Below are 72,089 nucleotides of genomic sequence, written 5' to 3' on the forward strand. Positions count from 1 at the left end.
TTTTGTTTCTAATTTCTAGATGAAGAGATGAAAAATAATACGTAGTTGAGAAACTAGAAAAAATATAATTTCATTAATGATGCAATTAGAAATTATTAAATTGAAAAGGACTTTTTAATCTCTGTAGTAGACAATAATTATATAAACCATAAGAAATACTATTTTATCAAAATATTAGGCAATAAACAAATATTTGAGGAAGTCTGTTGTATGAAATGTTAATCCTACATACATAACCATCTGGGATTCTCTAATGTTTTGCCAAGCATAGCAAAAATTTTAAATGTTCTTAATTTAAAAAAAACGGATATTAGAAAGTAGGTCCTTTCTGTACAAAAAAAGCATTTTAAATATGCATATATAAGATAGGAAAATGTCTCAAAATTTGTCAAACTACCAGAAACCTTACAGAAAATATACCCTTTCTTTTCTTTAACAAGCTTAAGTAATTTTAAGCCTAAACTTGAAGCTTCTGTGATGTGTTGAATACAGCTAGGCCCATATCTGGTTCAGGAGATAAATTATGTGCTTTCTTAAACCTTTGTCTCTTCAGAAATTAAGAGCTGAATGTCTTGCAGAGGTCATTTAAAAATCCAAGAGTGCTTCTGCCAAGCACGATCAATTATTAGAAAAAGTCAGCACTTAAAAATTAATTATTTTAAATCATAAGATGGTGTCATCTTTTTTTCATTAAGAGAGAGAAATAACTGAAATTTATTATGAAGGATTATTTCTTCCTACTGATTTTATTAGTGGCTTTGTAATCTTTCAAAGTTTGCTTTCCTGGAAATAGAATTCGGTTCATCATTTTGCATTTTTTCTTAGAAGTTTTAGATATTGGCCTCTGTCAGAGAGACTCCAGACCAGATGATTCTCTAATCTAATCTAATGAAGGAACTATTTTTTATGTTCTTGGTGTTACTACTAGAGAGTAAAATTTTTTAAAAGCTGGAAGAAACATAGAGAAGTTAAAAAAAAAAGAAAAAAAAAGAGGATTGCAGCTGGCTTACATGTCTTAAGAAACTAACAAAAGAACTATAGACCAAGGTATTCAAGGGCAAGATAATCAGGGAGTACATCTTGCAGCTACAGGAAATCATAAATGGGAAGATCGGCCTACAGGGAAGTCACTTGAGTATTCCAAAATCCAAGGCTAAATTATTAGCTGGGAAACTAAACCAGAAGGGAATAAAGCAGTGTTTGGATTAAAACCAAGCAATTAAAAAACCTTTCACAAAAGTTAACTTTGTTCAAGACTATGCTATACCTGATGAATGTGAACAATGGAGGAACGTCAGAAACCAAGTTGCAGAGTATGGAATAACTTTCTGAGCCTTTAGTGTGAATAAGTCACAATCTTAAAATATAAAACTGTGAAAGAGAAAGTGATGTTAGCACCTAATATCATTCACATAAGTGTATGTGCTAATGAATGGAGCTACCATTTGGAAAAAGTGGAATCATTTGCAAAATAGAATCATGAATGTATCCATAGAAACCAAATGTCCCAAACCATTTGATCCCATTTGTGGTGTTGATACAATTGCAGAACTATGAGAAAGACGTGCAGAAGATCTATCTGGATTTCTCAGAATGTATTTGATACTACGCCACAGCATATCCTATAGGGAAATTAAATCAAATTGGTTTGAAGAGAAATACAATTAAATGAATCAAAAACTGTCCATCTAACTCAGGAGAGGCTAATTATAAATAGCATTTCCATCTAGATGAGGAAATAATGTCCAGCACTGTTCCCCACAGATGCCCTTGGGGTCTTATTATATCCAATATCTTTATCCTGAAAATTTGTAAAGCAGAGATTAATGGTTGCATTCACAACTACTGAGCACTTCTCATCGGAGAAGTCCCACACTATTATTCAGACCTTGAAAACCCCATCCGTATCCACTGCAGGTCCTTGGGATATCCTGGAATGCCTCCCTGAATATGCAGTGTACACATGACAGGAATGTGTTTCCTCACGTGCCTTGCTAGTGACCAAGCAGGTTCCTGCATGTCCTGCACCACATCGACTCTGTGACAAAAGTTACTTTACCTGTGTCAGGACAACTTTGAAAAAACTTTTCTTCTTGAACTGAAAAAAAATCAGATGATCCATGGCATGATCCAAGCAGCAACCAGGATCATTATCCCCACACACCATCATCCACACACACCTTGTTGTCTTACAGGTCAGTAACTACAGGAATATTTGCTATTCCTTGACTGAGGCATCTCCTCCTGGCAAAGATGCTGCCAACATGTCTTGCCTCCCAGCTCCCTCTTCCTTCTTGAGGAAAGCTGGATCCACCCTACAGCTGATTCCTCCACATAAAAAGTTGTTCAGCAAGAGTAATAAGGCAAACGTTTGTCCTTGCAGATAATGTAGCATTGTGATTATCACAAGCCAGCCAATGACAATTAAATATGTGTAGGAAGGAGAGCAAATTCTGCTAGTCCTTCTAGTATGGAATTTTGTAAACAAATTTCATACAGCATTCTTCAAAATGTAACAATTTTGTAAGATTGTCTAAAATGTAATTCTGTATTTTCTTCATGTCCTGATTTTTGTTTGTTTGCTTGTTTTTGGTTTTTGATTTTGGGATTTTTTTTGTTTTGTTGGGGGTTTTTAGTGGGTTTTTTTTAGTTATTTTATTATTGATTTTATTATTTTTTTCTCTAAAGAAATTAGACTATTCATTAAATTTTTCACTCTAAATGCAAAACATGAATACAACAGAGTATTGCTTCATGGTGAATTTGCAGATTTATAGACAACTGAAAGATCTAGCTGTGAATTTTGTATAAAAATAACACCCATTCTTTGCAAAACAGCTCATATCTCTTTTACAATCTGAATCTAAGCTCTGTCTCACATTCTGCATTATTTCTCCATTCCAGTTCATTTCTAATATCCAAATTTCAGTCGTTCTAAGTTGTTCAAAACTATATAAAATAGGAGATGAATGTGTTGTCTACACACATTTATCATAAGGAATTTATGTAAGTTCCTTTTGAACAAGTTCAGTTTATTTGATTTAATAGGGAATTTTGACCATACTTGGACCAACTTTGGTTTGCCCATAGTAAGAATCCAAAGGATTATTGGTGAAGGTCTCACAACAGGGTACAAGGGAAAGACTATTTTTTTCTAAAATTTTCTGTAGTGTATCCATATTTACTATGTTTACTTTCTAATTAAAATTTTTCACTGACTTTTTTGTACTTAGGTATGAAATTATGTAAATTTATGTGGTCTGAGCATTAGATAATGGATTATTATACCTTCTAAAATATAAATCCAATACCTTAAATGTCTTACAGCACTATCTCCCCATTATAGATCTGAACAATATTATATTTACACTCTATCGTTACATCTTATTTTAATTATATATATATGCAGCTTTAGAGAAGCCCAATTTCTTTTTTCTTCTTTCCTTTAGGATATATTTAATTAGTTTAATCCAAACTTGTGCCCTTTCTGGCATCATCATTAACACAGACTTAGTATAATTAGCATTTTAATGTACAATAAATAATCCTGTACCAGTCAGTTTGTTTTACATTACTCCTTCCCTTTTAACAACAAACCTATAAACTTATTTTCCACTTATGTGATATATATTTTTTTTCACAAGAATAACTGAGCAGAGAGCAGAACACTGAAATTATAATTAAATAGTCTTTCACTTGTCAAATCATTTTGACCTCACTGCCCTCAGTACTTCACAGTGTTTTATCCTGTGTTTGATAGCAGCTACCAAAGAGATTGACTGAAGCATCTATTTGTAGCTGAGCCACTCCCAGTCTCCTAAAGGACTTCTAGGGATTTGAGTTCTTGTATTCCAAATTACTATCTTACTTTTAAAACTTATGCAGCTTCCAATGTATAGATTGTAAAAAAACTGGATATACAAATATAAGCAGAGATGATGAAACAGCTACGAAATTCAGAAACATAATAGTATTACTAAGCTTTTATTTAAATTTAATTTTTTGTAAAAGCAATATTTGTAGTTCATACAAGTGCACAGAAGTTTGAAAGTTTATATTTTTCAAAAACATATAGTGTTCTGTCTTTCCACCTCTAAATCTACATATTGCAAATATTCAAACAGAAACAAATACTGAATTTTTTAGCAGTTTTGTGCCCTAATCCACAGATCTCACCAAAAATCTAACAGGATTAACAAAACCCAAAAAAACCTTCTAAATAAAAGGAGAATTCAGAGTAAATATAATTTCATCAAGTCTCTCTAAGCATAACCTTTCCAACAAGAGGAGCCTATGAAAGGAAGACAACATATTCAAACAGGATTTTCTACCTTGAAAAAGTGCCCCTAATGTCAACAGATTTCAGAAGGATGTAAATGTTTTACAGTTAATATCAAATTTTACACTGAAGCTCAAATCCCTTAAATTAACATCAAATATCACAGCGAAATTACTACCAAAATTATGTCATTTAAATAGGACAGACTAATTTTCATGTCAGGATGAGCTGTGACCTTTCAGAAATGAGTTAAGTGGGAAGTCCAGTTCCCAGCAGATAAGCAATCAAGAAAAGAAAGAAAGGGGGGAAAAAAAGACCACCAGAGCTATAAATAAACTATTCATATCTTTTGTTGAGTGAATACATTAGAGTAGAAAAAGTATGTTGGAGAGTCTGTGGTAATTTATATTTCAAAAATTTAAGGCACCATTTTATGTTTCTATGATTCTATGCTGCTTTTTTTTTTTATTCTTGGTGTGGGTTTTTTGGTTTGTTTTATTATATATGTGTTTTCTTTAATTCCTTTCAGTCCCTGTTAATTTCTAGCTCTGCTATGCTTTTTCTGTCCTCTTATTTTTTTGGGGCTTTCTGCAAATTTGTCTTTGACATGCACTATTATGTCAATGAACACATAATTCAATAACAATTAAATTTCTTGAACTTTAGAATGCAGAGCTATACCATTTTGCTCTGGTAATTCACTTTGTGGAACTGCTGGCACATAATTTTGTCATTTAAAACACTTCTGGTAATTCTATGCATTGATAGTTCGGTTACATTATACTGTCAATAAGTCATGGATGTTTATAAAAGAGACTTTGCCATACTTATAAAATATGCAGGAAAATTACCTTATTATCCATTTGAAAGTTGAAAACCATCCCAATCTGTAAAAATCTTTCTTTAAGCAGGAAATAACTTGATATAGCATCTTCATCTGTAGGTCGGAGACCCTATTATTATTCTTAAAATATTTATCCTTTGTTTAAAAATGCATTTACTCATTCAGATATGCTTTTACACTTTATCAATTAAATAAATAAAAAAAGCTTTAATAATTTTTTTTTATTAGATGGATAATTTCTGAATTTAACTCTAAATCATTTCAAAGGATACATTAAAAGTTTTTTGTGACTTAAAAAGTTTCAACTACTGACTTACAGGAACTGAGCTGTCTGCTGTTTGAGCACCTATTTTCCAAGGTCAACCTTGATTAAACTCCATTTAATCATAAAATCATAGAATCACAGAATTATTTGGGTTAGAAGGGACCTTAAAGATCATCTGGTTCCAGTCCCTCTGCCATGGGCAGGGACACCTTCCACTAGACCAGGTTGCTCCAAGTCCCATCCAACCTGGCCAACTTCGAGGGATGCAGGAGCCACAGCTTCTCTGGGCAACCTGTTTCAGTCTTTCACCACTCTCATAGTAAAGAATTTCCTCCTAATATCTAATCTGTAGGCTGCGACGATCCCAGTAGAGGCAGAAAACTGGAATGGTTTATTGGAGTTAGAGTTTCATATTTAAAGGGTTTAGGGTTTACGTATTTCACAGGAGGTTTACATATTCATTGGGGAGTTTGTATATTCATCCTATTAAAATGGAGGTGTTTTACAAGGATGACATAAGGGAAAAACCCAGGTTGACAATCTTGGGGTCTTAGGAATTACCTCATGGAAAGAATTCTACTTTATCTTGGGAGATTTTACAGAGGGGAACAGGTAACACAAAGGGAGAGAGAAAACACAAAAGGTTTTCTGCACAGGTTTGATGAGATCAGGACGTGGTTTCTCCAGGCTTGGGCAGGACATTCCAAACCCGTGACATCAATGGATCCTTGTCTGGACTCTAGGTGAACATTTTTTCCCAGTGTTTGTCAGCCCAAGGCTTTTGTTTAAACTTAGCAATTTTCTTTTTCTCATATCCAAAGTTTGGAATCCAACAGACTGCCTTCAGATGCTGGAAAACTGAAATTATGTGTCCCCAAAGCTTTCTCTTTTCCAGGCTAAACAATCCCAATTCTCTCAGCCTTTCCTCACAGCAGCTCCAACCCTCTGATCATCTTGGTGGCCTCCTCTGGACTTGCTCCAGTAGGTAATTTGTCAAACCAGCTGATGGTTTACATAAGTGATAAAGATCCAATTTTCCAGTAACCTGCAATGCCTTATACACATTCTCTAACTTTGAAAGATGAAAAAAGAATGAGAATTGTCTGAAGAAAAGAAAAACCCACCAAGATTGTATTGCTTTCTTTTAGTCAGCAGGCTGAATTATGTGAAAATGAAGGTGAGGAGAAAGGATATGTACTGAAAGAAAAAAAGTGTATATTGTTGCATCTTTTATAAAAACAGAAGGAGAGATCTTCAATTTGTAAAGAAATGCACTTATATTCTGAACACACTTTGATCAATCTTATTGAAAAATATGTCTGATAATATCCAAAGCAGACACAGTAGAAGTAAAAGTATAATGAAAAGCTTGCCATACATGCATATAGATTGGAGACACAATAAAAACCCTCAAGTACTGGGAATATTTCAGCGTGTAGGATAATAAAAAGGGTTTACACATCAATATCTTAACTATGTTTTATATTTTTTTGTTGGACAGAGAGGAAGATAATCATAATGAAAAAAGAAAGAAACACAAACAAAAAAACAGACTAAAATATATGATGATAACAGTGACTCTAGGAAAAAACAGTCATAAGTAATTTTGATTTAGTTTGTTTAATATGCAAAGAAATTCTGTGATGCAGTAGAATTCCACACACACAGAAAAGATGTGCTAACAAATCTAACCTTTGTTGTTTCATTTCAAAATATTTTTACTACTTTCCAGAGGTGACCTTTTCAAATAATTTCAGTGGATTGTTTCTAGAAGAAAGTTTATTTTCTTTGGGCATACGCATTTCTAAAGGGAGATAAAAAAAAAAAGTGGTGACAAAAAAGAAAAAAAGGCTGTTATAATTTTCAGCTAATACTATTACTTGTCTGTTCCTTATGATAGGACACATTTTTGCTAGGAAATAAGCAGATAGGGAGTGAAACGTAGAGAATATAAAACAAGAGTTACATTCATCCTCATCAATGCACAATTTCAGAATTTCCTACCACCTGACTTGGTGTTAAAGTAATGATTTTATTTTCATTTCATCATCATTTTGTACCAGAATTTCTGAATTAAAAAAAAAAAAAAAAGAAAAAAAAAGCCAATAGAAACCCCAAAAGCAAACAAATCAAGAATTAACAGCTAAGAAAATGTGACATAAGTTTAGGGGTAAGAAGTGTGGTTAAGATCTTTACTACAAAGCTGTGTCTTGTCAACTGCTTTGAAAATTGTTTTAAGGATTACATGAATAACAAACAAAACAAGCTTTGCAATAGTGATAGGTAACTAATTTTTCATTTTGTAAGTAGACTAGAAAGCAGGTTTTCTCTGCACTAGATAACCAAAAAGGATCAAAGAGTAACACAAGTCCCCTCGCTTTAGAGAGCACTAGTAAAAGAAGCTGCACTACTTCCTTTTTTCCACTTTATCACCTCCTCAATCTCATCTTATTTGAGAAATCAATTGCTGAATACACACCAAGGATTTTTATTCCTCCCTCTTCACCACTCCTACAACCTGAGAAGATTACTGGAAACTGTCTGTCCGGTATGGATGCCCTGACCAGGAGATTATAAACTCTTATAACAAGGTATCATTACTCCTGTCCTAATTCACTTTGCATAAAGCAGTTAATGGTTCATTGAACCAGAAAGGACAAAGAGATTACAAAAGAAACCAATCTAATCAGTTAGAAAGAAGGAGACCTTCTTTCCAGCTTCAATTTCGAAAACCTTCATAAAACTTCAGTGAATAATATCAAGTACAGAGACAGTCCTTAATGAAATGTCTACAAGATACTGTGGTGGTGGGAACTGTAACAACATTTTAGAAGAGGAGGTTTAATAATACTATGAGTATTATTAAAGTACTAATTTTTATGCTTTTCATTTTGTTCTTACTTTACCAAAAACTCAGAGAGAAACTCCACATTCTTAGTTCTAGCCCTGAAGAGCATGTTGATTTTTTACATAAGATATTTAAGAAATTTAAAATAGCTGCAATTCAGAATATAAAAGACTTTAAAAAAAAAACAAACAAAAAATGAAAACAAACCACCCCCCCCTCAACCTTGCAATTGTAATTTATTAATGATACACAGGTTGAAATAGTCCCTGGTAAGAAAGAATCTAAAAAACTGTTATGATTTTTGTCTTGAGTAAGAGGAGCAAAAGTGATGGGTGGAAGACTGTAATTTTAGTGTTACTGAGTTTAGCAAACTATTTCTTAAAATTCAGGTTTACAAAAATCCCAAGAAAAAAGAAAACTTGTTTAATAACACCTGTGTGTGCAAAATCTACAGGAGACAGGTTCAGACAACAGTTAACATATGAAAAATTACCTGTATATTTTAAAGTACTTCTACCTACTCATTTAAAACTGTTGCCTTTTACAGTCATGAGAGTTTATTTAGAGCTTGGCAATATTAGACATCACTGGTTTCTGCTCTTATTCTCCAATCCATAGCACAGTAATATCAATCACAAGTGTAGGTTTCAAACTTAAAAAATTCTATGTGATGTCTACGGTATAATTACCAGTGAAATCTACGTTTACATGAAGCTTTAATACTACTGCATGAAAATCAAGTCAGTTGCAGAAGAATTAAATTTCAATTAATTTTTTATATAATACATAATAGAGTTACTCTTTACTCTTGCATGCCAAAATGCATAAGACTTTTATATGGTTAGATTATAAAGTAGCTAAAGTTGAATTTTTATAACTGCTACATTGCTATATCATAACCATATATCTATTTAGCTATATAAAGAGAAAAATACTCTTACAGCTGATGTTTAAATCTATTTTTAAATGTCTTTCCACTTATGTTCAGCCTACGGACTCCCTTAACATTCCAATTTTCAGTGTCAGAACACTAAATCTTTTTTTTTCCTGAAGTCAGCTGATATAAAAATAAGAAGAAAATTGAATCCTCACATTGCTGTTATCAGCATAGAAAGTAGAGGAATTATTTCAGTATGGAATTCTCTTACTTGGATTGTTTGGTATTACTTACCCCACTTATAGAGATACTTCAGAATATTCCTGATAGCTGGTGAAGAGTAGATGCCAGACAATTTTTACAAGTGAATAACAGTGCAAAACAACCATATCCATTGCTTAAAAAAAATTACTTTTCTTGGAAACAAGACCAGATAACCTCACAGGAAAATAAAGGCATTATTGCACCAGGGGAGGTTTAGATTAGGTATTAGGAAAAATCTTATCACTGAAAGAGTGGTCAGAGATTGGAACAGGCTGTCCAGGGAAGTGGTGGAATCACCATCCTCAGAAGTGTTCAGGAAACACATGGATGTGGCACTTAGGGATGTGTTTTAGTGGTGACTTAAGGGGTGCGCTCAATCTTTGTGGTCTTTTCCAACCTTAACAATTCTATGATTACAATTATTGAGGTTCATGGAGAAGCTTACACTGAATTTTGACAACTCCTGTAAATACCCTTTGCTTTCAAGGTCTCTTGAACCAATCTAATATTGTATCCTACAAAATCTCTCTTCACTTTGTAATGTGAACTCAACCTAAAAGACCTGTGTTCAAATAGTGTTACATGGTTGATTAAAACCAGAAACTGTGAATATTTTACTTTTAAAAAACATTTTTTTTTTGTATTCTGCAAATTCTAACCTTCATGTACAAATGTTCTAATTAATTCTCCCTCAGACACTCATTGAAATGTAAAGTCATACAGTCTATTGCTCTTCTAACTCAATCCATTTCCACTCAAACTGGGTGCTTTACAAAGAGAAAACATTTTTAATGGATTTTATATTATTGAATTAAAGTAACAAAAAAAAATCAGCACTCTGCATGATATTAATTAGGCCAGCCTATGCATTTGAAGGTAATCTGTTTATTAGTGTGATTCTAACTGCTAATACTGAATCTCATAATAAATAGATCAGTTAATGAAGAGCCTAAATTAAGAGCTGTGGAAAACAATCTGGGAGAAGAACAATAAAATATCTAATATTTACTATAACCTCGAATTCTCACAGAACACTTTCACTGTTCTAGGCTTATTATCATCATGGCTAGGCTTAGTGAACGAAGGTTTGAGAAGGATTCTATCCATGCTTGTTTATTAACTGTTGTTATATATTACCAAATAATATACTGAAAAAATGGAAAATATTGAAAAAAATAATATATGAAAGTTTAACCATGTAAACTAAATACTGAAAAAGATTAGAAGAGATTCTCATTGTTTCTGTCCTGAGTGGATGAGTTATCCTAAATTTCAAACCTCATAAGGAGCAAGTTCTTGATCTCGTGAACACAACCTTAACATTAAATAATCTGTTCAAGAATCCATTGCTAAAAACCCCTGCTTAGGAACTTCTGCAAAGAACTAAGCAGTTCCTGAACTCCTCTTCCTAAATTTTTTGCAAATATACCTTTCTGTGCAAAGACATAAACTCTAGGGTAAGGCACTTGAATCACAGCCTGCTCCTAAGAAACTCAGGCATAGACATTTGTAAGGATTGGATGGCGTGAAGAAGAAAAATATTGGTGCAAAAATGACATAAAAGACAGTACAAAGAGGAAAGACAGGTAATTAAAAAAAAATCACATATAACAACTTAAAGGTCTTTTTAGTACTCTTGATATTCAAATTACTAATTATAACTTCAGTCAGAAGAAACATATTGACTAAAGAAGATGGCGTAGTAGCTTCACAAAAGTTAACAAAAATCTATCATATTTGTCTGCTAAAACTCCTCTATGAGTATTATTCTTAAAAAAACATTTGTCAGATAACCTGATATTTATTCTTTTCCAAGCTGACTCTAGATCCTTGAGCTACATTCATGTACTCTAGTTCTTGAACACCAGATTCAGCTATGGTTTGGTAAGTATCACACTTATTAGAAACTACAATAGTCAAATATAGATCAAAATTTACAAAATTGAAAGAAGGCCAAAGGAACAGAGTGGAAGTGTTCATATACACCTGATTGTTTACTTCTGTGTCATATCAGACAAGTATTTTAATGTATATACATTTAGCTACATAAATAATAATATTTTAGCACTTCTGTTCTTTGAATGCAAGGACTTAAAATTTGGATCACCTGTCTGACTGACTTCTCTGATGTTCAACTTTGAATTTAAATATTTAAAAACTTAATGAAATGATATTTTGTTTTCACATTCGGAAGGTTTGTTTTCAGGATTTGTGGATTATTCCAGAAGAAGCTTGGTTTGTGCACCTATTAGTTGTGTGTTCACTATGTTGGATTTTTCTGAAAGAGAGGTTGCACATCTTAGAGTAAACTGGGAAAACCAGTTCATTTCATATGGACAGACTATCAGATGTTAATAATACAGAGTTCATTTCATGACACTGATAAGAATTCAAATATCCTTTCTGAAGTGATAGCAAATTATGTTATATTCTTTTATCGTTGCTTATTATTAGAAAGCTGGACACTTACGCCTTGTCTTTACTTCAGCATAAAAGCTGAGCCTCTAGGCTTTTTTAACCACATCTATTTTGGGTTGCAGTATTCTGTATTACAGTCATATAGATTTTCAGTGTCTTTTATTCTAACTATTCTCAGTAAATAATGGTCATCTCAAACAGTCATAAAAGCATCTCTGTTTTAATCATAATCCAGGTAAGAACACTAGAAGATAACAAAAAGTAGCAACATGTAAGTAACTTTATGAATAGTAAAGCCTTACTTGGTTATAAATTTTATCCATAATTGCCCTGTCTCAGTCTTAAAGCAGCACTGCAAAGGTAAGTAGATCCCAGCAAAGTCAGGGCTGTGCACCTTTTAACCCCCTGCTTCCATGGGTGTTAGATCACATTTGTGTTTGCTCATCCTTTCATTCCTACATGTAATGTGTTAAAGATCACAGAGTCACAGAATGGGCCAGGTTGGAAGAAACCACAGTAGATCATCTGGTCCAAGCTCCCTGCTGAGGCAGGGTCATCCCAGAGCACACGACACAGGATTGTGACCAGATGGTTCTGGAATATCTGCAGTGAGGAGACACCACACCCTCTCTGGGCAATCTGTTCCAGTGTGTAGTCACTCACAAACAGAGTTCTTCTGGGCTTAGAACAAACATTTGTACATGAAACAGGTATTTATCATAAAGAGAATCCTGTGCTATTGGAAAACAAGTTATTGCTTTTCCTTTCTCAGTGACATGGTCCCAGATATGAGTCAGCAAGGGAAGGACACAAATGTGGTGCTACTTTTAGACACATTGATTTCCTCAAATACTGACCTAGTGAAAAAGGTGAAGACAGAATAAGTACCCTACTGAATGGAAAAATATTCAATCACTGTCTACCAAGCTATCAAAATATTTAAAGAGTTCTGAGTGGGAAATGTGCACAAAGAATTCTTAATCAGTAGGTGTGCTGTTTTGACCCTGTGTGGATACCAGCGCCCATCATAGCTGCTCTATCACTGCCCTCCTCAACTGAACAGAGGAGAGAAAACTGAACAAAAGACTTGTGAGTTAAGACAAGGATCAGGAGAGATCACTCACCAGTTACCATCATGGGCAAAACAGATTTACCTGGGGAAATTATTTGAATTTATTATCAATCAAAACTTTCCCGGCTTAACTTTATTCCCAATTATCTATCTCCTCCCCCCCAGGTCCTACCAGGAGCCTGCTCCATCACAGGCTTCCCATGGGGTCACAGGCAGATCTTCAGGCATCCACGTATCCTGATTTGGGGCCCTCCATGGGCTGTGGGTGGATTTCTGCTCCACCATGGACCTCCATGGGCTGCAGGGGCACAGCTGCCTCACCTGGCTGCACCAGGGGCTACAGGGGAATCTCTGCTCCCACGCCTCCTCTCCTTCTTCACTGACCTTGGTGTCTGCAGGGCTTTGTTCTCACATGTTTTCACACCTCTCTTCTGAGGCCACAATTACTTCTGTGCAATAACATTTCTTTTCCCTTTTTAAAAATTTTGTCACAGAGGTGCTACCCAGTGCAGAGCAAGAGATAGTACTCCTAAGCCATTTTGCTCCCAGGGACATGATTAGAGACTGAACAAATCAAAGTGGGAAGCACCCTTTTAAGCATGTTGCATTGAATAGAAATATCTGCCCTTTCTTACATTTGTCTATAATATAGAGAATCCTATTAAAAATGAGATTCCCAACTATTACTTAATAATGCATCATCTTTACTTGAGTGGTAGAAATGAAACATTAGAGCCTGAGTGAGGGAGGAAAAAAGTGTCAAGTTTTCCCCACAGTTATAACCTTTGTCTCTTTCATACATTTGAAGTCATTGCTGAATACAAAAAGAGACACATGATGGGCTTCTAGCTGAAAATGTAGGTGGATTCTTCAAATTGTCTGTGGAGAATGAACCCTAATTCTTCCATCCTAATTGCAGTTTAGTAAAAGTTGTAGTTAAAAAAATTACTGTATTCAAGCAGCAGAGAACTGTATTTTTACCCCCTCCATATTGCCTTCATCACTTTAGTAAGAGAAGTTGCCACAGTGGAAGGCATTCTGTCCTGTGAGGACAGGCTGTCCTACAAGAAAAGGCTGAGAGAACTAGGATAGTTCAACCTGGAGAAGAGAAGGCTCCATGGAGACATTACTGCAGCTTTTCAGTGCTTAGAGGGGGTTTATAAGAAAAATGGGGACAAATATTTAGAAGGGGTCGTAGCTATAGGACAAGAGGTAATTTTAGTTCAAACTAAAATATGGTAGATTCAGACTAGATATAGGAAGATTTTTGTTACAATGAAAGTGTTCAAACACTGGAATAGGTTGTCTTTAATGTCATTTAATCATCCCTTCCAACTCAAACCATTCTGTAAGTCTATAATTCCAAGAATATCATAGACCTGCTTGGAAAGATGGGATTTTCCACATGGAATATAAAATCAATGCACCATTCATAAACAGTCAACTGTCTTCAGGACATGTAATAGTGAGCTACATTTGGGGTTTTTTGGGGGGGCAACTAAAGGCACTTAGTCTTCAGTGCTATGTTTCTTTTGAGATTTTTTACCAACAGCCAACATTCCTGTGCCTCTTCATCATGGCTTATTGATGACCTCATGTCCCTCACCCATCTGTCCAGAGGCAGTCCTCTCTACAGCTCTGCAGCAGGATACATTGCCTACTAGGTCTCTGCTCCTCTTTCTGTAGGTCATTACCTCTAAGCATCATGCTCCACTGAGCAATGTATTCCTTCCTAATTACTCCAGTCACCTCATGAATGAAAACACACTCATTCTTGCTGAGACAGAACTGAAGGATTTTTATCTCCTTCTGCTCCATAACCACGGATCCTCACTTGGGCAGCTTTCATCATCAGTAATTTGAAGGCCTAAAGAACTAAAATATTTATTTGTTTAAATCTTGATGACAGATGAGCCTCTCTTTGATGGGCAGATCAAAAGATCTGCAGAAAACATTCATCAGTTCCACTTAATTTTAGCCTGAATCAAGTAGGTTTAGCTGACAATATAACAGAGCATAGAAGCAGAAGTATAATTTATTATGGCAGGAAATAAGTCTGATTACTTTAAGAAAGTACTTTAAATTTACTTAGGAAAGTAAATTTAAAGGTATCACATAGATCAATAAACTACAGCAGAAGTGTTAACTATGTTTTATAGAAGTTACAGCTACTTTAGCAAAGTATTTGGTACTGTTTCCCACAGCCTTCTCCTAATCAAATTCACAAGATACAGGCTGGATTGATGGTCTGGGAGATGAGTAGGAAATTGAGTAACATTTTGTACTCAGAGAGTGGGAGTCAATGGTTTTTTCTCAAGCTGGCATTGCATCACAGATGTGATCCCTCAGGGACCAAAACTGGTCTCCATTATATTTAACACCTTCACAAATTATGAGAAATATCTCAGTGAGAGACCTGGGCAGGCTGGAAGAATGGGCTAGCAAGAACAATAGGAAGTTCAACAAGTGAGAAAAAAACTACCTGTGGGTCCTAGTGGACAATAAGCTGAAGGTGAGTCAGTAGTGCACAACTGCAGCAACTAAGCTGAATCATACACTGCATCCACAGGGGCATCACTAGGGGAGATGGAGATGAGAACATCCCACTCTACTCAGCACTTGTCAGGTCACACTTGGAGCACCATGAGCAGTTCCAGTCCTCACCATTTAAAAGACAAGGACAGACCAGAGAGGGTCCAAAGGAGAACCACAAAGATGGTCAAAGGACTGGAAAACTTGCCTATGTGTAAAGACTTAAGGCTTTAAGTATTGTCGCCTTTCCTCAGGAGAGACATTATCAAAGTGTTCCAGTACTTCAAAGAGGGTGAAAGCTCTCTCTTTACAAGGAATCACATTGGGAAAAAAAGGGGCAACCACTACAGCATGCACCACGAGATTTTCCTCTTGATAAAAGATTTTTTTGCAGCATGAACAGTCAGTCACTGGAACAACCTCCCCACAGATATGTTAGAGTCCCCATCACTGGAGATTTTCAAGACATGACAGGACAGGTTGCTAGATAATCTCACCCAGGTTTCCTTCCCCATGAAAAGTTGGATCAGAGGATCTTTGAATGTCTGTGCCAAATTTGCTGTTACATATACCTAAGATACTATGTGCAGAATAAAGAGTGCCCAAAAAATGCAAATTGTAGCAGTATCAGTAAACAAGAAGCCGCTGTTCAATCAAACAAGGAAAACATTTTTCTTTAAACAGCTAAGGAATTAAAGGTCGACTTATTGATGATGTAAGGCTTCCTCTCCGGAGCTGTGCCTTTCCTATCTGTAACTGTGACAGGACAGTCTAAAGTATAGCATAGTTAAGACCTGAAATTTATACACCAAATTATTGGAATTCATTAACAAGAAACTTAATTACCTCTCCCCACCCAACAAATTCCCGTTTCCCTTTCTGTCTGTGGCCTAAGAAAGAAAATGTTCTATCTGAAATAACTACATGAGTGTAAATATTAAATCAGCATAGGAGAGATAGTCTTGGTTAACACATAATTTTCATTCTTTTCCTTTGTAATCGTGTAACTATATTCCATTTTCTGCCCTTGGAGAAGTTAACAAACCTTGAACCTTGCAAACCAACCAGGGTTATGAAGTTTCTTATACAGGAACTTCTTTTGATTTTCCGTTGACATTTTTCTCTTCTTTAAAATAATCAGCAATTACTGCCTTCAGAACTTCTGAACACTGCCCAAAACTGTTTGCTTTGATTTAAAATGCACTTTAGGAGGCAGTTTCTCCCTTGGGACTCAACATTCCCTTTAAAATTAGTACTCGTGGTAATTGCAGTTCCAGAGTAGCACATACAGTCTGTAATTTGTGGAACCTTCAAGTCTTCATGGAATATTATTTCCTCACATTTGACATTTACAAAAGATTGTAGAAACCTGTCCAATAAAAACAAAACCCACTTTTTCTCTTCCAATTTGTTTTAACTGAACACAATGAAATATGTACCAACATTGAAAACATCTTTCACAGAAAGAAGCATCACGGAGAGTGGCACAGGAAAAAATCCTCTCACTAATATGTAGGTAAATTTCTTTCTTACATTATACACCTGCAGTGACTGTCTAGAGAATGCTCTAAAGAAATTACATTTTCAGTCATAAGCAACCACAGGAAAACTAATAAACTGTATAAGTACGGAAGCAAGAAATCTTAATCCAAATATTTACCAGAGAAATCATAATAGTGTAAGTGATGTCAATAGTTGAGTATTGATGCTGGTAATTTAACCAGAAAATAGCTAGTAAAATAAAAAGAAAGAAGTGTAAATAGTGTTTTAAATGACTTTATGAGGGTTAGAATCATACATAGGAATGAACTAAGCTCTATTTTTGCAAAAACTGTATGCATGCACCTTCTTAAGATGTGAGCAACCCCAAAAAAGTTCATTTTTTGTTTAAAGAAATAGGATTTAACTATGGGTCCCAGTCTTTCATATTACTTCTGTGAAACCTTCCAGCTTGTCAGTGTCACAGGTTTGCTGGGAACCTTCTTTGAAAAACAGTGATCACTTGATTTTATTTGTTCACAATCTCTTTCCAGGTATAGGAAAGAAAATGTCAACATTTTCTGCAAAATACAAGGGCATTTTTTAAGAACTGTAACATATTATATTTTTTTCTGATAAATATATTTTTATTGTTAAATATATTAAATATATGTTAAATATAAATATATAAAATATATATAAAATATATAAATATATTTTTATTGTTAAATTGTGCCAGTTTTCAATCAAGTTTATAATATGAGCAAACATTAGGCACAGGCAGAAATCCTTCAAGTAAATTTTCTTTCCCTCAAAAAAGCAAGAAAAGAGATAAAAAACCAAAAAAGCTCTGAACAGATGAATAGAAAGCCTTAAAAGAAAATACAGATATTCAAGAAATGTGTTTTTACTTCTCTGGAATTAGCCTATGCAGCCAATTTTTGTGTGACATAAGGTAGAACAACTTGCAATACTTTGTGTAACAGCTGTCTTAGGCCCAGAACAGGCTAACCTGCATCAATTCTTCATGCAAAGGCTGACTCTCTGAGCCATGGGTGGCTAATTTTCAGTTATTTTATTTCACTTTGAAAGTGAATAACAAACACAGGTATACAAACTATTTACAGATATGGGGGAAGAGTCTGAATTCACAGAATACCACAAAAGCGAGTGCTTCATTTAAGAAACAAAGTGACCATAACTGAAGCTAATAAAGTACTGCAGGTCTAATTGCACTTCCATTTCAAACCATATGACAATCAGAAGGGACAGCACTATACAGACAAATCCCTAGAGTTTATCTCAATGAGTCTGTAATACCATCTAATGTCAATAACTTCCAATCCTGATTCTGTTATAGTAAATAAAAGTAGAAAATAAAGAGTGACTAAACTTCAGTTAGTTAGAAGCCAACAACAAAATTTTGTTTAAACTAAATATCTGGGAGGTTTTTTCACTTTCCATGTCACACTTATGCCATTGCCTTTTTCCTTTTCATTCTTCCCATTTCCTTAAACATTTTCTCCCAAATCAAGACTCTCATCTTTTCATCCTTTTCCTTTTTCATTATGATTTTCAGATTATGCCAATGCTTTTACTATTTTTTTTTTCTTTTGGTTTTTTTTTGGCTTTTTTTAAAGTTATATTTGGACCAACATTTTCATCTAAGAGATAATAAAAATTTCCCGAGAAGGTTGTTAAGGAACAGTAATATAATCTCTAATTTGCTTCCATTAGGGAAACGTTCTTTAGAGTTCTTTAGAGTAGAGTTAAATTGATGAAAAATAGCACATCTCTGTGATAAGTTTTAGCCATAAAGATTATTTCATATACTGTATTCACATACGAGCAGATAGATCTCATGGAAATCCCATGTGACAAGAAGACAGATACCCCATTTTCCAAAATTCTGCTTTGCATTAGTCACTCACTGCTTCTGAGAACACCAAAGACTAATTAGTCTTTCTTGATTTTATATCTACCAATGCATCATGTACAATCAGATTCATCCAAGGGGAGAGTCATCGTTTTTCTCTCTCCTGGTCCTTCCAGTACTCAAAATTATTGTTGCAAGTCACTGAACAGCAGAACAGAACATTCTGGTCCTGGAAACTCCATCAGGATTTTTAAGTCTCAGTAAGCATATTTCCAAAAAGCTACTGGGTGTATGTTTGCATGATTTGGGGGATTTTCTTTTATTATCACTTCCCAGTTATTCACATTTGTTTTAAAATGGTTTCAGTTCAACTTACGAAAAACATCCCAAAACATACAAACCAACCAACCATAACTAAGAGTTGCATGCGTATATTATATAAATTTGGGAAGTGAAAGCCCTTTTGACATCAGTTCAAACTTTAATTCAGTCACTGGCATGCTCTCAGTGTTGTTCCCACAAGACAATATTATTTGTAACTGAATCATACCACCATCAAATGGTGTGTAGAAAACTGGTAATCCCTGTGCTCATCTGGTTCAACTTCACATGCAAGGTGGGACTGTGACCTGTACTAGATAGATCATCTTTGAGTTTTATTGGCCAAGTATTGAAAACCTTCAAGGATGGAAGACCCCTGACTTTTGTGGACAATCCATTCAGCACTGCACCGCCCTTCTGGTGAAAAGCTTTATCTTTGATTTTCCAAGCCACCTCTCATACTACATCTGAGTTTGTTGCTACTGAGAAGAGCTTGGCTCCATCATCTTTTCAATTTTTCTTTAAAAGACTGTAGAGCTGTTTGTCAGAGGAAACAAATCCAGAACTCTTCACCTCTTCTCAAGGCTGGCGTGTTCTAGGCCCCTGACCATCCTGTAGCCCTTAGCTGGACCCTCTTGAAGAAGTTGTGCCCAGTGTATGCAGCATCCCCAGTGTAGCCTCACCACTACTGCACAATGTGGGGAGAATAATTTCCCTCCACTACATAAATTCTGTACTGTTGGAACTGCAGAATCAATTTTGACCCATTCATATAATACATAATAATTAGAAATATAGAATTTGTAAAGAATATTTATAGCAACTCTGATAGAAATATTGTAGTTAGACTGAACGAGAAATAAGACAGCTGAAGTAGAAACCAGATCCTCTTCAGAAGGAGCAGTTGGTTTGGTCCAATAGTTATGATCTAAGGACTTAACTTTTAGTTAGGTTTATTCACTGAGAAATCCAGAGTATATGATATGAATATTGCCATGATTACTATGTAACTAAGACAATCAAAACCCAGATTCAGATATATAACTTCAGCAGGAAACATCAATGTTACCATAAAAAAATCAAGAAAAAAAGGTTCCATTCAATTTACTAAATTCTTCTTAGCTGCTTTATAAGAGTTTCAAAATGAGTTCATAGTGAATTGATACATATAAACACTAATTTAATTTTCAAAATAGGAAGAAAATCAAACATAGCATCAAACATATGTGATGCATGAAGATCATCGCAAGGAATAGGAATCATAAAATGAATGCAATTTCAATTATCCAATACTCATCTTCTGATCTTTTGTTACACATTAGCTAAAATGTACTGAGAGTGTGCAGTAAATCCAATCAAACAGAAAGCCTGGAAGATTAATTAGATTTTCAAATTGAGTCCCAAAATTCAGTTTCTAAAGAAAGCTAGGTATTCTGTTTACTCACATCTCTTTTCTCTTATGCTACGTGAATTCCTCAATTTAGCTTGTTGTTATTTTAAACTAATAATTTCATATAATTCCTTTTTGCTAAATATAAGAAATTGTAAACAAATTAATATAACTTTCATTCACTGTACTTTCATTTAATACTAAAATAGAGAGACCGGAAAGGCAAGACTTCCCGAAGTTATGCTGCCCTGAACAAGAGGATGGATAGACTACAGCAATGGAAAACTAATACTTTAATGAAGTTATTGACTACTTATGTTTCACAATAAAATGATCTACTGGAGAAATAAGAAAAATGTATTAGCTTTGGCAGATTTACATCAGAGTATTAAGAACTATCTTTAAAAATGTTTCTCTATGAATTTTGGGAAAACTTTTAGGCATACCAGTTTTTGTCTTTATTCAATTGATCGTCTTCACAAAAAGAAGGGAAAAAAGCGAACAAAGAAATTCAAACCAGTTACCAGAGGAATGATAAAAGTAGACTGAACATTGTAGGCAATAGCAGTACATTGTAACAATGTAATTTCCCATAATTATTTTTTTTTATTAGCATGTAATGAAGTAAGGAGTAAATATTGGTAAGGTAGGTAGTTATGTCCATTGGTGCTACTGTAAATCATCCCTAGTGTATTGCCTCTTCCATGTTTTTTCTCTATTTCTTTAGATATCTAATGTTGATAGATATTATTTCATGTTTTCTTGCGGCTGACTAAAAAGATCTTCTAAATTTTAAGAGTGATGATGAAGGTGGGCATGAATTTCCTGATCTTATGCCTTTGAAAGTTCCAATTAATCATCATATTTGAAAAAATTGAAAACTGTTTTCATATATTTTATTAAGCTACTGTAACACTCACTGGAATTTCAGACTTAGTCTTTTGGACTCTCATTTAAGAAAATGTACTACCAACAGTTCTGAGCTCATCTTCTTTTCTTGTGCATTATCAGAAGACAGATGTATGGTGTCTTTATCTCAATCCTTTCCACGCACATAAATAATATGTTGTCAGCTTTATTTTATTTAAGCATTATTAATAAGTGGCAGCCTTTGTTGCAATATATTGCTTTGTAAATGATACAGACTGGGTATTAATTCACACCAGGAATGGGCTTCAGTCTTGAATTGTTGAGCATAGAAGTGTGTCCCATGGAACACTGGTGTTCAAGAGGCAAGTTCTGAGTTTGTGGCTGGTTTAGAGGATGAACAGTAAATACATGTTAACAATATGCTTTTCCATGGTTTTGGGTTGTATATTTTTAGATACAAACTTTTTTGCTCAAAAGGAACTTTTTTTTTCCTTTAAATAATTATTTATTGTGTTGATACTAAACTGTACCTGAATTTGATTCACAGAGCTAGAGAGTCAGAGAATGGTTCTTGGAAAGGGTTTTGGAAGTCATCTGGTCCAATCCCCCTGCTCAAACAGAGTCATCTACAATCCATTGTTCAGGATTGTATCCAGATAGCTTCTGTCACTGAGGATGGAGACTACAACCTCACTGGGTACCCTGTGACAGTGCTCAGTCAGCCACAGAGTAAACAAACGTTTCCTAATGTTCACACGCAGCTTCCCATGAATCATTTTGTGCTCATTGCCTCTTGTCCTGTCACTGGGCACACTGAGAACAGCCAGATCTCTCCTCTTTGCATTGTCCCTTCAGGTACAAGACCCCTTGGAACCTTCCCTTCTATTACCTAAGCACTCCAAGATGTTTAGCTGTTTTTTACCTTTTGGGATACTGCATTCAGACACTTCCAAAGTCTTTTTTACTTCTAGTTCAAAGTCACAAAAATACTTTTGTCATCTGAAACTAATTACTTAAGACTTTCATGCTTCAATTTAAGTACATAATATTAATAATACTTTATGAGTCTTTACATCTATTTGAATTTCGTACAATCAAAATGGAGGCTGTTCAAACAATTTCCCATCACAAATGAAAATCTCGCAACCATGTTACAAATCCACCTTCACTTCAATCCTTCTACTGCAGGATATTAATTTCATGATCATATAATTTACCTTTGTGACTGGGCCTCCTGATAGCATATCTGCTACTGCATATTTAGTGACGTTTCTTTGCTACTCTGCACTGAACTTCAAAGGTTTCCCCTAAAGTCAACACAAAAAATGGATCTGTCCAAAATGCAAATAATTTTTTTCTTTACTTTAACCTCAAAGTTTTTATTTATGTATTTATTTAAGAAATTCATAAAATAAATATGACATGTTTAATCTGCAAGGCAGGGGAGGAAACAAACCAAACAAGGTTTCTATGGCACCTGTCAGGAAGTGAAATGCTCTCAGTATTGCAAAAAATATGGATTTTAAAAAAGCTCTTTGCTCAGAAAATACATGAGACCATATGTCTTGTCTACAACTGTGACATCCAAAATGTCATCTGAAGTGACTGGCTTACTCCCAGTATTATTTCAGACTATGCTGGCAAGCTTGTTTGTTTTTCCTTCCAGGTGTTCTCCTTTCTGTTATACACTACAGGTGTAGCGGTCAGTGGCTCAAAGACCCAACAAACCTCAATGACAAGTGGTGTCCCTCAGGGGTCCATATGGAACCAGTGTTGTTTAATATCGTCATTAATGACACAGATGAAGGGATTAAGCACATCCTCAGCAGGTTTGCAGATGGCACCAAGCTGAGTGGTGCAGTGACACACCGGAAGGACAGGATGCCATCCAGAGGGACCTGGACAAGCTTGAGAAGTGGCCTGTGGGAATCTCATGGGGTTTAACAAGACCAAGTCCAAGGTGCTGCACCTGGGTCAGGGCAACTCTCAGTACCAATCCAGGCTGGGGGATGAACAGATCCAGAGCAGCCCTGCTGAGAAGGACTTGGGGGTGCTGGTGGGTGAGAGGCTGGACATGACCCAGCCACGTGCACTGGGAGCCCAGAAACCCCCCGTGTCCTGGACTGCATCCAAAGCAGTGTGGGCAGCAGGGGAAGGAGAGGATTCTGCCCCTCTGCTCTGCTCTGCTGAGACCCCACCTGCAGTGCTGCCTCCAGCTCTGGGGTCCCCAGCACAGGAACGACATGGACCTATTGGAGTGAGTCCAGGGGAGGTCACCAAGATGATTAGAGGGATGGAGAACCTCTGCTATGAGGAAAGGCTGAGAGAACTGGGCTTGTTCAGCCTGAAGAAGGAAGGGCTTTGGGATGACCTAATTATGACCTTCCAGTACCTGAAGGGAGCTGAAAAGAAAGATGGAGAGAAACTATTTAGGAGAGCAGGACAAGGGGGAGTGGCTTCAAACTGAAAGTTAGCAGGTTTAGATTAGCTATTAGGAAGAAATTCTTCTCTATGAGGGTAATGAGGCACTGGCACAGGTTTCCCAGAAAAGTTGTGGCTGCCCCATCCCTGGAAGTGTTCAAGGCCACGTTGGATGGGGTTCCAATCAACCCAGTCTAGTGGAAGTTGTCTCTGCCCATGGCAGGATGTTGGAACTAGATGGTCTTTAATGTCTCTTCCAATTCAAAATATTCTGTGATTCTCTCATTCTATGACTCTTTGATCCTTTTACAGCCACCAGAATTGTGACTTATTTTATAAAAGTCATGACATAGACCATTCATAGTGTGTTTTTGGTTTTTAAATAATTCATTTGTAAATATCAAGTTCTAACATTTGTGGATATATAGACTAGAGTATGAAAAGAATAGTTGTTTTTGGAGCAGATTTTAAATTTCTTCTCACTCACATCACTCACTGTTCGTTTAAAGCACTGTGACTTCACAATTTTAGAGCTCTGCAGAGTCATAGGATGATTTTTTAAAAAATAGTGAGAGCTCTCAAGAAAAACTGAGAAACAATTGTGTGTCTACAGCACATGTCTAACAAGTTCAGACAACCATCTCCAACACTGCAGATGGTCAAAACATTTCAATTGCAAATTCCATATGCTTGTTAGTTCAAAAAGAGGAAGCAGAGAAAACAGTTCAAAAGAAACATTGTCATGAGCAGGATTGTGTCATATTCACTGCTTTAACATTTTGAAACAGATTACACAATTGTTTTGAGATAAACTCATTTCATTTCCAAGGTATATGCCCTGGAATCCTCACTCCTATTCCTTGTATATGTACGTTTCCAAACAGAAGAAAAATTTGTACTCTACCCCTAAAAGTGCTATGCAATTGACTGAGTGCACTCTTCCAGTCTTTTCCTGACACTCCCAATAAATATTTTTTTCCCTGAATCAAGCTGATGTTACCACCTGGCACACTTCACCCCACGTACCAATCACAAAAGTTTTGTGAAAATCATCACTGACATAGGCAGAGAGAGAGAAAGTTTAAAGTAGCAGGAATTGAAAAGGAAGAAGTAAATAAGCAAACAAAAAGAAAAAGAGTGCTTATTTTAACCTAAAACAGAATTCAAAAAAGGTCTGTGTTTTCATAGGTTTTTTTCAAGATAGCATTTGAGACTTCTATTATCTTTAAGCATGAAAAAAAAATTGAGATAAAGCTTAAGCAAGTCAGAAATGCTGCCCATTATTGAAATCACAAACATTAACATGCAAGTCATGTGATTAAATATTTAGTCCTGTACGTATAGAAACATAGAGTCATGGAATGCTTTAGGAGGAAAAGAACCTTAAAGATCATCTTGTTCCCAACCCCCTATTGTGGACCTTTCACTAGCAGATTGCTCAAAGCCCCATCCTACCTGGCCTTGAACACTTCCAGGGATGGGGCAGCCACAGCTTCTCTGGGCAACCTGTGGCAGAGCCTCACCACCTTCAACCTCTTACTACAAAATCCTAAAAGTTCTGAACAATCTGAAAAGACTGTGGTTCAATCTCCAACCATCTTTTACTCACCTGGCGTGGGTTGCAATGGGGTTGTTTTGGTTTCAGTTTTCAGCTACTTGCACTATTACCTTTCATCCTTTTGAGATATGTCAAGAACCCCTAGGAGAAGCAGACGGAAATGATTATGTAGGACTCTTGATATTTCAAATGTCAAGAGAAAGAAGAAAAGTTTGAATGTATTATTATGTCTTACTAGTGCACTTCAAATCTCCTCCAGACATTACAGCTTAACAAAGTGAACAGTTCAACACACTCTGCCAATGCTTCTCAAGCCTTGTAGGTAAAGATAAAGGTCAAAGACAGTAAGATCTCAATTATCAAGGTCTCAATCAATCTCAAAAATCTCCAAGTAATTGAACTAGAGTTACTATTAATTAACAAAATTACAGTGAAACTATAAATGGTTTGCTATGTTCCAGTTAAGCCTGAGAAAGATTGATTTTTAACTTATAGAGCATGAAATTATTTTTTTTAATCATGTTTATATATCGTAGTGGTCTAGGAAACCAAAATCACACAAAGGGTATATTATCTCTAAAAGGATATTATCTGACACTCTTCCTGAGATTTTTCAATATGAGTTTGTCATTTCTGATAAAATTTTTCAAACATAATAAAAAACCTTGTGAAATCACATTCTAGTTTAGGACTTTTTTTTTTCAACTTATTTCATATATGATCAGAAAGAGAAGAACAAGAAAGTTGAAAAGTCTGACTGAAAAATCCTGCTGTTCGTGAAACCACTTCAAAAATTGGGACCTGGTTCTATTCAATTGCTTCTTTTTGAAAAGAACACACACAAGGAAAACATCAAATAAAAACAAAACACAAACAAAAAATCAGTGAAGAAAATTATCTTGAATGTATTGCCTGGGGCAATGATTGAAGTAGTCAAAGTTCTTTCTTTAAAGCAGAGACCCTTTTTTCTTTTTGGTTGTGTTTATAAATAGACAAGGACTACTGAAAGGATTAGAGACATTACTCAGAAATGTCCTTGAGTTGTCATTTAATGGAGGCAACTCTAAAATATATTCACTACCTGCTCCCATTAGATTCACTGGGAAGAAGAAAAAAAGGAACTCCCATATATTGTCAATGTTAAAAAATGAAGGCAGTGCAGTTATTTCAAAAATTTTATGTAATTATTTTGAATGATGTGAAAGGACTATTCAGATTTTATTTTTAGCAGAGCGACTACTACAGGCAAAGAGGCTCTCAAAAAAAAAAAAAATCACAACAGACCACTTAAACAAAAGTGAAGCTGTCAGTTTTGTTCTGCAATCAAAGGTAAACAGGGATCTAAATTAACTTCTGGTATTTATATGCCTAATTACTCCTCACCATAATTAAAAACATATTCTATGACCTTAAACCCACAGAAGCTATATATGACTGAATTGTGTTGCTGATCCAACCTTACTGATTTTAGTTTTGAGTCCAGCATCTTCAAATTGAGCACTGCATTTATTTTCATTCTTGAGTCACAGCCTGAAAACCATTTTCTAAATTTATTTCCCTCAAAAATGATGAAAGTCACATTTATACTCTCATTATAATAGTAATAATAGTAATAGTAAGGCTGGAACTGAGGATACATTTGTGAATTATTTCATGTTCTTAACATATTCTGAAAATTTAGAATTAGCAGGAATGAAAGTTGGTTGTTTATAATTATTATTATTATTATTATGAAAGAAGAAGAAGAAGAAGAAGAAGAAGAAGAAGAAGAAGAAGAAGAAATAGAAGAAGAAGAAGAAGAAGAAGAAGAAGAAAGGCAGAAAAGGGGTTTCACCTGATTATCCATGTAGAGATTCACTAGTGGTCTCTCAATAAAAATGAGAAGAATTTGAGAGGTTGATTCTTCTAGGAAAACCTCTCTGAAGTAATTGTAACCTGCCAAGTTTTGTCACAGGCATATTTCAAGGGACAATCCACCTGTAAATCAAACACCGTTAGGGCTCTGATTTTTTAAATGGATAAGTTGGTTGAATATTTCAACCTGTGCTTGTGAAACAACAATATAGTAACAATTATTTTAGATCATTAGGCCCTTAAATTTTAAAAAGGACTATGTAGGCACCTGAATAGCAAAGATTTAATAAAGCAGCTTGAAAGGTCTGACTGTAGTCTCCGAGACAAGCTTTTGAACACTGTGAAAGACTCAGCTTGATATCAAGTCTCTTTTTTCAACTTTTTTGGATATGGTTTTCTTCCCCAGTAGGGAAAAACACTTTGGCAATTGCTTAACTCTTAACAAATATTTAAATTACAAAGCCCTCACTATGCCCTCTGAATAGGAATGCATTCCTGAAGTGGAATTGTTAAGCTCAGTCATTCAGAGACTCCTTTTTTCTTCTTTCTTGTCAATTTTTCCTCAGATTAAATTCCATTTGGTGAATGCTGTTAATAAAAGAGAGAGCACTCTTAATTATGTATATTGGTAATAAATAATATTCTTATTCATTTTTCCAGACACAGTAGGATAATAGCGGTTTAAAGGGAAGAAGAGTCTGCCAATTTTAGGAGAGCAATGAGGTTGGAAAAAAGTCAGTTTAAAAATTATATTATAGAGTTGCTAATTTCTCTAAGTGTGAGTTATCATTTGAGAGGAGAAGGGCAGTGAGTTTCCCAAGACTGAAATCTTATCTAGTATGAGGATAACCCATTGCCAACAAAGCCATGAATCTGACAATTAAATGAGAACATCCAAAGGAAAATTAATTTCACAAATTAACTCATTTACATGTAAATTTCCAATAACTATTTAAATACTACTGTATATACTTGAAGAAAAGAAATATGTTACATCTGAGATAAAAAATCCCTATTTTGCAGTTGATCCCTAAAGGGTAGCTGCACAGAGATTTGGACTCTCCCAATCCACTTTTATATTGTCCAATGTTTGCATATTTTATTTTTAATCCACTTTTTGGAAGAGTTAGTCAGAATAATTTGTATCTGCGCTTATTTGCCCAAAGGAAAAAATTAACATTATAAAACTAATTTTTCCCCACAGAAATCTAAATCTATTATTTGGATATAAAAAAAAAAAAAGGTATATTAATAGAAAAATAGACTGTGCATAAGCCAATCATTTTGTTTAGTCTTAAATAGATAAATATGAGATTGTTAAAAAATACAAAAAAAAGAATCAAACAAAAACCAACTAACCAACCAAAAAGAAAAATAAAAAGACAAACTGAAGCACACAGTTCTTCTGAAAAAGAAGTTTAAAAAAATTCAAAGTTGTTTTTTTCTAGAAGTGACTGTTCAATAAATCCTATGAAAATTCCTGCAATATTTTAGTTCTAAAATTTTTTCTGATTTAGGGAAAACTAGAGGAAAATTTTTTAAAAACAGGACTTTTTTTACTTTTTTTAATTAAGTAAGCACTAGTGAAGGAAGAAGTGTTACACGCATAGTGGTTCTGACAAATCATGTGATTCCTACATGATTATGGCATTACATGAATCCTTCATTGGGATCCAACGATTTTATATAAATGAGTAAAGAGAGACTGTCACATTTTTTAGTTGTGTAAGCTTGTTTCTCCTACTAGTTAAAAGGTCAAGGGTGTAAAGTTTCCCTGTTTTCGTCATTTTCCCATATATTGTTATATAAACACATGAACATATTTACAACATTTATTTTTATATTTGACCAATTTTTTTCTTTGTTCCATGGGAAGCAAAATGTACTCATACATCATTCTTAAAACAAACCCCAAGAACTTCAACATTTTTTTTGCTGTTGTTGTTTTGTCTAAGTCAGACAGACTTAGGAGGCACTTCCTCCTCTTTCAGGAAATGTTTGTTTTCCTTATCCACCGTATTTTATCACCTCCTGTGCACACTCTTGCTATCTCATCCCAAATGCAATGGAGAAACACTCATTCAAACTGTGAAATAATTGGGGTCTGTATTTCCCTGATAAGAGTAAAATAAAGACCTTGTAGCTCAGATAATTGAAAACAAACTATTTGTTCAGTTCTGAAAAGATTTCAGGATAGTGACTCAAAGCATTAATTTTTCTTCTTGAAATCAAATTTTACTTTAGTCAGTATGAAAAGATTCTAGTGGCTGTTCCAACATAGCAATTAGAAAGGTTAATTTTAGGTCTTGTGGTATTTCCTGTTTTGTCATCTAAATTCTTTTTATCACTGTAGGTAACTCATGTACCAGAACTTAAGTTGTACACCCTTCAGCAAATGCTTTCAGAGCAGTTTACCCATAGGAAAATAAGTAACCACAAGGCTGCCCTATATGAAAATGACCCCTTCCTTTCATAAAACATGAGTATCCCTGAATGAATTTCATTCTTATTATCTCAAGCCCAGATTTGAAAGAGAGATAAACAGTAAGTGGCCCGATAGCTATAATTTTATAATGACCTCAGCAGGGAGGGTCTTCATGAGAAATAGCATTTATAAATTAACAAAAATTAAGACTCTTGACTCTTACCATGGAGTAACATGGCAAGGGGTATGTGTTGGATCAGCTCAGGATCATTCACACCTGAGCTTTTCTGAATGCTCTACAAAGTTAACTGAAGGTCTGGCTTTGAGCATGGAAGAATCTGGATTATAAAACAGGGCCAGTTATTTGAAACTTCTGAAAGGCTTTTTGCTTCTTGAAGTAGTAATGACAGTTTATGCCCAATTGTTATTTACGTCCAAGTTAGCAAATCTAGTGATCAGTAAAATCGGTGAAATCAAACAGTGAGGTTTGTTTTGCCAGAAGGACACCAATAAACTAGATACCTCCTAGAGAGGAAATATGTTCCCAAAGAGGGACATACCAGTGAGACCTAGAGAAGTGTTGATCAATAGGGTGACTGCTTTGGATATTTGAGGTATTTCTGAATAAATCCTATTAATTATTTCTGTTAAATAAAACCCTTCCTTGACAAGCAAGCTTTAGTCTTTTGTCTCTTGAAACATGGAAGTCACATTTGGACATCTCATCGGGGATATGTTTCCTCAGAGGCAAATAGGAAGAGAAATATAAAACTGACAGAGTGAAAAAAGGATACTAGTGGCCCAACCTAAATTAGGAGTCAGCTGACCATCAAGAGTAGAAAAATTAGTACATATAATCTTATATTGGAGAAAAGACATTGAATTCAGTACATATATTTTCTGATCAGCAACTTCATCCGTTATATATAGGGTATATTCGATATTTTCCTAAAATTAAATTTGCTGAACAGAATCTATTCCTAACCAAATTTCTTCTTAAACTTCATTTATTTAACTTACCCTATAATTTGCAGAAAGGAAAAATAAACTAAATGAAAGGAAAAGAGATTTTATGGAAATCATATTATTTAAATAATATAATGCATTACAGTTTAGCAAGTATAAATAATATCTTATGCAAAATTACTTTCTTCTTGGAATATGTTTGTTGGGATTTTTTTTCTGGAATATGGAACCAAAGTTTCAGTACAGAAAATACAGTTTCTGCATCATTTAAGAATGATTCACTAGAACCATCAGCCATCAGAGGGTGACCACTTAGTGAGCCTAAAGAAACTAAGGTGTTTGCAGAATGTGATAATTGACAGAGAAAAGACAGAAGGACACAAATTTTTTTATTAGCTGGTAGTTGTGTAGTCAACTTTTGGACTGAAAGGCTTTTTTCCCACTGTAAGACTAATTGTGATTCCTTAGGAGTCAAAGTGATTTAAGAAGAGGAATAAAGTATAACATGGCTTGTGCCAGAGAAGAAAAAAAAATCTCAGTTGAAAGGGAAAAGGATCTTTAAAAATAGAAAATATGATTTCTATTATGAACAGTGACAAAAATTTTGGCTATTATTTTTAAATAAAATTATTGCAAATTCAATGGGAAAAGAAAGTATCAGACCAGTGAGTCTACAGCCTTAAGTACCTTCATAGATCCACAGAGAATCACCAGTAATGTCTCTATTGTGTAATGATCTATCCTCCTTGGTCTTGAAAGACATTATATTTTCTTCATCAATAAGTAGTAAATTCAAATATCAAGTTTTAAAAGCAGTGAAATTTAACTGTCTGCACCTGACATCTAAGTTTTTTAGATTTTCAGTGCTTCGTTTGTTCTACCTCTTGCAAAATTTCCACTTTTTTCTTCTGCCTTTTGTACAAAGACCTTTTATTTATCCATTTTCCAATTTTAATTTTAAACTGTGTGTGGTAACTACTTTTCTTCAGTGTTACTGACTAGCATCTGACATTTTGTTCCTTAGACTAATTAATCTCTGAGGTTTAAACAGAGAACACAGGCTTTTATAAGTCAGGTTTTTTCCCCCAGAGACAGTTGTAGGAAGTGGTATATGTCGTATTTTAGTAATTGTACAACAGGCATCAAAATAATTATTTAAAAACTAGAAGATAGCTACAATAAATAACAATAAATAACAACTCAATTTTCAACAGGACTCTGAGTTACTCTACGATTTTAAGGTGATCAGGAAGTCATGCATATAAATAATAAAGCAAAATACATGGTTTAATAAGGATGCTGGGACACTCCTCTCTATTTTATCCCTGTAAATGTGAAGCTGGGATTGCAGCTTGACAGTGGTTCCCTAAGAGAAAGTGGATGGTAGAGACTGTATGTTTGATTCCCAGAGAAGTCTGCCATAGAGACAGAGCAGAGGATGATAGTCTGGCTCTGCAGGGGGCATTTCCCTGTAAGAAGTCTTTACTTGTACTGGAAGGTAAGAGGTGTACCAAAACTACAATTTCTTTGAATAAAAAGTACACTTTTCCCTAGGCTTTTATTGCTTTATTCTAATATAAAGCCCTTCTGAACTTCTGAGTCTCTGGCCAGACAGAAACTGATATTTCAGCCTACTGTGATACTACAACGCATTACTTTATTCAAGGTAACATTTCTTTGATAAATATTTGTAACTGAGAAATCATTGCTTTGTGAAAGATTTCTTGGACAACCAACACACGTTCATTGGTAAAGTTATCAATAGTAGCATGTGATCTGAAAACTGATAGAAGTCCGTAGATAAGAAGTTATATTTTGATTATGGTTTTGATTTGTTTGAGGTTGAAAATGAAACTACTTCAGGAATAGCAATAATTGCAATAATCAGGATTTTTTTTCCTTAAAAATACTGGTTTTTACAAAAACATAGGAAAAGGAAGCTGAAGATTTTATAACATTTGTCAATTTGTCAGTTTTTGTCACTAGATTTCGCACCATCTTGTACAGACCAACGTACAGACAATATTAAATATCAACAACTCAAAAAAAAAAGACATTAAAATGAATAAATATTGCATGAAACTTTGCAAGGTACAAATCATTGAACAGCCAAATCCTTTTATTGTCTACAGAAAGGAAGATATCTTTCTTAGTGCAGATCCTGAAAACTTGAGTGCAAGGGAAGAAAATAAGATCTCACCTGTGCAGAAGGATTTCTCTACCAGATTTGTGATGTACCAAAGACAAAACAGGGAGATATGAACTGCTAGGCCCCCCTCCTGTGCCTTTCCTGTGAGATAATGAGAGATTTCACCCTCAAGGTTTCTCAGTTTCACACCTTCCCTTACCCTTATAAATTAAAATTTCAAAAGGCATGGAGAGAATGTGTCACCCAACTACAACTGACTGTCAACAGCTTTAAGCTCTTTCAAACCCTCCATGTACTCCCTACTCAGGAGCCCACGATAAACAATAAATTTGCATCCTGAAATTTCTTCTTTTCATCCATTTTAAGATTATTTTTTCAGCTACTTATACTCCTTTAGACTGCACTGCTACTGTTTCATTGAAGATGAAGGGATCTGCCACTGTTTAATGTAAAAAAATATACAAGTCAGGAAGACAGTGAGGAGAACTTATTAAAAGGAGAACTCGTTAAAAAACGCCACACCTTCCTATTCACCACTGGGAAAGCTGCAGTCTGTTTTATGGCACTTTGTTCTTCTGTTTTCAAAGTTGTCTTGAGGACACATTGCACTGTGACAGCTCGAATCAAGTTGCGTTCCTTGTACTCTGCCAAGAAATATTAGAGAGGACAGTGAAATGTGACTCTAACAAGCTGAGAAAATGTCACGGTGAGATAGAGTTCAGGAGATCACGCAAATATTCTCTCCAAAATTTAAAAAGCAATCTGCATAAAATGCACTTTCCCCCCAAGCTTAATTAAGTTTAGGAATATCTGCAACGCAACTAACTTGTGTGGAACAAAAGGGAAATATTTTCCTGAATAAAATGGGACTTCTTGAATCTCAGTGTAAAGAAGCAGTGTTGTACATATTTCAAGAGTTTTTTTGATGCCTGTAATCTTGAAAATGTATATAATTGTTAGTGTGTGTTGTGTGTGGTTCAGGAAAAGACGTGCACACTCCAATGTGTAATTTAATTTCCATCTGGATCTAGAGTATATAAATAAATATTTCATTTAAGTAAATATTAAAATAAAACCCAAAAGCAATATAGAAGAGATAAAAGAGTTTTCCCTGAGATGGTTTTCAGATAGGTAGGTGAAAATATCTTTGGAAATTTTGGAAATGAAGAAGCTACATTTAATTTCATAGTAGTGTGTTAAAAAATTACATATAATCAATGAAAGTTTTCCTTGAGTTTTTTAACCTTTCCTACAGTTCATTTAAAAGACTTTAACAATTGCAGATATCACCATAAAACATAGGCGGTGTTGCTTGCATTAATTAGATTGTTATGGATTTATATTTATGCAACTTTCTTCACCTGTTAATGTTTCTGTGAAAAAGTCATGCTTGAGATGGTAGAAAATTAGCTTCAAATTGAACCTACACTGAATTTGTTAGCTGTTGGTGGATTTCCTAAGATCTGAGAGAAATAATCTGTGCTATTCCAGAGGTGAAGAATAGTTTGAGTCAGTAGAAAACTCTCTCCTGAGAGATGGCAAGCCGACACATTCATCCTGGCAGCCTCGAGTCCATTTTATTGCTCCTATATATAACTAATGTTAATTAAGAAAACATCTTTATAATCAGACTCATACCTATTTCAGGGGACAACTATGTTATATTGTTTTAATACATTAATGAATAACAATTTCCAACTGAATTAACTTTATACCTCAAACCTAAAACTCAATAAAATACAGCTTTGAGTTGTCAAGTCAAAATTTTTTGGAAAATGTTAGAGATACGTGGGTGTCAGAGTATGGAGTAACCTAAGGAACGTCTTTAGACTTCATTACAGTACCCAGATTGAAAATTCCCTGGAAAAATAAAAAAAATGGCTTCAAAATGTTTTGAATCATGGTGGAAGAGTCCCTGAGGAAATGAATGTCCTCTGTAGCTCAAATATTATAATTATAATATAATATAATGAACTTGCTCCACCAGCAGTTTATGAAAAGATATCCTACTTGTTTAGCAGCTTGTTCTCTGGTTGTGTGACAGTCAGATCCAGACATACTGCAAAAATTAGTAGGTGCATCTCAAAACAGAATGTATTTATATTGAAATATTTCATGAATTTAATTTGGGTACAATAATAAGAATTAAGTCTATATCAGCTAGAAAATCTGATATTTTTCTAAGATCAATTTTTTCAAAGAAAGATTCTTCTCTTTTAATCTTATGATTTACCTTAAGCATTTGAGTGAGCAGCAGACCAACCATACCACCCACACCAGTAAAGACAAGCATATATAGTTTGCAGTTACCTCTATAACCTGAACTTACTGGAATATTAAAGCATCTTTTTTTATCTCTTCATGGAATAATAAATCTGTTGGTTTATTCCTTGCAGACTATATAACGTGCACTAATCTAAAAAATCTCTTGATAGAAGTCAACAAAATAGGTAAAAAGTATTTTTCCTATGAAAATAATCAGTACTTGAAATATGAACCTAAAAACATGTCTAGACTATGTCTAGCTCAGTGAGACCCCCATTTTGTATATATATACTGTCTTTGTAAATGTTCAGCAGTTGTAGCCCATTGTAAATATTCAGCCAGTTTCCCCCAAAAAATATCTCAGATACCAAGAACCTAGTTTCTAAGTGGGTTTGCAACCCCAATTTGGCTTTTACAATAGTATTCTATATTTAAAATTATTCTTCTATATAGTTCATACATGTGGTTAAAAATTTTCAATACTTTTCTTGACATTTGTTTAAAAGTTAACTGTTTCAACAATCTCTTGGATGATAAAGGGTAAAGAACTAGTTAACTCTATTCTTCATGACAAACTCCCTAATGATTCCAAAATCATTTGAGGATTGTCAGTGTGTTCCTGTCTGCTTTGAAACAGTCACAACAGATTATAGTGTAAATAACTTCTGCTTAACCATGTAATTCCTTGCACCTCACACACACAATTTCTTCTTTGACACTAGAATTTCTCAATTTCACCTTTGATTTTGAAAATGAGATGATTTTACGTCGTGTAGGGTAAAAATAAAATGCAAACAAATGTAAAGATCAAAGAGAATTAAGCACTGACAGACTTCTCTTTCGATTGACATTTCTTTCAGTGACTTCAGAGAAGGCTGAGCTACTGACAAAAGGTCATCAAACCAGATGAGTTGAAAAAATATTAAAGAAGAATTTTTTTTCAAAAAGCTACTATTATTGTGGCTATTTCCATTCAATGGACATTTCATATTTGAAGTCCCTTTTGTGGGAAATAAACAAGAAATTTATAGATTTTTATACAGTGGTTTTCCATTATATTTTAAGGGGCAAGGGCTGAACTTTTGAACAGTCTTTACTTGTTAGAGTTACTCAGATAGAGTAAAAGTCTTCCACTTTAACTATATCTAGTCCCTTATTTTTGACTTTCCATGTTCTTATAAATACAATGCTTGTATATCATACTGTATCCTGTAAGAAAATCTTTTGGCATAATAATAATAAAAACTCTCTCAGAAAACCAATTGCAACTGCACATCAAATGCTATGCTTTTTCACTACATAATATCTAATGTGGTCCCTAATTTATTTATATATTTAAATAACACAAATTGCGTTAAAATTTTACATTTTGTTTTTAACACGTATTCAAAAATATTATACTTACTTAGCTCTTTTCCAGCCTTTTCAAGGCTTTTGTGTATTTGTAGCTAAAAGAAAATTCTTTTCTGATGTGATGGTGACGAAAACTCATAAAGAGTGATGTTCAATGTCTTGTCAATATAAAGATATTCCCTTGTTATTTTTAGTAAGTACAATTTCCCCTTATTAGCCTATTAATTAACCTACAGCTTCTACCAAGGGAAAAGTTCTATTCACTTCTCTTGCTAGGGAGATAATTTTATCCACAATTTTCCAATGAGATCTTGAGAAATTTAGGGTAAAGATGAGTGGCAGCTAAAAGATATAGAAGATAATGTAAAATTTCACATTTCATTAACTGATATATTAACATGTATAATTTATTTGATACATAGTTATCTTAATATACTCCACAGTTTTCCCTCTTAAAAATTAATAACATTAATGAGAAATGAATTTACATCTCTTCTTTTCTTCTATCACACTTAAGAAACTATTATCTCTGAGAACAAACATTTTCTAGGCCAGTACTTAGCATGTTACCTTTTCATATTTTTAGGAGCTGTTAACAAGTAAAACCTAAAGTACACAGATCTACAAAACCAGGAATTTAGACAGTAAAAACTGGCCTCTTTTCTCCATTTTGTCCATATGAAACACACAAGTAAAAGGCAATACCGCCTGGAGAAAAAACTTTGCACATGGTTAATTAGTTATGGAAAATGACTTAAAGTGACAATAATCGAGCTGTCATCTGCTGTCAGTGTAAGGGAATAGTTAATAATATATTCACCTTTTCTGTAGGCAGTTTAAGAAAGCTGGGGCCAGCTTTTCTACATGTTCAGAGAGGACAGATGCAAAGAACCATCTAAAATACCTGTTCTGTACAAGCAATTAGTATGTTATACAGAATCTGACTCAAATATACAAAGAGAATAGGTCTTTATTTTTCTTATGCAGTCCTAACCTCATGCATATCCAAGCTTTCATTACTGAGAATTTCTACAGCAAAAGGACATTAAAATTGAAGCCCAAGTCCATCTATTAAAAAAAAAGCTATCAGGTTTTAGTTAACTGTCAGACACTTTATTAATTCCACATTATCACAGACCCTATTCATGCATCCAGTCTTTTTTTTTTTTAGAAAAGTATTAGTACATAAAAGCGTAAGGGATTCTAACTTCAAGACTACATAGAGCAAAAAAATCTGAATGGCTCTGAAATTGTATTAAGATTCTCTCATTTGACTCCTTTCATGTAGACATTTTTATTAAGATCAAATTTCCTTAATGTGTTATGTTTCAGACACAAAGTCTCTGGTATTAAATAAACAATCAAATAAGTAAGAATTATTCTTTTTTATTTCAATAGTCTGATTTTTCTAAACCTTAGGGTGCATTATTTCATTCTTTGCTGGAGTTTAAACTCTCTCATGTCTGACTGTGAAGATAAAAACATACAGGCATTATCACATTGTTCAAATAAAGGGATAACTTCAATAGTGTCTGAATGCTCTTAATATAATTTGACTTTCACTACATAAAACCCAATTTTTGCCAAAGAGGATTACATTTCTCCTAATGTGCTTTTTGAATAGCAGAAGTTCACTCGTACCACAAAAAAATGCATCTCTTAACTTTCAGTGTGCGAACAGTATCAGTTTCCTTTCAAAATGGGAGGCATCTTTGCAGATGAATTTAATTTAATTTTCAGTGATTTCCTATTTTCTGGGAGTTGAATACAGATAGCTGTGTAACAAGCTTGGCAGTTGTCCTGCAGGATATTGCAGTCATTAATCCCTGATCCCATAAATGCTGGGGAAAAACTCGTCAGCTGACACACCAAAGTGCCACACCTACGTAAAAAGAGATGGAGCAGGTGACTGGAGGGCAAGGAAAATGATGAATTGCAGCAGGGATTTTCCAGACAATTAGTATTTTTCTCTCCCTCACCCTCCAGCTTCTCATGTTGCTCAGTTGCCACCTCTTTTGTCGTAGTTAAATTAACACATTAGCAGAACAAAACCAGGAAAAGAATCCCTATAACCAACTGTACTTGGTATTTAGTTGGAAAGGTAGAACAATTTGAAGTTTTGAAACTTGCTTTATTTGTTTATGCATACACTTACAGATACATGCAAAGCGTAGTACAGAAGATCCAGGTTATTTAATGGACACCTAACACACATTTGGGAAAAGGATGAAATGAAACTCTGAGAGATGTGAACAGTTTTATTCTGATGTTGCCTCCTTTGCACCCTTCTGTTGTCTGTTAAGATATTTTCCATGTATTTGGTAAGGGTGATTCATCAAACTGATTTTTTTTTTGTTTGTTTTGGTTTTGGTTTTTTTGTTTTTTTGTTTTTTTATTCTGCAGCATCGTGCAAAAGCTGCTGATTGTATTATTTTTGGAAAATCTGCTAGATTACATCCTGACTCAGTCTTGGACTCAATGCAACACCTCCTACATTTTCTGTACCGTATGAACTCATATGTCACATAAGAGGAACAACATGCTTTCATTTTTTTTAAAAAAACAACAGTTGCACATTCTTGTTTCTATTTCAGTTCTCAGTTCTTCTGATTTTTGCAATAATTCTTTCTCTTTAATCTCAAAGAGTATCTTTGAGGACATTTAGTTTTTTTCAAAGAATAAGATGTACCTGATATTGATGGTTTTATTAAAAAAAAAAAAAAAAAGAAAAAAAGAAGTTGAAATGAATATTGCAGTTACTTTCTTGTATCCAAAAAGATGCAACCTTTGTTTACTCTAATTTCTGAACTGTTCCAAATGTCAAGGTTATGGTAGAGCAGCTCCTAAACATTAACAAGAAATTCCTTAGATCAGCTGCCTTGTATTCATCCCTAGTCCACATTTGAGACAATCAGCTTTGATATCCCTGGGATGAGTTTCATCTCATCCATGGCAGCTTTTATGCTTAGGACAATGAAATCTATCTCCACCAGAACTTCAAAGCAATAGAGTCACTGTTGATCTCACCTGATTTTGTGTATAAGAGGAGACACAGTGAACACCTCAGTTGATTACAGACCATCCACTTGCAAAGATCATTAACCTGCCCTGTTTTAGTTATCTTAGGATGTAAATGGCAATGCCCTTAAAACACCTTTCTCTTTGTCCTCTTCCCTTCCCACTCAATGAAATGAGACAAGATGAACATGTCAGACACTGAGGTAAAAATTATTATTAATTTTTTTTCTCTCCTGAATACATTGACTAAAATGTTACTCTGCACATTGTGAGAAAAGTTAGGTTCTTATTATCTCTATTTGTTAGAATATAACGAGAGCATCATCTTGTAATTTGCCATAATTTTTTTACCCTGATAATCAGTTACCTATAAGTCCACAAATGTATAAATACATTTTATAGTGCAAATTTTTTGTTTCTTACCTCCAGATGACATTTACATCATGCATGACTGCTTCATTAAAAAAAGACCTGTCTGTTGGTTTAGTCAGTTCCATTTAAGCTGTGCTGTAAAATTTCAGAAAAAGCTTTATTGACATGATCAAAACTCCTCATGGTTTGCTTTTATAGATTCCTTGAATAGAGCTAAACTTACAGAAATAAGTAATGTGGTTTTTTTAGTGGGTTTTTCTGTCATTGTCTTGTTATACTTTCATTTTTTATTTACATTCTTTTTATAGTTTCTCTTTTGCATGCATTTAGCCCCTCAAGAGAAATACATCCTTTACCAATTATATTTGTTTCTCTTAGTTGTCCTTGTTCACTATGAAATTATTCTCTTGTAGCATTTTCTGCAACAAGCCCTTCACAATGTTCTTTCCATCAGCAAAGCTAGTTTTGATATTCATTTAGACATTTTCCAACTTGTACTTAATCTCATGAAGGTTTTGGATTGCCAAATTAAACAGTGTGATTTTTCAAGCCCTGTGCATGAAGAATTCCATTTTTCAATTCTTGCTACAATTCATCTATTATATCATTTTTATGGCATTATCTAAGATTTAATGTCACTCACTTTTTAACTTTCTACCTCAGACAGTGATTTCAATTCTCACTTCATGAACACCACCCTGTAGGATTCAGCAAAGTTTATCATATCCTCAACTAAAAGATTTTAATCAAATTTCATTATGTAAAATGTTCTGCCTCTAAAATATATTTCTTTTTTTGAAACAAAGTATCTTCAGATTGCAATTTGAGCAATCCAAACAAAAAGCAAAGAAAGAAGCAAATAAAACCAACTACCATTTTGTTCAAGGTGTCTTACAGTTTAGGTTGTAAGTCCTTATAGTAGTTAAATAACAAAGCTCATTTTGTCAAAATGTGACATCTTTAACAGGGGAACAAATGTTTTAACTGAAAATCTTAAACAGTTCTATAGTCTACTTTAGCAGGGAGGTTCAAGTCTTCATGTCTATATACATAACCAGTAGAAGAAATTTTAGATGTTTTGAAAAGGTTTTCTGGAACTCTGTTAAGCTGACAATTCTTCTATTCATGAAGAAAGTAAAATGAGGAACAATTTAAATGTCTACTGCACCCTCATGATCATATAAAGTGCCCACCAATGATCCTACCACAGAAAACATAAGATAGTACATAATTTCCAGTCTCATTAATTACCGGGTTTAAGAATATATCTAGCTATTTGAGCAGATTAGAAACAACTTGTAAACATATTTTAATTTTGTAAACAATCCATATTTGCTATATAAATATTTCCCTCTCTCTTTTCTGGTAGGTTTTTTCTATATAATCAAGTGTTTATTCAAGATTAAAATAGTATCTTGTCCCTTCTCCTAATTTTTTTCTATCCACAAGGAAAGCCCAGTTATGGAAAATGATGTCTGAATGCCTAGGTCTGGTATAATCAAGCAGTAGCAAGCACAGGAACATGAATTTTATTGAGATATGAACTCTGAAGCTTTATTACCAGCCAGTCATCACCGGTAGGTGATAAAATGCAAGTAACTCTAGTAAGTCAAGCAGGTCTTAAATTTCATTTCGTCATGGTAGGGGATATCAGCATGGTTGCAGAAGGAAAGGGAAGATGAATCAGATACAATCCAACCTCACTGATCTTTCAGCTATTCATGCAGAGGGCCTCTTTTTGCATTTTGATTCTTGCTGTACTTCCTCTGGCCAAAGCATAAAGTTAAAAGAAATTATTGCATTCAAAGTTATGTAGCTTTAACGTTATACAAGGTAATACACTGACTGCTTTTCAGACTGAAAACTCTTCTTGTTCAGTGAAAAAGGGAGATGCTGAACTGTTCACAAGGTTAATTGTCTCCCCCTCTTTGTCTCAGCACTGAGAAGGAAGGCCTAATTGCCTCACGTACTAACTGCCCTGTGTGTTGAGAGCATCAGAAAGAAAAGGAGAGGCAAAATTATGTACTAACAGGCTTTGCTTCCCTAGGATCAAAAAAATTCCTGTATTACATTTACTTCTGAAGTAGTCAACTGATAGGTGACTTCAGGTGACTTAAATTCAGCGTGGTACTGGGATAGAAACAAACAAACAAACAAATCAGGTGATACTGGTCATTGATTATTGCATCTGGTAATAGTGACCTGAGCCTTCAGAAGCCTGTATTTACCTGCTAGACAAACTGTCATAAGTCACAGAATCATAGAATGGCCTGGGTTGGAAGGGACCTTAAAGGTTGTCATGTTCCAACCCCCTTTCTGAGGGCAGAGACACATTTCACTAGACCAGCTTGCTCAGAGCTCCATCCTGGCCCTGCTTGCAGGGATGGAGTATCCACAGTTTCTCTGGGTAACCTGTTCTAGTGCCTTACCACCCTCAGAGGAAAGAATTTCTTCCTGATATATAATCCAAACCTACTCTCTTCTAGTTTAAATCCATTCTCCCTTGTCCTTGTAAAAAGAATCTCTCCAGCTTTCTTTTGGGCCTCCTTTAGATACTGGAAGGCTGCTAAGGGGTCTTCCTGGAGCCTTCCTTTCTCCAGTGTGAGTAACCCCATCTCTCCCAGCCTGTCTCCACAGGAAAGGGACTCCAGCCCTCTAAACAACTTGGCCAACTTCTCTGGAGGCCTCTTTAGCAGTTCCACTTCCTTCTTGTGTTGGGGGCCCAAAGCTGGACACAATAATTCAGGTGGGGTCTCACCAGAGCAGAATAGAGAGACAGAAACCTCTCTCTCACTTGCTGCCCTCACTGCTTTGGATGCAGTCCAGGAGAAGGTTGGCTTTCTGGGCTGTAAGAACATGTTGCCAGGTCATGTTGAACTTTTCATCAACCACTCTACGATTCTCTGATTCTATGAAATGCATCTTTTAGGTGATATCAGGATAAGTCATCCTGGGAACAAAAAAAAAAAAAAAAGAATAAAGATAGCTCTTACCTCTGCATCTTTTCCTGGATAACTCACGTTTTCCAGTTCAGTGGCAGAGCACACCACGTCACGTGTCAGCTCTGTAGCACACAGATTGCCCTCTGACCAAAGAAATACTGACAACAGTGAACATGATGTCGGTTTCAATAGCTTACATAGAGGGTCATTGTTGATGTTTAGCTAAATATTTTTTCTTATAACATTATACTATTTGGGGGGGTTGTTGACTTTTTTATTTGTTTGTTGTTTCTTAAAAATACCATTCAGATGATAGGGGGTGTGTGCAATTGATTAAATTTATTTAAAGTTTAAAAAAATTTTGAGACTTTTAAAGATTTTTTTATCCTTTTTTTCACTAATTGTTCTTTCATTTTTTCCTTTAATCTGACATTTGATGATAAACAGAAATACAACACTGCAGACATTTAATGGGCCTAACCTACTCTAAGAACTAGTAGGTACTGGAAATGTAAACATTAGAAAAGAGATATACCATAGGTCCATTTTTTTAAGATAATTATGGCATTAAAAAGGTATAACATCTCTGGTGCTTTAATAAGCTACATTATGGACATGAAATCAGTTAAAAGTTAGAGGCATCTGCAGGTATCTTATTGAAGTAATGATAATTTTCTTCATAAGTCCAAAAGTTCTCCCATTTAGCTACACAAAATAAGTGACTTAATCCAACATAAAAGGGGCACTATTAGAAGACAATTTTATGTTACTGACTACTTATGGGTTTGGAGTACAAGTTACATGTATATGTGTGTATATATATGTGGGTGTGAATATACATATACATAAATAATGATATATGCTGTAGAAAATCAATGATTTAGCTGAGATGTGACTAAAATACTTTTTTGACTTTGGTAATGTATAATCATTTTCTAGAATCAGATGCACAATTTGGACTCTCAATTACATTTTGTTAGTAAGTTGATTTCATTATAACTTAAAGAAAAATAGAAAGAAAAAGGTTTATCCTCATAAACAATATCACAGATAGCTACAAATGTATAATGCCAATAAAAAAAAGAGTCTCATATATGTGGCTCAGTGAGCTGGGTTTTAAGATCCTTGGTTACAATAAATTATGACTTCACTTGTTTCAGCTCAGCTATTTTTTGTACTTAATGAAAATTTATCATCAAATATTGTAAGAGATGATAAAATTTTAAGAGTCAGTAAAACAGTAGTGTATGCAAGAGTAATAAAATTGTAAGTATATACATACAGAGACGGATTAAAAACTGACACCGAGAACAGATTTAAGAGCATGCTATCCTTGCAATCAGAATCACAGAATGGTTTGGGTTGGAAGATCATTTTGTTCCAACCCCCATACCACAGGAAGGACACTTCCCACTAGATCAGGTTTCTCAGAGCCCATCCAACCCACCCTTCAACACTTCCAGTGATAGGGCATCTACATCCTGTTCCAGTGCCTCACCATTCTCACAGTAAAGAATTTTTTTCTAACGTCTACTCTAAATTTACTCTCTTTCAACCATGAAAAACACTTCAAAAATGTAGGAATTGCTACTAATAGCTATCACAAAGTTCTGAAAATAATGTGGTTGTATACACTGGTTTTCATCCTTAGCATCCTTCAGAAGCAGACCTTAGAGATGTAGATTTCTACTTCTGCCTCTACCTGCCCCATCATTATCAATATAAGCAAATAAAAACAGAGACCCTTCTTACAGCAAGAGCTTCAATAGGCTGGATGGTCTGTAATCCAGAAAAAAACTATTTCTTTTTATTGGTTGAACTTGGCTAAGACACGCAGAGACAGAGCTTTAAAGGAAATGAGTTTAATTAACAAATTGGTTAAAGAAGCTTAAATATTCTTTGAACGTCATTCAGAGGAGAGAACTGAATTATGGTTTTATATTCTTTGTGACTGCTGCAGTTGTTGAGCCTCACACACAGAGGTGGGTCTGTCTGAGTCAGGGTCCTCATGGACGTGCCCTTCAGAAGGCAAGAGTTTAAATACTGTCAAAAATTTAGATGGCAGCTGATTTAAGGTCACTGCAGGGTGACAGTTAAGCTCAGTTTCTGATGTTCTAAATATAATACTTCTGTGCTTAAACTGGGAATTTGATCTCAAATACCAACCTCAATAACTTGTTGCATTGTCATAGAAAAAGAAGTCTCAACACAGGAAATTTATTTCCTTAATGACCAATTAAATTTTTTTTTAGTTACTGATGCAGCTTTTGAGTGGATTTAAAAAAAAAAAAAAAAAGAAAAAGACAACAAATAATTAAACCAATAAAGAAACACCTTTCCTTTCCATTTCCCAATCTTGACTCCTGCTAAATATCTTTCCTTTCTCTTTTCTTGGCTCAGATTATTTTATTTATGCCAGGGTTACACGCAGTCTCTCCAAATCCCTTTGTTTAGTGTTCTTGTAGTGCAGAAGGTCATGATTAGCAATATTTTATTTCTGCCACTCCCTGCTTTGTACTTGTTTTCTTTCACTGTTTCATTCTCATTGTACCAACCTCAGCTCCTTTGTGGAGCATGGTCCCTCAGAGATAACCCCAAAACAGTGTGAACTCCCCTACGGTCCCCCTGCCCTTTAGGGGAATTCCCATCCCAGCATGACTCCCTCTTTGGGTCACAATCTCTTGGGGCATTCCCATTCTGGCATGGACTCCTCTGTGGTGCACAGTCTAGTCAGGATCATCCGCATACTAATGTGTCCTTCCCCATGGGCCAAGATCCGCCAGAGATACCTCTTCTGTCACAAAGCACCTCCTCCAGGGCTGCATCTCCAGCCATTCCCCTCACAGTTTGCCTTTACATGTGTCTTCTCCACGTCTCCTCCCTTTTCCTCACATGTGTCTCTGTGCACTCCTCCTCAGGTGTCTCCTTTTGTGTGTCCTTCTGTCCTCTCATGAGTCTCCCTGTTGCATCTCATGCCCTTCATTGCTGTTGACCTTTCCTAAATATGTTTGAGCCTGTTGCAGTGCTGGGGCCCAGTGGACTCTTTCCACTGGTTGCCAAGCTGGCCAAGGGCAGCTCAAGGACTCCCTTCACATCTCCCTGACACCCAAACCTTGCCCAATATGTCCTATACATGATTCCAGTGTAAAATTTCAGATAGAAGCACATATATTTGATTGCATTTCAATAGTTTGGGATTTTTTTTGTAGGATAAGGAGGGTAAACACTTGGCTTTTTTATTGAGGTAATGTTAATTCTTGGATTTAATTTTTCTAAATTCATTTCCACTTCTGTTCTGCGAGAAAAATAAAGTCTTCCAGGCTTCTTTGTATTGCGCTTAATTGGACCAGTCTAATTTTCCAGAAATTTCTGTAGCTGGAGTAGCATCATTATTACTGAACTTAGATTACCTGCAATTTCAACTCACAGATTTAATTAGTTGTGGTTGAAAAACAGTTTCTTGTACAAACTTTTAGGCTTAGGTCTGAAACAAATTTGGAAGGCTTCCTGTATGCTCTGCGGCGTACACTGAAAGTTTATTTTCCAATAACTGTGTCTTCTGATAATGTTTTTGAAAGACAATTAGTGCATAGCTGGCAAAGCCTATCTTACATGAATGGACTGAAAGAGCTTGGCTTGTTTAGCCTAGCGAAACATAAGATAAGAGGGGAGATGATTGTTCTCTGTAAGTACCTCTGGGAACAAACACAAGGGAGAGGGAAGAGCTATTAAAGCTAAAAGACAGTATCAGTGCTAGAACAAAGGTATGTAATTTGGCCTGAAAATTGCACTGTAAATTAGAAGATTATTTCTAACCATGAGAAAATGAAGCTGTGAAGCAGCACCTAAAAGGAAGACTAAAAAACCCTGCAGACATGAACTAGCCCTAATGAAGGGAAATGTGGGTATATGAACAAGATTATGTCACCAGGAACCTACTGTAGCAGATAATTGAACTTGACAGTCAAGGAAAACCCTTGCTGTTCCTTTTGGCTTTTACTATTGGGGCTTTTTAGTTGGTTGGTTACTTTGGGAAGGGGAGTTTGATTTTCTTTTTTTTTTTTTTTATTGGTTGATCGGGTTTGGCTGGCTTGTTTGTCTGTAGGATTTTCTTTTTTAATATATCTTAAGGTAGGATAAATTTACTGGGAGCAAATTAACTAGTCATAATCAGATCTCTTTGGTACTTTTTTGCAGTGTAAATGCACTTTTTGTTCAGCTTACTGTAGAATGAAGGACGCCTCCCAGATGAAACATTTGCAATGAAAGAGGATGAATCTTCTCCTCAGCTGGTGACAGTAAAGTTCATCTGAGACACGGAAGACATCAGCCACTCTTATATAGCACCCACTGTTAAACTGCACATCTCCCTCTAAACATGGAGAAGGGGTGGAAATTTATTCCAGAGTTGTTCTTGATCTCGCTGTACATTTTAGCTCTTGAATTAATCTTTTTGATGTTGACAAGTATTCTGATCTCCTGTAAGCACACAAACTTAATTACTTATACCAATGTAAGGTACATTATTCATTATTTGGTACTTTTTTGTGTGCAATAATGCACAAACACGATGGGCGCTGGCAGATCTGGCACTACAATGTGATGAGTAATTAGTCTTACAACTGAGCCAGTTATGTACATTTCTTGTATTAGATTACATTGTAGGTAACAGTTCAGAGATCTTATGTAAGACAATAATACCCTATTTTGTGATCATCTTAAAATTGTATTTCACACACTCACAGGGATTTTGCTAAGGATGTTTGTCTCATCTGTTCAATTTCCAGAAAATGTTTGGAAAGAAAAAAAGGGATTATTAGTCTAAGAAGTCAATAAGCTTCCACTCTTCAATACAACAAAAAAAATTCAATAGTAAATCTATAAATAAATCAATGCTCCGCATGACTTCTTTCCTTCTTCTTACTGTACACCCTACACTGAAAAACTCCAAATTTGTTGGATCTGACAGCAACTCCTGTTACAGAATCACAGAATGGGTCAGGTTGGAAGGGATCACAGTGGGTCATCTGGCCCAACCTCCCTGCTCAAGCAGGGTCATCCCAGAGCACAGGGCACAGGATTGCATTCAGTTGGTTCTGGAATATCTCCAGTGAGGGAGACTCCACACCCTCTCTGGACAATCTGCTCCAGTGCTGTCACTGCACAGCAAAGAAGTTCTTCCTTATGTTCATGTGGAACTTCCTGGGCATCAGTTTCTGCCCGTGTCCTCCTGCACTACTGCTCAGCACCACCGAGCAGAGCTGGGTCCATCCCCTGACACCTCCCTGCAGACACTGACAGACATTGGTGAGGTCCTGTTGCATGACGGGTGCTCTGAAAGCCAAATTCCCAGTTGTATTTAAGGCATATAGTCAGAGGTTCCAAAGTCTAAATAAATAATGACTTGATAATGAGGAGACTAGAAGAAAAAAATAGTATCAAGTCAGAGTAGATACATATCCTTTCTGAACTGCTAATGACAATCTGTCACAAGAAGCTGCAGTTTGCATTGTCTGTTCAGTTGTATTTTTATCTCCTTCCCAGAAAAATGTGATTTTTGCTAACAGGCAAGAGGTTGCTACCACTTGAACATCAACTATTCTTGTTACTGACCCATAGTGAATGTTCTCTGAGTGCCCACTAAGCTTCTTTAGTCCACAGGAATTTTTATGTTTACATTTACAACAGTATTTCATGATATAAAACATTCATTTTTCTTATGAAAGCACACAGCCTCTACTGATGTGTCAGTAGGATGTGGGCGGGGATAAGCACAAGTAAATTGAGTTTAACACATCTGTTTTCAATAACATGTCATTTCTCCCCTTCAAAATGGTAGGTTATCCTATTTCTTTATCTGTCACTACACCACTGAATTGTGCTAAAGTAAAAATTCAGGATCTAGCCAGAGACTAATAATGGCTGTAATTATATCTGGAAAGTACTGCTCATTACCATCTGAAAATATGGATACATCCAAGTCTCACACCACTAGAATTTGCACTGTGAGAAAGAATTGCTGAAATCTACCTCAGCTGTAAAACAGGACTAAATTCTGATATAGGAGAGCTTCTAAAAGTAGGAAAACAATAAAGCTGCTGGAAAGAAAGCACAGTTTTTGCAACTCCTGCAAGTCACTGTATTTTGATAAACAGGGGTCTTTCTGTCCACATAAGTTTCTTCTGCTTGTCTGCTAGAGGTTATCAGCTCATATTGTTAATTAATGCAAATTTAAAAAAAAAAACCAGTAAATTTTAGGACCATCACATCGTACCTAGTGAGATTTACTGCTGGGAACTGAAGGCATTTTATTCTAGCTTGCAGATCTCTCTTCTCTTCTGTGGGCCCTCATACGACTCAGATAAAATACTGCCATAAGCACTTGCTTATCCTGATTTAAAGTTCATGTAAATCTATGGGGATTGTTCCATGGGCATTACCGGGGTTTGTATTGGACCCTTTTAGCACACTGGCAAGATCCTGAGTCTCCAGGCAATACTCCAAGATCCTTAAAAGGGCACAACAGGCAGCCTCACTAAGTGAATGGTACTTCCACTATTCCCCTCTGATGTACAACTACCATTTTAAAATATGTTTGTAACAAAGGCCATTTCATCTATTTATGATTGATACAGGAACCACCAAGATATATGATCAGCCACACCCACACAGCTTCTCCCTTTTCCCAAAACAATAAAGCTACATTAAGTCATACAGTAAGTGGGGCTCACATCATTTTTTCAAACTTTAGACACTTTGGACAATTTAATAAAATAAATAAAATTTAAAAAATAATTAAACTATGTTACATTAAAAAAGAAATTGAACAAACAAAACAAGCAAATAGAAAAACCCAAACAAACAAAAAATCACTCCATCCTGAGTTCAATGACAGAATGTACCTGGGACAATACAAGGCAAAGGGACAATTCACAATATTTCTTCCTACGGTAGGAAAGAGGTGATAAAATAGCTTCTCCTTTGAGGACACAATTAGAGACTAGACTTCTATTTACCGACATCTTTCCTTGCCTTTGGACCAAAAAAAATATAATTAATTTTAAATGAGGTCAATGAAACACTGGAATGTGTTGCCCAGAGAGGTGGTGGATGTCCTGTACTTGGAAACATTCAAGGTCATGTTGGATGCCCTTTGAGCAACCTGATCTAGTTGTGGTTTAGTTGTGCCTGCTTACTACAGGGGTGGTTGGGGTGGATGACCTTGAAAGGTCCCTTCCAAACCAAATTATTCTATGATTCCAGTAAAACTTAAAAATTCAGCAGTCAAGTGAAGCCAAAAGAGAACTGTATTTAATGGGTATGATAGGTAAAACAGTAAAATTGACCTTTTAGACATTCACATAATCCCTGACAATCTTAGTGTGTTTGAGAGACACAGAACAAAGCCAGAAGGCTGACTATTGTCTGTGATTTATATTGTCCAACTGCACTGTGGCACACAGTGAGAGACATTAAAAAAACAGTAACCTGTGACTGCAAGTCAAAAAAAGAAAAACTGCAAATCCATAGACCACCATCAAGGCACATAAAACGACATTCTGTCAACAAGAGAAGTGTTTCATTTATGTGATGACTAACAAAGGAACAAAACTCCTAGAGGTGGAAAGCATTAACTATTTCACTAATAAAATTGTAATAAAAACATTTTTATGAACCCATACAGACCTCAAACTCCTTATTATAGATAACATTTTTTAAAATTTTCCCGGCCAGACAGAAATGTTACTGTGAGGACAGAAGAAAGATCAAAAAAAATTCCGATATAGCAAAATATTACTTGAAAAAGTAGGTAAAAAATGAAGAAAACAAACAACAAAAAAAGAAAACAACAACAACAAAACCTCAGCAACATAATTAAAGGCTTGTCTCCTATCTGGTCTACCTACAAAAATTACAAAATTTAAATCAACAAGCTACGAACTTCCCACAACTTTCTTGCAATGCAAGAAAACACTGTAAAGGCAATAGGCTGCATAGCTGCCATTATGCTTATGTCTACACATAAATTCTCTGGACTTCACAGCTTTCTACACTCTTTCAAAATGGTTAAATTCTTCACTTACTTATGGTGACACTTGGAGAATGTGTCTGCTGGAACATGGAAAAGGAAGAATATCTACCAAGGATCTGATCTTATTAAAAAAAAAATAAGTTGAACACCTGAATATTAAAAGATTAATTTTAACCAAAGGCATTAAATTCAGCTGTAACCTCTGACTCAAAATTCAACTAAATCACAAAAAGCATTGGGCAAATACTAACTGAGAAAAAGAAAGATATGATAGCGGTGGAAAAAAATATATTTAAATATCCTACTTTTTAAAGTATAGTGTGTGAAAAAAACACTGGATATTTTAATGAGACAATTCCTAACCTACTTAACAGTTATATTTTAGGAAATGCTAAATGTCTCCGAATTAGCTAAAGAAACTAATGATTAGATATTTTCCCTAGTGTAAAGAACTACAAAATGGTTGCTCTGGGCAGTGAATATGATTGCACATTAGAGAAATTCCAAGTACTGCCTTGCTCCAATTTTTTTGATTAAAATCACCAAATAAATTGTACGAAACTTTTCAGAGAGAATTTGTAACAAGTTTAAATGACTGTAGTTACCATTTGAAAGAACATTTGAAAGAGAAGAACATCAATAATTATTTTGATACTGTTTTGTAAAATACCGAGAAAGCACAATTTATAATCGTATTAATTTAGCATTCAGAGAGAGTTCTTTTCTAAAAATCCAGGAATGTATATGTATGCTACTGATCAAAAATAAAGCTGCTAAATATCAAATAAATATATGATAATAAAGACAAAAAAATTCACAGACAAGGGATTCCCTCTTTCTACAGAAAAAAAGAATCATAATCTGTAATAAATTAGAGAATATATGAGATTAAAACTATGTGGATTTACTGCAGAAAAAAGCTGGTACAGTAAGAGAGGGGCAAACCCTGTCTTCTCCCATAAAGTTTTACTAGCAGCTTCTAAGGGAAAAGAAAGGTCTATACCCAACATACCTTTTGTCATATAAAAAAGTGAAGTATTTCCCCCCCCCCCCCTTACTCTGTAATTCTAGAATTGCACTACTTAAACTCTGAGGTTTGAGATGAGATTGAAAAGTATCTGATGGACATGGTCTGTCTTTTGTTTTTGCCTCTGCTTTTAAAACCTGTTTCCAAACATATATCTCAGAGATTCCATGTGTGAACAAAACTGTGGGTAAGCTCCTGTAGGAAAACAAGTATAGCATCAATAATCACTGAATCATAAAAAAAATTATTTTTCTAGGTTAAAAAAGCCCCCACCTTTCCCATAGAAGTAATCATCAATGGTAAGAGACCAGACCTTTTTAGAGAACAGAGCAATCAATTGGTTAATGTCACTTTGGGAAAGGAGAAGATCATGATAGTTTATCATTATTCTTGGAAACTTTATCAGTTAATTCCCTAGTCCCTGAAAGTAACTTCGGTGTACAAAAAACTTAAAGTCTCAAATGTTTTTCTTTGTAGTTTCCGTTGAAAAGAAATGTACTCCAATCAATTTAGCTCCTGTTGAAAATTCACTCAATTTTTTTTATCAGGAAAGAAAACAAGCAAAATTATTTGGAACATACCATGCAAAGAGCTGCTTCAGATCTTGTGTCTACCCTTTGCCTGACCTATTCTCCATCTTGGGAGCCTAATGCTGGTACAAGCACCCACCAGGTTTGGCTTCTTTTGTGAAGGAAGGCAATTTAAACTTGGACTTAGTTTCAATCAGCAAGTTATCAACCTTTAGGAATCATAGTTTGGGAAGTTTATCTAGTCAATAAATCACCTACACTTAGAAATTCTTATTTTAGGCTTTAGAAAGTCTTTAATAATTGATATTTTATACTAATTACTCTTTTATATCCAGTCATATCTTGCCTACTAACAACTGATGTTTTTTCTAGATTTCTATTAAAAGCTCTCTAGACTTGTGATTACTGTGAAATACTTTAACAAAAAAAAAAAAAGAAAAAGTTATTTTTTCAACACATGTAAAAATCTATGTCCTTATTTATTTCAGGTTTAGAAAACTGTACTTCAAACAATAATGTAAAATTCACAGCTTTCAACAAAAGAATAGTTATGAATAGATTTCCAAAACCAGTAGCAAATCTAATCAGCTTGATGTTCAAGCTATAAAACTCATTTTAAAAAAAGTCGACATCATAATTTAGAGTTTTGTCCTTTGTCTAAAATATGGTGTATATAAATGTCACTGCACTTGATATGGAAATGAAATGTCAATTCTTTGTATATTCATTTTTGAAACTGTTTTATGCCCTAATCTCTTATGGCATTTTAGACTCAAAAATATTATCAGCAAATGTAACAGCCAATATCAAAACTTCTCATTTACTGTGTTAAAATTAATTCCAAGCATAAAAATTAGAAAAAAAAATATTGCTTACTCAATAATGCCTTACAGCATTTTCTATAGTGAAGTGATTTCAAAGATACACTTTTATTGACATAGGTGTACATTCAGCTAAGAAAAATTAACATAGATAGATCTTTCTATGGGAAGGAGATTGGAAAAGAGGGAACAGTGCTAGAATAACAAGTTTATTATGGTTATTATAGCTCCTTCCTTCAAAAGCAAACTAAACCTTCTGCATATATACTGAAACTCTCTTTTCTCTTACACAAGTAATCTGCACCATTGACTAATTCGATTGAGAAATGGATATTTTGGGGTGTTTAATAGCATTCAACCATAATTTCATGGTATAACATGAGACTCTGAAGGGTAGAATGTCATACATTTGCAACTAAAAAGGAAGAAAAAGGAAAGGGGGTGAGCATGGGGATGGACAAGTATAAGAAGAAAGAGATGCTTGAATAGAGTTTTCTACAACAGCTGCATTCTTCCATCTGTGATAAAAATATATAAAAGGAGAGCAACTCTAACAAAAAAAATAGTTGGGGATTAGACCATCTATTATTTGTCCCATTTAAGTAAAACCCATTATGCAGCATGATTGCATAGAAGAGTGCTGAGCTGGTGTTCTGTGAAATGTGATTGAGTAATTCACTCAAAAGAGAAGTGAAATCTTCTCTAAAGGGAAATTTAATACCTTCCAGCTGTCATCAAATGCTGTTTTGTTTAGGAAAAAAAGGCATGCTCATTGCATGGGTTTTTGGCAATCTGCTAGACCTATCACCAGTTTTTCCCTAAGTGACTAAACCTGTATTTACTGCAATGCTGGGTTTGTTTGAATTTGTCCATTCAGTAAGATTCTTGAGCCATGTGTATCAATTACAGTAGCAGCTCTGAACATTCTTGTCATGATCTGTGATGCGTGACAACCATGTTTTGAAACTTGTTTGAAACACATCCATGCTCAGTTGAGATTTTTTTGCCGTTAAGTACAAAGACTGAGTTTGGAAGAGCACTTGAAGTGTTTGCATTACTCCAGTAGCTTGAGATAAACTCTCATGTGTGTATTGCAGAGGAAACCCTCTTTGCCAAAGAGAAACATTTCAAGGAATATCCTCTAATGAGAAGTCTTGTAACACTTTTGGATATTTATCTGTAGTCACTCATCACAATTATATCAACCAGGCAAAAGAATTTCCAAGTTCTTGCACTAAATGAAAACAAAGCATCCAGTTTAAGACACAAAGCATGCTTTACCAGTCTGATGGTTTCCTAGGATGAGATGAATGATTTGGTATGGAAAGTGAACCATTTAAATCCAAATGGACTGATAAGAATGGGGTGGGTGGACAATGTATGAATTTACCTGGACTGTGAGCCTCAGAGGTTTGCAATCAGCAGTAAAAAAATCCAACTGGCAAGCAGTTGTTGAGGGGCTCAGAACTCGTTCTGTAGCTCACAATGACAAACCAGGGTGTAGAAGGGCAGGGCTGTTACACTTTGGGACCCTGACAGACTAAAGCAATGAAAGTTCAGTGAAGTAAGGCAATGTTAAATCCTGTATCTGTAATGGAATGATGCAACTTTAGAGCCTGGATGTCAGCTGGATAGAGGGAAACTTTACAGAAGGCCCAGTGGACAAGTTGAAGATAAGTCAGCAGCATGTTTTTCCAGCAATGAAGGACGGTAGCATATTGGACTAGTGTTGCTAATACTACTGTGACTTTAGTGAGCAGGCCCATGGAATTGATCCTTCCACTCTATTCAACCCTTGTGAAGCCATGACTGCAGAACTGTGCCCACTGCTAGTTTCTCAAGTACAAGTTAGGTATGTACATACTGGAATATAAGTCCAGTGATCAGAGACTGGACCACATGACATATGGGGAGAGGCTCAGAGAACTTGTTTTTTTTCAGAAGGAAAATCCAATAAGATCCAAAAGGATCTTACTGTCATTTATAGAGGTTGTTGGGTTTCTATCCTTTGCAATATTCAAACCTGCTCTCAGCAGAAAGCTGGACAAGAGGACACCCTGGCAAGGATATATCTTCCAACTTTCATGGTATCGATTCTCTGTTAAAAGAGGAAATCAACACTTCCAGGAAGCAAACTGTGCACAGCAACACTTCAGGATTTCAGTGATGTTAAACCAAACAAATTTGTCTGAGAATCTGCAGCTAAAAAGGAAGGAACGTGTCCAAGAAGGTATGCAGAACCCTCATGGGCCAGCAACCATTAGAACTATCATATGTTTTATTGACCGATGCTCCACATAATTAACTTTCAATTTTCTAGGAAACAAAATGCAAATTGGCTGGTAAGAAGTAGCAAAATGCATAGGCCTATTGGGATGGTACCATGAATGTCATTACTCATCAGTAAAAACAATCTCAACAATAATAAGCTTTTATGGATATTTATGGAGGAATATGCAAAGCAAATTTGAGCAAAAGGAAGTTAAAAGCAGAGAGAACTTTTCAAGAAGCTTGAAGTATTTGTGGCAATTGTCACAAATTACCTAAGGCGAAAAAACTTTAAAAAAGTAAAAAATACATAATTTTATTAATAGATTAGCTTGTTTCTAATTATTCTAAAAAGCAGTATGCAATTAAGCATATGCAATCAGTTTTGTTTGGTTATTTGTTTTTCATTTTTCTATGAGGTAGTAAGAAGATAAGGAAACACATAGAGGTGCAAGCATTTAAATTTGCCAGTAAAAGGCACATCCTTAACACAACCCAAGCCTGCCAGCACTGTAGAAGCATCTCTTAGGATGCACAGGTTTGTGGTAACACTCTAGATAGACCCAGTTATCACAAGATATGTAGTTTTAAAACAGAATATTGCTTAATTTTGCCTGGCATCTCAGTTCATTTTCCTTCTTTCTGCAATGAGAAGTATCCTGCTTTGTTCTGCTTTACTTTGGTTTTAATTTCAGCATAGCATTCTCTATTTCTTCAAGAAGTGTCTTCTGGCTAAAAAACTTGAAGCTTAACATGTCAATGCTCCAATCACCACCAAAAACCAATAGGAAAAAAAAAAGAGTGTGTCAGAGACTCAATAATGGCCAAAAAAATAACTTTTAGGAAAATACTCTTCATCCATACATAGAACTTAGACATTTGTCTACTTTTTAAAAGAAGGCTTAGTGGTTGTTTTTTTTTGGTTTTGTTGTTTTGTTTTTGTTTTTTTTTTTTTGTTTGTTTGTTTTGTTTTGTTTTGTTTTGGCTTTGTAGTTGCTGTTTTGCTTTGGGATTTGGTGGGTTTTTTCTTTGTTTGTGTGGGTTTTTTGTGTTTTGTCTGGTTTTTTGCTTTTGAGAATGGGCAATGACAGAACTGTTTCTTATTTCCAAAAAGCACAAGATAGGACTTAAACATACAACATCTAGCTATGAACTAAAGTGAGCCCAGAAAAGATGTTGACATTCAGGATAATTAAGACTTTTAAATAATTCCATTCTGAGGAAATCTACCAAGAAAAACATTTTGAGCAGAGAGTAAAGGATTCAGCTCCCACTCAATTATTATTGTTGGAAGATTAAATATTGAAAAGGAATTCCTGAAAGTAGAAATTAATAGAAGTTTTTAATTTTTGAATAGTAACATCTATTTTTTATCCTGGTGCCCTGATAAGAATTTATTTTTATACATTTGCTTTGAAAATTTAGAGATAGGCTGAGCAATAAATAAATAAAATAAACTGAATGTTGTATTTTTTTTTATATAGCAAAGAATTAATCAAAGTCATTTTCAAGCTACTAAAATGCCACCTTATTTCTGGAAAAAAAAGGTCTTGAATCAGAAAGGTGGTAATGAAGCATCAGGAAGAGTTGTCTGTGCTTTCTTCCTCACTTTATATTCCTTTGAACGTTACTATACTGAAACTTTAACTGGATTATTATTGCATTTAAAATAAAAGAAACTGTACAAATCAATATAAACAGTCCTTTCACCCCCAGTCTTGACTGTCCAGCTGTTTACACTACAGAGCCATGGTATTTTCCTCTGATTTTAGAAGGGACCATTTGTCTGCTATTCCATAAAAGGATCAAATGCTTCTCTGTGTGATGACACTAATTAAACCGAAACTGAGATGAGAAAAATCACTGAGACCTCATTTTACCTTAAAGCCCAAATGTATCACCTCTCTTAAAACAGATTTCCCAACCTACAGAGCAAAGATCTGCAACCTTGATCTCCCACATTGTCACTGAAATGGCTAATAGCTACTTTTTAATGCAAATTCATTTTCTCACAAACCCAATTTAAGTGTCATTCAATTTTCTTATCTGCGACCATATGTTTAAAAAGTAATTACTCAGCTAGCATTTTTAATTAAAATGATGTTATCTATGGTTCTAGATGCATTAAATACACCATTGATCTCAGATATCAAATGAAATTTCGATAGATGAGTCATGTCGTGCACTTTTTGGTTTTACAAGTTACATTGGTGCTGGTGCTAGATATGAAATATAGGTGGAATAGTTACCCACCAAATTCTGTCATATTTAACTGTCAGATACAGAAAAGTGTTTGTTTCTTGTATATTTTTTTTTAATATATAACATCAGTGTTACTCTTAACAAGATCAGTAGCTTTAAGCTGATGACTTAGGCTAAAGTCTTTCCTTGGCTATAAATTTTAACCTTCTCCTCAACTGTACATCCCCACAGGTCATGTGTGCCCAGTATAGAAAATCTGGGATAACAAGTCAAGATTCTGGGAAAACTTAAATTTTTACAGTGTTCAATTAACTTTTAATGAACATTTCATCCCCAGTTCATTGAGTCTGTCCCTTAATTACAACAAATGTTAAGCTGTATCGGGGGCTTCGTGATTAATAATTAATCAATTAATTATTTGCAAGCATCAACAATAGAATTTCTACTGCAAGGTATTGATCATCATTCTCTCTTAACCAAACGATGGCTGTTAAAATTAACATTTATACATTTTATATTAACCTGATGTTCTTAATTCCTTAATTTACCACAGGCTATTTATATCTAGTGCTGTAAGGAGATCAACACCTAGTATTACATTTTTCAAGAAATGGGTGCATAACATGATTGAATTAGGATCAAGGATGTCTAGTATCAGTTTGCAACTGGTAAATAATCATCTGCAAAGAGATGCATTCCCTCAGTGCATTCAGTGTCACAGGAACTAGAAAAAAAATCAGAGTATCAGTTTATGGAATTTTTTCCTAAAAACCGTGAAGAGCAAGCAGTGATAACACACTGATTGCAGGTGTTGTTGGTGGTGATTTAAATCCTCTTGCAACTCAACACACTATCAAAAATCATTCTCAAAATTTTAAAATTATTTTCTTATGACTAGGAGAATGAAAAGGAAAATCAATACAATTCCATTAATTTAAGTAATAATGATGGAATCTTATGACCTAAAACCTGATCTAGGTGTAGACCTTGCATTATATTTTTTTTCTGCATTCAAGAAGCTTCATATATAATAACAAAAAAGAGTTGCTTATCGTTGTTATTTTGAGTTATACCTTTAGCTGTCTTCAAACAGGTAGTGCAGTTAAAATTGAAGCTTACATCAGTCAGAAGAGCTGCCAGCACATAATACACTAAGTGACAACACTATCATGTTTTCTGATCTTTCTCCTCTCACACATTTGTCTTTGTTACTAACGATGTATATTTTATCAAATTTTATATTTAATTATACTTTAATCAAATACTCTTTGAAAGTGGCAATATCTTAAATAGAATCCCCAGTGAATAAAGTAGACGTATTTTGGCTCTAAGACTGGAGAGTGAAGCAACCTGTTGTGACAACCACTTTTTTTCCTCCAAATGATGCAAGACAATGTCCTCACAGTACAATACCAGCCCAAAAACTCCTCTGAAATCAATGTTAGTCTTCTGACTTCTTGTTCCTGGAATGAACTCAGCACCTCTACCATGAGTGTGAAAAGTCACAAGTTCATGCTTTGTCTTTTGGAACTTTATATTTTGTCACTCTTTCAGTTTGTTTCTCCCGTCTGAGGAGAGAATAAGCTCCTCTGTGAGTGAACAGTGATTCTGTGCAAAACCATCATACCTGGATTGTGTGGATGGACCCCCAGAACAGCATCTCTGAATGAAGAGCAAATGCAAACTAAACAATTAAAACAAATGAATCAACTGGTACATATACTAGAACAGGATGAAGCTTGAGTTGCTTGGTTGGTTAGATATGGTTTGTTTTTTCATTAAGATGTGACTTTATGCAAAACTTACATTCCTGTCATATGAAATCCAAAAGAGAAAATTTACCAGTTATATTTATGTTAGCATTTGAGGTAGCAAAATGTCTTTAAAAAAACCTCTTAAACGGGGACCAATTTTGATGCATAACCTTCCAGATTTGCTATGCTTGAGGTACATTCATTTCATTTTCAAATTCCCACAGCTGCATTTAAAAATTATCTTTATTAATGTATCTTCTATTATATAGATTCCTATATTTAGCCCATGGTTTCACTCAGCTACATTTTATTAATTTGGATTAACGCCATATGTGGATTTGGAATTCCATATCTTAATATAACATCTCATAAGTGGAATTCTTGAGACCCACCAAGAAAAAAAAGCTGTTTAAAACTGAACATTTTTATAACAGCAGCTCAGGTATGTTGAAAGACAAGATGATCTACAAAAAATCTTTTAAACTAACAGGGAAAGGAAATTTTCAACACAGTTATGAGTTAGCATTTAGCTAATTGACCATAATATCTGTATGTTAGCAGAAGAATGCCTTCCATACATTATTTTGGTTTTAAGTCATATTTAAACAAAAACAGGAAAGGAAAGCTCTTGATGTGACAATAACATTTATATACAAAATCGGTATATATTCTCTTTCATAAAAAGAGATTAAATCTTTCTGTCGAGACAACAAAATGCCATACATGCTGGGAAATAAACACATTTTTTTCCTGCTTATAATTTAACAAAGATCCTATATAAATATGTATCAAGGACAAACTGTTCCCTAATTCAACAAATTCAGTGTTTCTTTGTTAGAGGATAAGTACTTGCTTTACTATGTGTTTTAAAGCACAACTTTAATGTGCTGAGAGAAGAGGGAACAACAAAACCAGAATAATAGTTTAGGACAGAGGATATATTTCCCTTAAAAACTCCCAGTAAAGTTTTCTTATTTCCTACTCCCCAGCGAGCAGCTTCAAAGTAAAAGTGATTAATACTGCTCTCATCAACTGTCCAGTTTTAAAGTAGCTGCAGAGAATGTAAATAATAGCAAAAGAAAGCAACCACATCTGAAATGAGAGCATGGAGCTGAGCTGTTAGTTTAGACTTTATTTAGACTGATTTATTTTTTCTGGTTCCTAAACCTGAAATGGCTATGACAATTCATTTATTTATTTCCAAATAAGATGTACTTTAAAAACAAAATGAGACTTAGCTCTTTCTTTTTTATCTGTTCCTGAGGCAGTAGATCAGAACTATATCTGGGTAAAGGAGTTTTCATGTACCAAATTTACTTTAGTCCCACATTGGAATACAAACATTTTTTTCTGTGGTTACTTGAGACTAGACTAATGTCAAAACAGGATTAAAACTTTCCTTCTTCTATCTCTTTTTCCAGTATTAGAAAGATCTGAAAATTAAGAACCCCCTGAGAAATGGTTATTTTAAAAGAGTTCTGACCACCAACGGTCCTGATTTATCTTTTAGCATCCGGTCCCACAGTCTTCTTTGGAAGCTAAAGATTGTGGGGAACCAGTTCTGTGAATAAGTACTGCCACAACCCTTATTATACACGGTGATGAACCTCACTTTGTGGTGATGCATGATATGGAGAATTTATAAAAAAGAACAGCATTCAACTTAGTGTTTCAGAGCACCACGTTTTTCCATGGTACTGCAAGAAAACCATGTGTACATGTGTGTATGCTATTAAAAGAGAAAGCCAGAGTGTACACAAGAGGAACAACTGTGATCTCAGCTTTCTTGTTTCGAGATAGAGGGCAAACTGATTAAACCAGAGTGCTTGGCATAATGGAAAAAGACTGAGCTACATGGTAGGGTCAAACTTGGCACCTCATTTGCTTTTGAGAAAGTGAGAGCTGGGACAATCCACATAGAGAATAAAATAAGTGTAATGTCCCTCTTCTCTTTTGGATGAAGAAATGAAGAGATGAAGGCAGGACATTTAGTTCCCCAAAGAGCAGAGTATGCAGGAGCAAAACAGATTTATCTTTATAATTAAAGAAATACAGAATAGTTTAGGTTGGAAAAACCCTTTAAGATCATTGAGTCCAGCTATTAAACCAACACTGCCAAGCTCACCACTAAACCATGTTCCACATCTAAACATCTCTGAAATACCTCCAGGCATGTTGACTCAACCTCTTCCCTGGGCAACCTGTGCCAAGGCTTGAAAACCAATTAGTTGAATAAATTATTCCTAATATCCAATCTAAACCTCCCTGGCTGCAGCTTGAGGTCATTTCCTCTTGTCCTGTCTTGTCCTGCTTAACTATTCTTTGGGAGAAGAGACCAACCCCCATCTCACTACGCCTTCCTTTTGGGTAGTGGTAGAGAGGGATCAGGTCCTCTCTCAGACCCTTCCCCAGCTCTGTTGCCCTTCCCTGGACACGTTCCAGCCCCTCAATGTCTTTCTTGAGTGGCCCAAAAACTGAATGCAGGATTTGAGGTACAGCCTCACCAGTGCCAAGCACAGGGGGGACAATCACTGCCCTGATCCTGGTGGTCACACTGTTGTTGATAAAAACTGGAGAAATAAAACAAGAAATTTCTTCTTTGTGCACCAAGACGAAGGCTGAGTGTTTTCCCACCATATTTCAGTGCAATTTCTGAAAGTTTTGCCATTACATTCCTAAAATCATGCATTCAAGTAAAATTTTCTTTTTCGTTCCTTGTACCTTTATCTTAGCACCACAATAAACCAAATTTAAAACATTTAGAATTATTTCTTTTATGCTCGTAATTTCTAATATAATGCTTTTTAAAATAAAAGGTTTTAAGGGGAATAAGGGTAGAGGGGAGAGTTTCTTTGCCTGACAGTTTTATACTTATCACTATGGTTAATATTTTAGTAGTCATTTACCTCAGAGAAAATTTTATTCTCTCTTCTTTAATGTATCAAATACGTTTCAAAATATACTCCTGATTTCCTGTGGTTTTCCACATTTGAAAGTCAAACTGAATGCATGTAATTAGAACAAGTTCACCTGAGTTCACCAAAATAATTTAAATTTTTTATTGTTGTAGCACTTTTCAGGACTTTTCAGTAAGTTACTATATGTTTTTCATTACATTCTTTTCCTTCAGAAACATTAGATAATTTTAACATTTTATTCAAAAAAAATAGAAAGGAATCATAATTATATATTGTCAATAATATAACACCTGATGTTTTGAAGAACTGTCACTGATTTTTTTTTGGAAGCATCCTCCCTTTTTTAAATGTTTTGAAGGCATACATATGAAAATTGACGGAATGACAACTTGATATGCAAAAGCTCAGACTTCATCTTCACTATAGTGTTTGATGCAGCACACACAAGGCAAACAGCATGATTTTTTTAATTCACCTTACCTCTCACCTCAAGCCTTTATCCACTGCAGTAGCTATGACCATCAACCATTCCAGCTTATGACAACCAAGTAACAGCTTTTAGGCTTCAAAAAAGACTGACAGTCAAATTGAAGTCTCTAATGGAGGTTAAGCAGAGCTGACAGGGTTGCGGGTTTTTTTTTGAACTCAAAATTTGTCATTTGGATAAAAAAGATCCTGCAATGAAGACTACTGTTCTGACAATTGTTGGACAGAGGACTTGCATTTAGGCCATCTCTATAGGGAAATAAATACATGTAAGAATTTCTCTAGTCTGCTATTATAAAGGATACACAGGAATTAGCCTTAGATTGTCACAGGTATTGTGGAGCCTTCCATTCAAGTCTCACTTTGCCGGCAGAGTTCATGCCATCTATTTTTTCTGTTCTGTTCTATTCCAAGATCTCACATTTACCTTTCTAATACTTCAAGTACTACTTGGCAGTACAATAGATATTGTTACATTTCCATAAAGAATTATTTGTTTTCATATTGAGACTAGATTGTTAAATAATACAATACTGGTCTATGTGTAAAATAATCCCACTGTGCATAGGCATAATGGATCATATTTACCTCCTGTTCACACATGTCAGGCAGAGTGATGCTAAGCAGTTAAAATCACTCTCCACATGCAGAAGATCTGAGTTTTTCCTTAGGTGTAAGACAGTGGAGACTAATAAAAAATATCAAAGGAAAAGCCACCTAAAACTATAGTTTTTCTTTTAATTTCCCAATGTGTTTACGTTGGTCCAACATTATCAGACAGCAAATGAGGGAATTCACAATTAATTTCCCATTCTATCTTAGCCATTGAAGGGACATACTCTTTTATGACTGAGCATTATTGGTAATCAGGGGTATGAATGGCATTTGTATAAAACAACTCATCTGTTCTCAAAAAAACCCCAGATGTATAACTGTTTATACTCCTAATATAATTAAAATTGCTTAGTATTTATTATAACTATTATAAGTATTTTAAAGTTGGCAGTCTTCTCTGGCAGCCCAGAAACCCCCCGTGTCCTGGGCTGCATCCAAAGCAGTGTGGGCAGCAGGGCAGGGAGGGGATTCTGCCCCTCTGTTCTGCTCTGCTGAGACCCCACCTGTAGTGCTGCCTCCAGCTCTGGGGTCCCCAGCACAGGGAGGACATGGACCTGTTGGAGTGAGTCCAGAGGAGGCACAGAGCTGATTAGAGTTTTGGAGCACCTCTTCCATGAGGAAAGGCTGAGAGAATTGGGATTGTTCAGTTTGGAGAAGAGAAGGTTTTGGGGTGACCTAATTGTGACTTTCCAGTGCCTGAAGGGAGACTACAAGGAAGATTGAGAAAGATTATTTACAAGAGCCTGTGGTGACAGGGCAAGGGGGAATGGCTTCAGAGCGAGAGTAGGTATAGATGAGATATTAGGAAGAAATTCTTTCCTGTGAGGGTTGTGAGACACTGGCACAGGTTTCACAGAGAAGTTGTGGATGCCCCACCTCTGGAAGTGTTCAGGATCGGGTTGGATGGAGCTCTGAGTAACCTGGTCTAGTGGAAGTTGTCCATGCCCATGGAAAGTGGATTGGAACTAGGTGGCCTTTAAGGTCCCTTCCAACTCAGACCATTCTATGATTCTGTGAAACAAAGAGAAAACAACAAGTCAGATGTAGAAATATTCCTCCATTTACATTTCCATTTAACTGCACTTATAACAAAGAAGGAACACAGATTTTATCTCTGAATGAAACAATAAGAGAAGCTAACCTAATGCTATGTTTCCACTGCTTAACTCTATTAGTAGGGAAGAATAGCTTGGAGTTTTCGAAAAGTCGAAAATAGTCAAGATTTTTTTCTCTTTAAAAGACCTAATCTCTATTTACTAAGATTAGGGGTTTTTCTTACCTTAACAATGAAAGGGAAATAACCTGTCCGTTGTACATGTAGTTTAGGAAGAAAAAATATTCTACCATTTCCCTTGCTTAAAATATATGAGCTGGAAAATCAAGAGGTAAAGCTACAGCACATAGCAAAATAAAAACACTTTGATTATTCCTCTTTAAAAGTGGTATGATATCTGGTTTGAAGTTATCTATTTTGAAGAAAGAAATATTTCTTTTTTGTACTTAAAAGCCTAACAGTGGCACTGAATAGCTATACAGTTCATTTACAATTCATATATTTACTTCTCTGATCTCTGAATTTTAGTCTTAGAACTCTTTCTCTCTGTTGAATTTGAAACCATCAGGCCAGACCCCCGGGATTATCATGAAGACCTTCCATAAGCAAATCTCCCTTTTGAGGACAGCACAAGGGATGTTATATGTAAAACTATGGGTATATGTGAAGCTAAAGAACAAATAGCATTTATGAGAAACAAGAACTACACTGTACAATTCTTTGTATGAGGGAGCATAATAAATTTAGATAATGCAGTGATACAAGAGGTGTATCTCAGATTTGTACAAATATAGATTTCTATAAATCTGAGACTGGAGATTTATTATCTCCCTAAATAGCTGAAATGTCAATACTGGAAAGTCTTAATCCTAGATTTATGCTACTTACAGTGTGGGATGGCCAAAAAATGAAACAATAGTGAAGCAACTGTACCCTGAGATCCATAGTAAATTTTAAAGTAAAATAAAACAAAAGTTTAACTGTCAAATACCCTGAAACCCCAGATCTTATGCCTTTTCAGACCATCTTATAGGAAAGGAAGAGGAGGTAAAGAAAAAAGACCATCTTTAGGTCAAATTTTGTATTTCAAAGGCATTTCTCATATATGAGGAATTAATGATTGGTACTGGAAAGTGCAATGAAGATGTGGTCCCACTCTACTATGCCCACATCCAATCCACTCACAGAGGCACAAATATTCCAGGATTCATGATTTAATTTTTTTTCTCACATTCAAAATAGTTGCTACAACCAGATTTAAAGTAAATCATTTAACTGTTTCTAATTTTATCCTCGAAATATATTCCTGCATGTGGAGAAATATATCTTGATGAAATCAGAATATTTTTAAACTGCTAGTGCTTCTGTTCCTTTAATAGCTAAGTGCTGTATGGAATAGTTAAATGCTTGACTTTACAGTATAACTAATATTTCTAGATTTATTAAAAGGTTCTATTTTACAAACCTGCCAACCTTACAAATTCCATTCTTAGTGCTACAGCATAAATCAATATAACTGTAACTATTTTCAATCACACCTTATCTTAACACAATTATTTCATTTTGAAATTTGGGAGCACTTAGTATAAATGCAACTGATGCAAAGTGACAGTCTCTGTCTTATAGTGAAAATATAATTTAAGAACAAAGTATTGATCCATTTAAGTCTGAATAGTAAGAAATAATGCTTATCTACAATCTTAGCATTTCTTTCATCTTGCTCTATTAGTGCTGCAAGCTAAAGCTGTTGTAGCTTTGCTTTGCTCAGAAATGTTTTAAATTAAAAGGCTTGGATCTGGATCTCGAGAAGCTTGGATTCAGACCTAGATCTCCACATCTCCACAGCTTTCTAGGATTTCTAGCTCTCACTGTGTTTCACACTTATCAGGAATTGAGTTTTATTTTGAAAACGTCTTAAAATCTAGTTTTGGCCTACATGGCAGGAATGCAAAAAACCCCTCAGGCTGCAGAAATTCCCTGCTTAAGAAATGAGCTTTCACCAAAACTACTGAAATATTATAATACTTAAAATCAAGTCCTTCTTCAGACCCTCTATCAGTGGAGAGCCTAGATTTGATAACATTTACCATTCTAATACTCATAATTCCTCTCTAATCAAACTAAAATTATCCTAGAGATAAATAAGATTTTTTCCTAATTCTCATCTAATTGAATCAGGTCGTACAAGTTATACATAGTTCAAACAAAGTCCTACAGAAAACACTCGGGCTTCTTAATTAAAATTCCATCATCAAACTGATGGGCTGATTTTCTAGAAGCTATTCTTATTGAGCCATTCTTTGGCTATTGCTCCATTACAGATGATCCATCCTTGAGACTCATAACAGGGTTTTGTTGGCATTCATTTGGGAAAACCTGGCACATCTGACTTGTTGCCTTGGGTCATGGTTTAAGCCCAGCCAGCAGCCAAGCCCCACACAGCTGCTTGCTCACTGCCCTCACCAGTGGGACTGGGGAGGAAATTGGAAGGGTAAAAGCTAGAAAAGTCATGGATTAAAACAAATAGAGTTTAATAGGAAAAGCAAAGTCCACGGGTGTTAGCAAATCGAAACAAGGAATTCATTCACCGCTTCCCATGGGCAGACAGGTGTTCAGCCATCCCCAGGAGAGCAGGGCCCCATCACGTGTAATGATGACTTGGGAAGACAAATTCCCTCACTCTGAATGTCCCTCTTCTGGCAAAGAGCCAAGAGCATCTTGGGATATGTTAAGTAGAACATGCCAGCAGGTTAAGGAAGGTGATCCTTCTCTGCTTAGCCCCAGAAAAACACATCTGGATACTGGGTCCAGTGCTGGGTTCCCTGGTAAAAGACAGATAGGGATGTGCACTGCAGCAAGTTCAGTGGAGGAATATAAGGGCTTGGTCTGTTTGTCTCATGAAGAGAGGCTGGAAGAGCTGGAACTGTTCAAAATGGACCAGAAAAGGCTTTCTTGAATTATAACCATGTGTAAAAATAGATGATGGTGGGAATAAAGAAAAGGGAGCCAGATTCTCCTCAGTGGTGATCAGTGACAGGGAAGAAGCAATGACTACAAACTGAAAAAACAGGAAGTATCATTTAAAATTAAGGAAGATTTTCTTTTTCCAGAGAAAATAGTCGAACTCTGTAACAAGTTCTGCCCATGGAGGTTGTGGAATCTCCATTCCTAGGGATGTCCAAAACCTGACTTTACACAGTCCTAAGCAATCTGATGGAGCTGACCATTTCACCACCTTACTGTTGTAACACAGACATGACTATTTCCTCTTCTACAGGTTTCACCTCAAAAGGAATAAACTGAACTTTCTGTAATATCACAAGGTATATTAGAGTTGAGGGAACTGGAGATGAAAGAGCAGCCACCACAACAAACTGTGAAGAAACCCCAACATTCTGCAGTTCTGGATTTTCTTAGAGGTAGTACAAGAGTATTAAGTGATCATTGCAATGATCTGCCACAGTTTGATGCCACTTAATGAATATGATACCATACTGCAGACAATACTCCAGAACAAGAAGCTAAGTGACAAGTGTGCCTAAAATTTTACTCAGAAATAAAGGCCCAAACTATTGGAGAATTCTTTTAAAAGCATGCTAATGTGCTTTCTGAATATAAAGACAAATGCTAAGTAGTAGATTCTTACTTATTATTTTTCTTCTGCATAAAAAGTGGGGTTTTTTTGCTTTTGGTTTTTTTCTTAAGAAGCTGGTTAGCAAAAGGAAGGGGTTAACAACATCTAGCAGTCAGGATCCCTGTTCTCTGTGAGATTTCTGCAGAGTAAAATGCCTGCAGTTTCCTAACAAATTATCCATGACCTGATTATTTGTCAGAATGCAAGAAATATGGGATTCATATTTCATGGTAAACATAGTATTTTTAAAGCAATCTATTTGTCTGAAACTCTGCTTGACCTCTATTCTTTTTCTTTTTTTTTCACTGTTTTTTTCAATAGTCTAAGAATCTATGAAGAAATGTCACTAACCAGAAAAATATACAATTTCTCTAGCTTGCTGGGAGAGATGAAGATCCTTACTTTGCTCTTATTTGCATTTCTGTAATTTACCAGTTTATTACTTGATTGATGCATCAGTAGTTTGAGATATATGCTGAATGTTAGCAGGACCAAAATCAAATTATGAGGATTTTCTCTAGCCCTTGTTTGGAATGGAGAAGGAACAAAGGCTATTAACTAAAAACAATGCCACCCCAACCAATTATTACTGAAGGCTGATACTACCACCTTGTGTCTGTAGGCCTAAAAGATTTTAAATGTATGTTGGCAACATATCACTCATAGTCCGAGTCTTTAAAATAATTTTACATAGTTCAGTAAATTTTCTGAAAATATAATTTAAATCCAGTAACACTTTTATATACAGAACTTTTGAAAGGGAGAAATATGTGAATGTCTGAAAGAAACAAAACAAAATCACTTTTCTGTAACATGGAGACTGAGAATCCCACAGAGATAACGAAACGTGAGTAGCACTGCTGATCTAAGCCAAAACAAAGCCAGACACTTTTTGACAAAAGAGAGAATGAGGAAAATTGTCAGTTACTAAGCATCTGTTGTCACATATAAAATGCCTGTAAGTTCTCACCTGATGAATAATCAGGTTTGGCCAGTAAATTACTAGTAATGTGGTTCCTCAACTCTCAGGAATGTTTTGAGGATAATTCTTCTTCCAGGGAGATGCTGAGTACAAACAGCTTCTGAAAAATAGGTCTTATTGAGCTTCTGTTTTAAGTATTTCTCCTCTGCTTTTGTTACTTTAACACTACCTGAAGTCTGTGGAGATAATATATTAAAATATATAAAAATATTCATATACTATTATTTAATATAAACAGTAACATTGGTTGTTGAAGTCAGATACTCTAGCAAAAGAACTTATGCTCTACATTTAGTTTCACAGGATGAGGATTCATTTACTAAGATTTTTTTCCTTATCCTAAAGAAAAAAATAATGATGGGACTGAAAAACTGATTACTGAACATGGTTACATATGAATCACAGACACCAGAACAAAACCTGGTAAGATAAATTTAGTTAAACAGGATCTATACACTGAAATTCAGTATAACTACAAAATAACTTTGGAAACCATTGCCTAAATTAAAGAACTTGAGGTTAGACTACTTAATTTGTGGACTATTTTACTCAGAAGAAAGTAAATTACTTGGAATCGGAAATAACCCTACACTTCGTTGAATATTGTATTTTGAAATACAAACCATAAGAAATAAACCAAATTACTCCTCTTACTATAACAGTATTGAGGACTGCAACATAAATCTTGTCGTTGCCCCAGTGGTAAATGGCACTTTTGTTACAGTAACAGAGTAAAGTGAAAGAGTAAAGTGATGGTGAATGGAGCTGCATCCAGTTGGCAGCTGGTCACTAGTGGTGTCCCCCAGGGATCAGTGTTGGGTCCAGTTCTGTTCAATATCTTTATTGATGATCTGGATGAGGGGATTGAGTCCATCATCAACAAATTTGCAGATGACACCAAGCTGGGGAAGAGCATTGATCTGCTGGAGAGTAGGAGGGCTCTTCAGACGGACCTGGACAGACTGGAGAGTTGGGCTGATTCCAACGGGATGAGATTCAACAAGGCCAGTACCAGGTTCTGCACTTTGGCCACAACAACCCCCTGCAGCGCTACAGGCTGGGGACAGAGTGGCTGGAGAGCAGCCAGGCAGAAAGGGACCTGGGATTTTGGATTGACAGGAAGCTGAACTTGAGCCAGCAGTGTGCCCAGGTGGCCAAGAAGGCCAATGGCATCCTGGCCTGGATCAGGAACAGTGTGGCCAACAGGTCCAGGGAAGTGATTCTTCCCCTGTACTCAGCACTGGTGAGGCCACGCCTGGAGTGTTCTGGGCCTCTCAGTTCAGGAAGGATATTGAGGTGCTGGAGCAGGTCCAGGGAAGAGCAGCAAGGCTGGTGAAGGGACTGGAGCACAAGTCCTATGAGGAGAGGCTGAGGGAGCTGGGGTTGTTTAGCCTGGAGAAGAGGAGGAGGCTCAGGGGAGACCTCATCACTCTCTACAACTCCCTGAAAGGAGGTTGTAGCCATGTGGGGGTTGGTCTCTTCTCCCAAGCCATCAGTAGGACAAGGGGGCATGGTCTGCCCGGAGAGTTTAAGTTGGATATTAGGAAGAAATTTTTTACAGAAGGAGTAATCAGGCATTGGAATGGGTTGCCCAGGGAAGGGGTGGATTCACTGTCCCTAGAGGTTTTTAAGATGAGACTGGATGCGGCACTCAGTGCCATGGTCTGGTAACCACAGCGGTGTTGGATCAAGGATTGGACTTGATCTCAGAGGTCTTTTCCCACCCAGTTGATTCTATGATTCTATGGTTCTATGACCTATACTTGCAGAAAATAAGAAATAATTTTCAAGTAGTTCACAAAAGGAACTATTTCTCCTTTCCTCTCTTCCGTCAGAAATTGCCTGCCCTTTCCTGAGGAAGAAAAACATTTATTTTTAGAAAGATTTATATATGTTTCATGAATTATGTCCTGCTGTAGCAGTCTGGGCAAGGCTTCAGCATTTCCCCAAGTAAATTCTCACATCAGCTTCTTCCCAGAGCTGGCTGTGCAGGTCAGATAGAGGTAGGTGAAAGAAATGTAAGAATAGAGCTGGGTGTGAGTTATGGGATCCTGAAAAATTCGAAGTGTCAGACCTGCTGTTTCTGTGCCAGACTAGGGCTACAGGGAATGCAGGCAGACTGTTTTATCCCAAGGACTGCATTGGTCTTCAAATGAACAAAGAATAAGAATATGAATATACTCTAACTTCCTTTAGCCTCATTATCCTGTACCTAGCCATGACACTTATCTTCCTGGAACACCAAATATCAACCCACCTAATCAATCTGAGCATTATCTTTTTTCAAACATGAGAAAAAAAATGCCTCTGAAAACTGAAACTGATGGAGAAACAACTGACTTTGTTATGGACTTCTTGCAACTGCTTCTTCTGCAACATCTGTAACTTAAGTCAGCATTTCCGTTCCTGAGTATGAATTCACATACCAGAGAAACTGTGATTGTTCCATTGTGATTTGAAACTATGTTTTAATATTGCACAAAACAGCAAAAAATGCGCTCATTTTACAAGAATCTGTTCCCAGTACCACCACTAATTTTCACTTACTTCACAACCTCACAAAGAAGCTAAAATTCAGTTTGACTAAGTAAGCAAAGATATTCCTGAGCTGATTTCAACAGTCTGTCTGTATCACAGAATCCCAGAAGGGACCACAGTGGGTCATCTAGTCCAACCTCCCTGCTCAAGCAGGGTCATCCCAGAGCACATGGCACAGGATTGCATCCAGACAGTTCTGGAATATCTCCAGTGAGGGAGACTCCACAACTTCTCTGGGCAATCTGTTCAGTGCAGAGTCACTGCACAGTAAAGTTCTTCCTCATGTTCAGGTGGAACTTCCTCGACATCAGTTCCTGCCCATTCCCTCTTGTCCTATTGCTCGGCACAACCAAGAAGAGCCTGGGCCATCCTGTGACACTTTCCCTTCAGATAATTGCATATCTTGATGAGGTCCCTTCTCATTTATCTCTTCTTGAGGCTGAACAGCCCCAGTTGTGTCAGCCTTCCCTCAAAAGAGAGATACTCCAGTCTCTTCATCATCTCTGTAGCCTCTTCTGGACCCGGTCCAGAAGCTCTGTGTCTCTCTTGTCCCAAGGAGCCCCCAGCTGG

Source organism: Manacus candei, unplaced genomic scaffold (assembly GCF_025592945.1).
Source record: "Manacus candei isolate 608988 ecotype Guabito, Panama unplaced genomic scaffold, ASM2559294v1 h1tg000014l, whole genome shotgun sequence".
Classification (NCBI taxonomy): domain Eukaryota; kingdom Metazoa; phylum Chordata; class Aves; order Passeriformes; family Pipridae; genus Manacus; species Manacus candei.